We start from the raw sequence: 72,089 nt of genomic DNA on the forward strand, positions 1-72,089 counted from the left end.
TTCTGCTGGATGTAAGGAATCCCTGCAGACGCGGACCCGGTGTCTGGCAAATGGTTTTGGGGTGAGCTGGTTAAGCTCCTCTGCCCCCTATGTTGCTTGCTTACTCCACTCGCCTTCGGCCACGCTCAGGGCCCTCACTAGGCTTCACATGGGCAGTAGGCCTCGCTACTCTTCACCGCTCTTTTGGCGTCGGCACGCCCTAGGCTCACTAACTCGAGCTCTCTGAGTCTGGACTGAACTGACTGGGCTCCACTGCAGGCTAGCTTCTGCAGGAGCTCCTCTCAACAGACTGACTGCCTAACTCCACCCTCCAGAATATATATCCCTATCCGGGCTCCCTCTGGTGGTCTGAGGTGGAAGGTGGAGGTGTGTGATTGCTATGAGGGCCTCTTGTGGAGAAGTTCATCCATGCACCCCTCTGGGATCTGTGGCACCAATGCACAGCAGGGCACCACACTGACATGTGAATGAGGCCTTACAGAGAGCATCTCTCGCTCTGGAGGACCTTTCCTACATTACACAATCTATTGATTTAAAACATAAGACTGTGTAGCATTTCATTTCTCCAGTGCCACAGGGAAATCGGGCACTTTTATTGTCAAGTGACCCTTCTTATGGCACAGTCAGACAGGCAATATAAATCATATCGAGATCTGATCGCAGTGCACGGACTGGCCAGCGACACTCCTGACCTGAGCTTGACAGCTGCATAGAAATACATGAAGCTGTCATGTTCAGGTGGGTAGAGCCGCCGGCCAGTCTATGCCCTGCATTCCGATCTCGCTACGATTTATACGGCTGTCTGACTGTGCCCTAACAAGTCGATATTGGATAAAGCAGAGAAATTAGACCCGAAGACTTGAAATTAGAATCAGGTGCACAGATTGGAAGGATTTTGTAGCACTCTGTGCCGTGTGTCTGAGAACCGCACATGGTTTTACAATGAATTGCAATGCAATTTTTGGGTGTGTGGCTTGGGTAGGTGACGCACAGATTTTTATTGTTAAACTAAATTATTTCTGTCATTTCCATACAAGTGAATGGAGAGAGCCGACACCTCTGCCACGCCAGATTAGACATTCATTATTTAGTAAGTATGGTATTTTTTTTTATTAATTACATCATTATGACTCATTTGTGTTTATATACTGCCTGAAAGTTGATCATATATTAAATTTATAGTCTACAAAGTATGAACATGTTCCAAAATTCAGTTCGCCGCTAATGTGCTGAGGATTCTCAGATTGCATGGAAATCTACCTGGATCCACAGACTTTAAATACCAAATTTAGGGCTCATTCACACATCAGTTTTTCACATGCGAGTGCTATCCATGTTTTTCTTACAGTAGCACTCTTTCCTATGATAGTCTATAGGGTTGCTCATATGTCCATGTCTTATTGCAGTCCAAGTGGTCTATACAAAATCGCGGAGACATAGCTGATGTTTATCAGAGTGCTAGATCAATCTTGGCAATAAAATGATGGGTCTGTGAAAATATCGGACAGCACTCAGGTGCCATAGATAGGAGAATATGGAAAAACTAATTTTTTTCTCATCAGAGAAAAACTGATAAAATTCTAAACAAACTCTGATCAAAACCGCTGATGCAATTCGGACCGATTTTCTCATACGACAAAATCACTAATGTGTGCATGAACCCTTATGGGATTATCTCTGCAGTGCTGAACTCTCTATAAGGCCACATGCACACATTGAGTATTTGGTCAGTATTTTACATCAGTATTTGTAAGCCAAAATCAGGAGTGGAACAATCAGAGGAGAAGTAGAATAGAAACTCGTCACCACTTTCTGACCCACACCTGGTTTTGACTGTGTCTGATATGTATCCGCTGAAATATCAGACACATGTAGCACACACACCACTCACATATCAGACATATAGAGTACACACACCGCTCACATATCCAACATATACAGGACACACACCGCTCACATATCAGACACATACAGCACACACACCGCTCACATATCAGACACATACAGTATAAAGCACACACTGCTCACATATCAGACACATACAGCATACACACCGATCACTTATCAGACACAAACAGCACACACACCTCTCACATATTAGACACATACAGGACACACTACTCACATATCAGACATATACAGCACACACACCGCTCACATATCAATACTGGTATATGTATAAGTCATATGACGGGTCCCCTTCTTTCCTGGCAGATGACGGTGCTCTTATGAAAGCCAACCTGTGCCTGGTGTTCATAAGTGACCATGATTTTTGCTTTACGCAGCAGTACTGAGGCATTGTGTATAGTACAAGCAATTGGCCAATGACAAGATCAAGTCCCCTAAGGAACTAATAAATATAGTGGAAAGTAAAAAAAAAAAGATGCTTTAAAATTATGAAAAAATCTAAAAGTTCTAAGTAACCCCTTTTCCCCCTTAAATAATAAAAAAAATTACAGATATGTGTTATCTCCACATCCGTAAAAGTCCAATCTATCAAAATATAAAATTAATGAACCCAATTGGTAATTGCTGTAATGAGAAAAAAATCAAAACATATGAATTTTGTTGTTTTTTCTGCTTCAGCACCACAAAGAATTGCTATATAAAGCAATCAAAACATCGTATCTACACCAAAATTGTATCAATAAAAACATCATCTCAGAGGACACGAAACAAGTTCTCACACAGCTCCATCAACCAAAAAATGAAAACATTATGGGTTTCGGAAAATGGCGACATAAGCATATTTTTTTACGAATTTCCAATTTTTTTTTCACAACCTAAATGAAAAAATATATATATGCATCGCAGTAATCATACTGATTGGGAGAATCATAATGCCTGGTCCTTTTTACCATACAAAGAAAGCTGTAGAAACAAAACCAATTGCAGAATTGCGCTTTTTTGCAATTTTGCTGCACTTGGAATTTTTTTCCCAATTTTCAGTAAATCACATTATGAAATGAATGGTGTCACTGAAAAGTACAACTCGTCCCACAATGTACAAGCCCTCATATGACTATGTCAATGGAGAAAAAAAAAGTTATGGCTCCTGGAAGAAAGGGAGGAAAAAACGAAAGCGCAAAAATGGAAAATCACCATGTCGGGAAGGAGATAAACAGGCCAATAAATGAAAGCCAATTGGCTTGCATGTAGCTGATTGGTAATCGCTTAACAGCCCCAGTTGCCAGTATATATGGACCCTCGGTCACGATTTAATACTTACCTGCCTTCTCTTGCAGGTCAGGAACATACATGTGAGTAGTAGCTGGGTAGTAGTAGGTCCACACAGGATCGCTAAGCCCTGCCCCCACTGCACATTAAGCCCTGCCCCAACTGCCCATTAAGCTCTGCCCACCACCCGTTAAGCTCTGCCTGTCACGGCTGTATCAGGTTTGTCAGACAGTCATTCTGGATCCAGCTGTAGAAGGTTGCTGCGCTTGGCCTTCTTGATCCTTTCATCATCCCTCCCTCTCTAGGACCCAGCGGTGATCTCCACCGTCTGCTTTAATTGACACACCTTTGCTGGATCTTTAAATACACTCAGTTTCTCCAGAGACTTGCTGGTGATAGAGTAAATTCCTCTGTTCAAGTCTGAATTCTAGTAGTCAGCTAGATTCTCCTTGGAGTTCCTTTGTGGATTGTAGTCGTCATCTCTCTGGTGTCTTTCCCTTGTTTATCTTTAGTTGCAGTGGGGCTGACAAGTACTCACCCCTCCCCCTCCCTACCTAGTGCCTAGCTCTAGGGTCAGCCAGGGCTAAGGTATCCTGCTCGGCGATAGGTGCGGAACCTATTTAGAGACGATAGGGGAGTCAGGGAGTTTTCCTTAGTTGCTGGGCTTTCCCACTTTTCCCATCGTCGTACATTGGGTTCTTCCCATACCTAGCATGACACTGCCTCTTGCAAATGCTGGAAGGTGGGGCAAAAAAACAAACAAAATCAAAAAACATTTTCATTGCGCCCAAAATGACGAGGAACAGGACATTATATAACCCTTCCCCCTATACAGCAGAAGCTGAGCCTTCCTTCAGTGGAACTGACACAATGTGCAGGGATGTGACTGCGTGATAGGAGCCTCGCAGTAACCAATGAGCTTTTTGTATAACTACCAGGAAGAGCACTCATTGGTTAATGCAGGCTCCTGTCACAGAGTCTCTGCCACTGATAGGAGTCAATAATAACCAATGAGATTTCTTCCCTGCAGTGAAGGAAAGTCCTGATAGGTTACTGAGCAGCACAGAGCTGCCGGCCCCCAGGGTTCTTCAGGCAGTGACAACGACGCAGCAGATCGCACAAGTTTGTGATCAGCTGTTTGATGAAAAAATGCTGAAGGACATGTGACCAGCCTCATAGACTATAATGGTTACACGTTCTATCCGTGAAAAACACTGACAGTAGACATACGTGACTCACGGACGTCTGAATGAGGCCTGAAATTAAACAAGATCAGATCAAATAATTGTTTATGGGGGATGCAATCCAACATCAGATTCCTCATACAAGTTGTATCTGTAGTTTTTATGGATAGAACTCCTGCTTATTACAGTCTATGCGGAAGCTTTCATGACTGTGTATTATTCTAGATCGACTGGTCCTCACAAGATCATGGTTACCATCTCCAATTTTAATAAGATTTTTGGATCAAAATCGCCAATGATAGTCCATGGGTCTATTAAAAAGTCTGACAGCATTTGGATGCCGTTCATCTGCTGTTTTTCCGGAACTGTTTGATAGTAGAATGTTGTGAAACATTAATTTTTTTTTCAAGAAAAATCACTGACGTCTGAAGAGGCTTGAAGGGCTCTTTCAGAAATCATCGGTCCGATCTCAGATCACAATGCAAGGATTGGCCGCGCATCTCCCGACCCACTGAGCACAACAGTCTCATAGAAATATATGAAGCTGTCACACTCGGGGTCGGGAGATGCACGGCCAGTCCGCGCATTGTGATCTGAGATCGGACCGATGATCACGGACGTCCTAAAGAGCCTCAAGTCAGCTTAAAGCAAGAAAAGCAAGGTAGTCAACTGCCACAGTAAATCGAGCCGGTCATTAGTCTCAGTACATCCAAGCAGTCAAATGACATGTTAGATCCAAGTAGTCCTCTGTCACAGTACATCCAAGTAGTCATCTGTTACGGTAGATCCCGATACTTCTCTGTCACAGCAGAGCCCGGTATTCATCTGATACAACAGGTCAAAACAATGAATCAAGTTTGAATCATATAAATGATTGTGTCTGAGAAAAACATGAGAAGAGAAAAAGACAGAGAAATGTCCCGATTGACACCAATTATTCTGATATAGGTAACATTAACACTACATCAGGTAAGGAATTAACACATAAAGAAATAGTAACAATACTTCTTAAGAACTGACGGTAGGTAAAGAGTTAACTCTTAAGACATAGTAACAATACTTCTGAAGAACCTTTAGCACATTAAGGAGTTGTCCTCAAGCCACTAAGGAATTATTATATCTCATGACCTTTAATGTGTAATTTCATTTTCTACAGCTGCGGCACCGATGGCATTTAAATAAATACCCGGCACTTGTGTGACATTTCATCTCAGGCCCATCACAGAGTGGGAGAGTGACACCCGGAGAAATTGACTCTACCTCTGGAAGGTCACTCAATAGCCACATGTTTTGCCTGGTGTATCGTAATAATAGGTTCTTCCCCTTTAAATGCGAGATGACTTGGCAAGTTAGGGACTCCGATCAGTTCTCCTCCTAAGGGTAAAAATCACACAAAAGGCTACACTTGCTTTTCTTCTAGAGTTCAATAGAAAAATAAACACAAGGTAATTATTGGCGGAGTCACATCAGGGTAAGGGCTGGAGGGAAGCTGACTGCTTTCGAGTTCATCTTGACAAGGCTGAGATGTCTTGGAAGAATGCCATCTGGTGGAGGATGACTCTTTGTTTCCTTTATTCACGTACTTATAAAACCTGCAGTAAATCTAACCCTAAATGCAGCAACCCAAACATCCAGTCTTCTAAACAGACAGCCTCCTGATGAAGACTAATTGGAAATGAAGTTGTAAAATGGTTTATTGATCAGCGCCTTCAGTATAAAGACCGTGGTGAATGAGATGAATTGGAAGACGCTGCTGTTGTTTTGGTTTCTAGCACGTTTCATTTACTTTGTCTTCCAAGTTCTAAGCAAACACATTGATTTATTTTAGTTTTCTTGTTAAAGGTATATCGTCATGTTCTCCCCATGGTTTTTGGGGGGTTTATTTGAGGTTTCTTTTATACAGACTTTTTTCCAAAGTGATCACAGTATCACCCATGATGTACTGTTACAAAAGGCTGGATTTATTATGATGGAGACAACAGATGGAGAATTGATTGTTTTCATGTCATTGATTGAAATCAGACCGTATAAACCAAGTGTTATGAAGGGTTGCCTAAAATCTGCCGTCTTTCCAGAAAGTGAGGTGCTTCTGTTCATAGGCTGTGTCCAGTTTTGCAATCCTCCTCATTTCATCTAAAGAGAAATTGCTGCAATGCCAGAGACGACCTACGAACAGGAGTGTCTCTGTACCAGGAAAATGCCGGACAACTCTTTCAATTTTACTTAGGAATCTAGATTGATAGCATGCACCTTTTGATCTCATATTACAGTAAATTAACCAGCCCCTATGGGTATTATTAAAGGAAAAATCGGCACATAAAAGGAAGTTCCTGCACATATAGTGCTGATTAACACAAAATAACTCAAAAGGAAAAATAAATACACATTAAGGTAGTATATGTATATTAATATTTCATATATAGTGCTGGGAAGTTCCCTACTACCACCACCACATGTGTTCTCTGGACCGACTTGAGACTCGTCGGAAAAATACAGAAAGGAAGACCCCCTGATGAAGGCAGACGCCGAAATGCCCGACGGGGTGGACACATCTGAGTGACAGACTACCACTGACTCCCTCTTACAAGTACTGTCTCATGACATGATTTTGGACGCAGTATTTGATTGTTGGTATAGACCTATAATAATTACATATCAATTACTACCCCCTATATACTTTAATAAATAATTACCATGTGGTCCTTACGTACCCATGCACTTGCACTTTACTATCTACACTAGACTTCTGCAACTATATATCTATACTTATATTTTTAGCTTAATACACTGCTATCCCAGGGCTGTTCTGGCATTTAGGTTCTTATGTTGTCTTTATGCACAGTTTCACTTTATTGTGAGTTTTACATATATTTATACATTTTTTCACCATATATTTTTGAGTGACACATTTATTATTTTATCTCTTTTTGTACCTAAATTTGGCCAGATACCTGTATGAATTAATATTTATCTGTATAATTGTCACTTAGAATTGTGTCATTGTAGACTCGTATGTCCTCCAAAAGCGCTTTTAACCTGCTGTAGGTAATGAGCCTAGCCAGACCAAACTTTTCTACATGCTTTGTGTAGATACACTTAAGGCCACATGCACACGTTCAGTATTTGGTCAGTACTTGATCAGTATTTGTAAGCCGAAACCAGGAGTGGGTGATAAATACAGAGGTGGTGACGTGTTTCTATTATACTTTTCCACTGAATGTTTCACTCCTGGTTTTGGCTTACAAATACTGATGCAAAATACTGACCAAATACTGAACTTGTGACCGTGATCTAAAGGGAACCTGTCAAGTCAGATAATGCTATTAACCTGCAGATGTAGGGTTAATTTGCATGTTAACTCAGTAATGAAGGTGTCCGGCGCCTTACATCAGTGCACAGCCAGCTGTCAGTCATAGTGCTCTATGCAGAAACAGGAAGTCTCTTTTTCCTGCATGAGTCATCATTAGAACTACAATTCTACATCATAAGGCATAAAATTATTTACTTTTCTACGTGTTGTATGGTGAATATTTATTTATTTATTTTAAATTCTGACTAATTCTGAAGTTTTTACCAAAATAATTAGTCAGAAATTCAACACAGGCCCTCCTGCATTTTATGATTTTTTTTTATTATTATTTTTAAATTCTGAGTAATTCTGAAGTTTTTACCAAAAGAATTAGTTATAAATGAAACACAGGTCCTCTTGCAATTTTAGCTACATCAATAATCTTTCATGGAGGTATTTTACAACTTTAGTTTACTACCACTTATATCAATCCCTCATCAATAATTCCAAACACTACTATGAAAAAAAGGAGCTACAAAGACCTTTATTGTACAGAATTTTATTAGTTTAGGTTGCCCTCTTGTGGCCAGTGACCTTATTTGCATCTTCAACTCATAGGGGAGTGAAATAATTATGTACATACCGAATGCAAACTAGAAATACTATAACAATGACCTATCAGCACTAATCCAACATAGTGCACTAACACAGTATCAGAGCATTTCTTATAGTGCATATCGATAGTTTAGATGTGATCGATTGTATGTGGTTAGTATCAATACCGTTATGTAAAATTACTGCTATTATAATTCATTTCATAGATATGTTTAATGTTTGAAACAGTAAAATAAGAATTAAAGAGCTAATGCAGTAAAACTAGTTGAGCTGGATTAAAAAAATGCAACATGTACAGTCTTCTTATCTGACTCCTTGAAGGGTCTGGCATAACAACTGATAAATGTGAATTATCCCATAAAAAAACAATGGGATCTGTGCTTAGAACAGTGTCCCTACAGTTTTTCACTGCTACGGTGGAGGGAACAAAAAGCCAGATGACCTGTTAGGTGGTGAAGATTTGATTTTTGAAGTTAGTTTTCCTGGAGGCTGAGTTGCTTTTAATTTGCTCCAAATTTATTAAAGGCAAATATTTAGAGCACCACTTCAACGCTTTTTTTTATTATTTTACCTCTGGAGTGGTGCATCTAATCTAAGTTCACTGACCCCAGTCCTATCCTCACAAGTTGACATTTTCAGCAGTTCCTGGAGCCACTCCAGTCCCAATCTGCCATCTTATTACCGCAACTTCTGAGTGAGCAGAAGTCAGAAGTAATGGTCACAAGCTCTCAGGTTAAATCCTATGAGATCCTCATTCTAGCCTGGTTCTGCCTCTTATAGACTTACATTGAGTAGTGACTTATGGTTCGCCCAGCAAACACTGTAGCAATCCGGCATGATACAATCTACAGAAGACCAACCGGAGCGGCGCCGATATAAGATGAAGATGGCAGCTGGTAAGTATAATAGATTATTTGCACCACTCCAGCTCTGCAATAAAACAAATGCTAAAGCGGTGCTTTAAATATAACACTTTTTTCTATAGCCTTTTCTCCAATTTCTACACTGGAGTGAGAATTGTGACTATTCTGCAACTTTTTAGTCGCAGTTCATAATTCTTCCTTAAACCTTACATTTGCATAGCTAACAACGCTCACTCTCCCACACACTTTTTAAAAGTGTTGAGAGCGGCATAAAATAAAAAAGTATGTTTTGGAGCATAAAAACATAACAATAAAGAAGTTGTACAGTATTAGACAAACATTGTTTCTCTCTTATGGAAACAGCGCTATGAAAATTATTGTTATCGGTAGCGCATCAATTCGTGAAAACAGGGGATGTGCTTCCAATACTGTGATGTTTTACAGGGACAGAACATTATTAACGGTTATTATTTTCCCATCAGCCTATACAAATAAGACTGTAAACTAGCGCTGATTAAATTGTATATAGTCTATCGGCTCTTGTTTACAGGCCAAGATCGGCCAGTATGAAGGCACCATTAGGAGTAGTGCTTTTGATTGGACATTTACAACTGGGCCTGCAATCCTAATAATGGCTCCTTTGAGATCTGTTTGATGCTGGATATTCAGTAGCAGAACTGCATTAGCTCTGGTTATAACAGAACCCATGATGCTAATGTAAGGAGATAACAAATGAGAGATTTCCACAGTTTGAGGCCTAATAGAGTGTTGGCAAGCAGGCAAGATATGCTGATCAAATGTTGTAGAACAAGAAAAAGTACTGCATCAGCCGGAACTGTAGGGCGAAGTTCATGGTTCCTGAGAAGAAATTGGAGGAGACACCAGGTCAAGTGACAGCTGTGGCGCAGTTATTAATTATAAAAGGCCCAGGATGGTAGAGAAGGGGAGCAGTCGGCGCCTGGACCTGTAGCAGGATGGACGTGCGGTGCAGCAGAGTTGACTTATAGCTGCCCTTGTGAGTCACCAGAACTGAGTAAAGAACCAAGGAACCATATCCGAGTAATGAACCAACTAACCAGAACCGAGTAACCAGATCCGAGTGAGGAACTGAATAATCAGATCCAAGTGAGGAATCGAGTGACCAGAACCTAGCAAAGAACCGAGGAACCAGATCCGAGCAAGGAACTGAGTGACCAGAACCAGAGACGAGAGACCAGAGCTGGGAGAACTGTGCAGAGTATGCAAAGGCAGGGCAGAGGGAGAGACAACTAGGCCGCAGAAGAGGGACGTTTGAGTGAGCTGTAACTTACGGTGTAGACGTATGGTACAAAGGACACTAGGGCCATGCTTCAGGGGACTACAACAGCCAGCACAACAGGTGTGCAAAGTGACTGATTGATAAGGGACTTGTGGCTTAACGGTGTAGAATTGTAGACTCCAGTTAGGGCCTGTACGACGGTTTGCATTGACAGTGACAACAGTGACAGGTCCACTAGTACTATAACGCATTTTTGGTTGAGGTATTAGGTCTCTTCCCTGACGATACTAGTTGTTCACTTGTAATCAGTATAGCCAATTTGCTGTATTCTCAGTGTATAAATATTAATTGTTTTTCTATTGTTTGTTTTACCCTTTTTATATTGTGCTGTAAGCACCACATATATCCGTGTTAATCAAATATCTGTTAGTTAAGTTACTACTGAGTCCTCATTCTCTGCGCTCTTCCATTCACGCACCTGTTTACACTAATACGTAAAGTAACTTCTCTAGAAAACAAAATGTAATGCAGGTAATAAACATTTAATTCATATTTAAGAATATTTTTTTAAAGAAGAAACCAAAGCTCACAACTATCTGTAGGCTTTATTTAAAGGCAGATGGCAAAAGACAAGTTTTTACAGAACTTTTCATATATCAACCAGGTATTGGACTTCACAGACTGCATAGAGTTCCATTGTACGGGTTTTCCTCTCTAACTAGTCAAAGTCTAGAAATACAATCTCCTGGCAAAATTTCTCATCAATCACGGGTCACTACAAGGCAGAATTTATCATGAGAAGTCATTGTGCCATCCACTTACATGATTTCAGGAGGCGATCATGGAGGACCCATTGCAAAATACCTGGAAGTTGCCCACTCCATCACATGTAGATTCCAGATCACCTATACTTCATACAAATGAGTATTGATGGGCCGAAGAGGAACCAGAGCTTTTACAAAAATTGTGCTCAGAATAGTTAAGATTTTAAAATAATGTCTGGTGAGCACAAATTACTGCAATCCTCCAATTTGCGCATTGGCTAATATTCATATGACGTTCCCATGACTTGGAGATCTAAATCTTTGAATAGCACCTTTTACAGAGGCCTACAGCCCCTTAAAAATTAATGAGTTCAACCTTAAGGGGTTGTGTCACATTCCTATCTTCAGGAGTGCACCGCTCCCACCTTACTGCTTGTCAAGTGGCAGTGTACTCCTGAAAATTGACAACTGCAAACAGCTTGTAAGCGCATGCTCTTTTTGCCTAGGAGGATGACCACATAGGCAATGAGCAGTACACTATAGAATTAAAAATCCTTCCATTCTGGAGATCAAATAGGATTTTTAATTAGAAGTAACCTGCAAATTTTCAATAAGATGAGACCACCCCTTTAGTGATGTAATGTAAATGCAAAATCACGATAAATGTAAATGAGATCACTTCACCATTGGAACGGTCCCAGTGGCTGACCCAATAAAGATTTACAGCTTGCCTTGCCTGTCACGTAACATAACAATATATAGTATACAGTACATTTTAAAGATGCCAAAAAATATGGAAAGCGCTTTTATCATCAGATTATAGTAAGAGATTACATTTTTTTGTAGTTAACTGCAGGGGTCTTTTGAGGATTCTGATGGAGCAACTACATTTTCTAAAAAGAAGAAAACCTAGAAATATATCCTGGTGTACTCAATGAACGCCATGGAGCGGATTGTTCATTTTCCCCATGAAAAGTCACAAATTATAGTTCACATACGTGATCGGTAATAGTAAGGGAAGGTGGGCACAACCTCAATACAAATCGGAGTGCTAGTCAAATATGTATAGCTTCAGTATTAGCAAACAGAAAGAATGAAATGAGTGTGTACAGTAGATATAAAAGTCTACACACCCCTGTTAAAATGCAGGGTTTTGTCATGTAAAAAAAATCATACCAAGACGAATCATTTCAGAACTTTTTCTGCCTTTAATATCACCCATAGGCTCTTGGCAACTTACCGGACCAATTTTCTTCTTGTTTTTTAAATTTTTGAAGGACGGCCAATTCTAGGTAATGTCACTGTTGTGCCAAACTTAAGCCACTTCTTGATGACCGTCTTCACAATGTTCCATGGTTTATTTAATGCTCTGGAACTTTGTACACTTCTCCTGACTTATAGCTTTCAACAGATGCCTTTGCTGTGTTGTAAGCTGTTTATGGACCATGATTTTTGCTGTAAAATCCTCATAGAACAGCTAAACTTTATATGGGGGTAATCAGAATCACTGTAAATTATGGCAGCTGTGTACTTACTACTATGTAACATTGCTAATTCTAAACACAGCCACAGCCCCAATTATACTAGCATACCAGACCTGGCTTGTCACCCTCCACAAGGAGAAACCTTACCCCTTAGATCCCAGTTTTAGCCTCTCACCCAGCCAAATTAGATCTCATACTTTGCACTGATGAGGGGCGATACCCCGAAACACCATCTCTGCAAATTGGGATTCTGGTTTTGCTTTTATCCTAAGTCATATTGCAAGACTCGTTAAAGGGTCGATATTGACTTGTAGGATTGCTGTTTCCTACAGGTGGCGCTAGAGTTCAAGTCCTCTTCCTCTCTGAAGAGACAATTTGCATATTTAATTTCCCAGAGGAGTATGCATGGTGTTTCAGCCTCTTTATACTGGTGTGCCAGGTCTGGCTTGTCACTCTCCACAAGGAGAAACCTTACCCCTTACTTCACACATATGAAAACACATTGTTTTAGCTTTGTTATTTTTATTTTCCCCTCAAAATTATTTCAGTTAGTTCTCAATGGATTTGTACAGAACATGGGTGACATTAAAAGTGGAAAAAGGTCTGAAATAAGTCTTTTTGGCATGATATTTTTACACAAAAACTGGCATTTTAACAGGGATATGTAGACTTTTTATAGCTATTGTCTATACAAAGGACTTCACATCCTAATAAATAATAGAATATCTTAACAATCTCTAGAGAAAAAAGTTTACCTCTGGCAACATAAGTCAATATTGTAGTCAATGTTGTAGCTTGGAAAACGTATATGGATTGTGCTTGCATACATTAAATGTGTTGTTATGGTATAGCCCCATAATCATTAGTCGATGGACGCTGTTGAGCAGTGTTTGATTATGTTTTATAGTCAACCGTTCTCTCAACTAGTTAGGTACATTGTGTAGCACTTTCCATGTCTCCTGTATTTCCCAATTTTGTCTGATTCACCTGTTATACTCACATATAAGGCAGATTATATCACTATTATTATTTTTAGATTACCCCCTGACAAAGCCACTTTAGGATGGTGAAACGCACACAATAATTTTTCTCTTATCTCCCCATGGTTTACTGTTTTTTTTTAAGTCACTCTGTTTTGGGTGATAGATGCCATATTATTGTTTTCTTCTTACAGACTCTATCGGAAATGTACTCTACCGAATATATTGATTGGTTATTTTTCCTTTGATACCTTAATAATTTTCTTTCTCATGCTATATTGCTTCAAATCAATTAAAAAATATTTTTAGATTTATTGAGTATAGCTCTCTGGACTTTGTATTTTTTTTCCTGGTAAGCTTTGGAGTATGGGGTGGGTCGTCCTTTCTGTCCACTATTTGGGACATGGACTGATCACTTTACACAGGTCAGTGTGTTTTTACATCTTGTTTATTTTTCTGCCTTTTTTCTATAGAAATTGTAATACAGATATTCTGACATTTATTAGGATGTGAGTCCTCTGTTTGCTCCTTTCATTTTTTTTTTTGTTTGCAAATTAAGGTGCACTAAAATTTCACTATAGAAATTGTGTTAAATCTTAGTGCAAGTTTACACCAGTCATATATGATTTTCTGCTGCACTTACAGGCAGAAATAGCCTAATTTATGGAGTTCTGCGTCTCTTAATACAATAGACGCAACTTCAGCATCCTTTTTTAATAAGGCCGATGAATAAAATGCTAATCTTAGTGAATTCCCTCCATATATTTTTTATTTTTAGAGTCCAGTATAACCTATTTAACCCTATCCTGGGTGATGTCACTAAAATATGGAATGTATTTAATTCACCAGGAAAATACCAAATCACAAACCTCACAAAACAATACATTGTGTCTGGTTATACCTGAGAAGACCGGGGATATACCCTCATGGAGGAATATAATGTGTAGTAGCAGCTTGTAGAATTGTTCGTATAGAGTCTGCTCAGTATGGAGACACAGCATGGTCTATGTCTACAGTCCTTTGTTAAAATATACAATCTCTGTCTTCGGGCTTTTTGCAAGGATGCGATCACGGACCTCCGGCTCCAGACTGGATATTTTCATAGAGCTAAAGGGTTAATGACAAAGAAATAAAACTTTTCTAGGATCATAGTAGTCAAATAATGAGTTTTTAAGGCGTTACAGTGAAAATAATAAGAAAAGAAGGAAGGAAAGAGAGAGAGACAGCCAGAATGATAAATAGATATTATAGATGGATGTGACATCAAATATCGGGATCAGAGGTCCTAAGGCAGCGGTGTGGGAGGCATACGTGATCCTGGGCAAAGATCGGAGTCTTCAATTATGACAATATGGAAATTCACAAAATATCCCAAACCCAACCAACTGAGCCAGAATAGGTGATATAATACCAAAGCCAACATTTTCATAGATCCAGATCAAGAGTTTTTCTCATCTCAACCTTTGAGCTGACCCACACTGCTTCAAAGAAATTAACAGAAGTCACGGAAACAGCATAGTTTTTTTTTAAAGACCCCCCTACACACATTAGACTAACATCGGCCGAACGGGCCAATATCGATGTGCATGGGGGCCCTGATTCTCCTCCGACATATGATGCTAGGGAAGATAAGGATTCGGCATGTCTGATTCCAGACTACCAATCACTTTGTTCTCTAAGACAAAGGCCTCCAGAGATGTCGTGCAGTAGACAACACAGGTGCTCTCTCGAAAGAGAGAGAGAGAGCTCCTGTGTATGGGGGAGATGAGCTAGGTTCTGGCTGAACGACTGGCCAAACCACCATTCAGCTGACGGCCATCTAATATGTATGTGATTGGTAGATAGACAGACAGATATATAGACAGATAGAAAGATAGATTACACAGACAGACAGACAGACAGACAGACAGACAGACAGATAGATAGATAGATAGATAGATAGATAGATAGATAGATAGATAGATAGCGAAAGCAACGCCATGCTTAAGATTCCCACACACATTAGATTAACATGAACGATTTCAACCAAATTGACCGTTCATGGGGTGAGAACGAGCGATCATTTTTGCCAACTAATCATGAATTGTCATCATCGAAAATGAAGTAGTCTGTGTTTGATTAAAAAATATTAACAGAAAGCTCATTCCTATATCCCCTGGTGTCACTGAACATGTATGGCCACGATTTTCCTGTGATCCTCGATGCTGTGATGATGCAGCTAATCTTTGCTCTATGTCCAAAGTAAAACAGTTCATTCTACCACGATGTCTGAGCGCTGAAGATTCTGCTGAAAGCTGTAATTCTGCAGCACACATCACCTCTCCAGAAATATGTGCTGTACAGGTTATGTAATACTGGCTAAAAAATGTGTTAACCTCTTGCTCTCAGGGGGAGGACATACCGTACCTTTTTTGAGGGAAGAGTGCGCAGCACAGTGGAGTTGCAAACACCAGGCTAAAATAAGAAAAAGAACAGGAGGTTTACATTTTACATTGATGATGCAAGTATTATAATCTCTCTCCGGGTTTTATAAACCTTATGAATGCAGACTGACATATTGAATTTAGTAATTTTACATTGGATTATGAGGTTATTTAAAGTTAATTGTTTCTATGGTGTCTCGCAGTTGTCACACACAGCAATCAGTTGTCATCTAGCGCCTGTCGACCCCCAAACCAATTGTCAGAAATCGATGGGTCGCTGTGGCAGCCAGAGGCCTACCGACAGCCCCTAATGTTGCCATCCTGGTACTTGGCCTGGACGTGAGAGGATCATTTCTCTATATACTGCAGTACTGTAGCATAGCAGTATATAGTGCAAGCATCCAAATGAGCACAGGTTTAAATCCCCCCAAAAAAGAATAAGTAAAAAGTGAAATTAAATTTTTAACAGTTAAAAAATTTTTTTTTCGAAAAACCTAAAAGTCTAAATGAACCCTGTTTTCCCAATCCAAAATTAACATAAATAAAGTAATAATAAAGTAAAACAATAAGCATTTCCGGCATCGCTGTTTTTGTAAAAGTCTAATTTATCAAGCTGTAAAATTAATCAAACTGTATAAAGAAAACAAAAATGCTGTTTATTGGTCAAACCACTCCCTAAAATAATGCAATAAGAAGAAATCATTTGGGGGTCATAAGTAAGCCAAACTTACAGATCTCAGAAAACGGGGACACAAAACAATTTTTTACAAGGTTCTAAATTTTTTAAAAACGGTAAAATATAGAAAAAAGAACTATACAAGTTTATTCTCAGGCATCATATTAACAGGTCATTTGTATCACACTTTAAATAGTGTAAAAATTTAAATAAAAAATCATTGTCGGAATTGCAGGTTTTTTTTACCATTTCACCTTACTTGGAATAGTTTTTCTGTTTTTCTATGTATTGTATGGTAAAGTAAATGGTGTCACTCAAACTACAAATCATTCTGCATAATTAAGTCATCAACCATGTCGAAGAAGAGGAGGAAATACTGAAAGAGCAAAAAAGAATCCAATTTTGGAAAAAAAGCAGCTCCGTGGGTTTTCCTTTTAAATCCTAATACTTATGGGGAGGTGGGAGTTGGATCAAAATATAGACAGCAAATGAAAAAAGCAATTAAAAAAGCTTACCAGAATCCAACCAGTCCGACTTGTAGTGGTGCATTCATCCAGGGGTAGCGCTATTGCAGGAATACAAGTACAATAGTCATTTAGGGTCCACAAAGTACATTCAGAGGTCGCCCTCCATCACATCATTTTACAGTAGTGACTACAAAAATGGCTGCATGAGAATTTATATTACTAAGGCCTTATTCAGACATGCGTTTTTCTCACGTACGAGAAAAAAAGACCAATTATTTTGATCAGACTTTACGAGTGTCATAAGTTGTTCTCGTATGTGGAGTAAAATAAATGTCAAGTTTCTTCACCTTCTCCTACATGACAGTCCGTGAAAATCTAACCGCACACACGTCATCCGAGTGCAGTCCAATATTTTCATGGACCCACGGACTTACATTGTCGATTTTGATCCGACACTCTGCTCAATAGTAATAATGTTTCTGCGATTTTCTGCAGAAAAATCACAGACATGTAAATAGCCCCATAGACTATCACAGGTACAAGTACTATCCATGAACACCACATATAGCATTGATACGAAAACAGTCGACGTGTGAATGAGGCCTAACTCAGTAACTGCAATTGAAGGAAGGAGTACTGCTCATTTACCAAGATGTCTCCAGGAATACAAATTTCTTGTTTTGTTTGTTTCATGAACGTACCTTAAGGAAAGCTCTCTTCTCCAATATGTTCATTATAACCGGGGGGATTGCTAAGAAAAAATATATATAAATTTATATTGATTATGTAGCTATGAAAATAAAACTCATCATCCTACTATAAAATTCTAAGAAAACAAAATACTATATTCCTGAGCCAAACTGATGAAAAAGTGGGAACTTGTCTGCCGTCCATAGCCAGATCAGAATATCACGCTTGCATCATTTTCTCACCCGGTTCTAGAACCGATCAGTTAAAGAATTTAAGCACCGGATCAATGGGAATTATGCCATGGAAATCTACCTGTGCCACAACCACACTGGAGGGGAAACAAAGATGGGCTCATACATGGAAACCAACCTTAACAGCTGGGATAATAAACATGACATTAGAGGAACATGCAAATACAACTTTCCCCTGACCCCCTGATCAGATGGTTACACTTTGTAGCAGCTGTGCCTGGTCCTGCAGTTCAGTCACACTCATCACAAAGAGCTGCAGCACCAGACACAGGTGCTACAAAATCTACAAAGCAGTGCCAAGAAATAGAAAGAAGGAAGGACAGCTCCTCCAATCAGTCCATCAGTGTCAGAAGTTGATCGGGGTGTAAGAAATCACACTCCCCTGATCTGATATTGATGGCTTATATTAAGGATATGCAACTTGAAAAACCTCATATGGACATATTTACAGCAATCCACAGTCTTAATCTACATAAAATGTTTACTATCTTTGCATTATTTATGTATTCTTACAGGATTTAGAATTATACATTTTAAATTATTATTTTAAAGCTCCCCTATTTTCCCGCACTTTACTTGCCAAAACTGGGTAACTATAAATCATATAATAATACATAGCATTGTACAGCTAAACACGACTGAGTGACAGACAGGTGCAGAGGGAAAGTGGACAGCATGATGGCTCAGTGGTTAGCACTGTTGCTTTGCAGTGCTGGGGTCCTGGGTTCAAATCCCACCAAGGACAACATCTGCAAGGAGTTTGTATGTTCTCCCCGTGTTTGTGTGGGTTTCCTCTGGGTACTCTGGATTTTTCCCACACTCCAAAGATATACTGATAGGGAATCTAGATTGGGAGATGCTGTGGAATATGATGGAGCTGGAGCTAAATAAGTAAAATAAGAAGATCATGCACATGAGAAAAGTCTGGTTGAATAGCAAGATCCAGAGAGTGTGGAAAGCACAGGTGAAATCTGGAATTCTGTTAAATTCTCATTATTAAGGATCAGTGTAAATTAACACAGGATAGGTGACAACTTGCAGACGGTGGGGGCTCAACCATTGGGTCCTCCACCATTCCTAAGAACAGGAACTTGAAATACCCTGTAGAAATTGAGTGGTTTCCTCTCCATATCTTTCTCTATAGGGCTGCTGAAGATAGCTGAGGAAAGCACTCGCATTTCTCAGCTACACTTCATTCCTATGGGGAATTTCAGAGCCCCATTCTCAGGAACGGTGGGAGACCCAGTGGTCAACCACTCAGAAAGTTATCACCTATCTAACAATGTTGTGGAGGATATTCCTCTTAAAAGGTTATTTCATACATTAGTATCAATAAAAACATATGGCATATGTAGAGTCTGTGTGCTCAGACCTTGATTTAAAATAACTATTCAGTATTTAAACCTTCTCAAGACCACCCACATTTTCATAACTAATGATTTCTGAGAGAAGAAATGACAATTAATGTCAATGAAATTAATTGGATCGTTGCTGAGAAAATGACTTATCAAACCTTTTGGCTGGGGCCTCACCAGAGACAGGTTGAGTCTCCAGTCGCCTTCCATATGACCCTTCTGCCTACTTCTGTGCCAACCTGCATGGTTAAATGTTGACAAAATCTTCTAATAAAATTGGGAAGATTTTCCAAGGTAAATTCCCCAGAATTCTGGGGCCCTTTGTTCCAAAAGCTGCTTTTCATGCCTAGCTCCATATTTATTGTTTTATACACTTTCTGCACAATGTTCTATAAGAGTGTGTGTCTTAGCTGAAAAGGGGAAGAGATTAATGGGAATGGTGTGGCCTAACTTGCAACACCAGGTGCCAAAAATTAGCCAAAACTTTGACCCCAATGTCCGGCACAAGATGGGTCATTTTACTAGGCAGTCTAGTAGATGCTGCGCCACATTTATAAAACAACATGAACCAGGGTCAGAAATTTGGTTCACTTTAAAACTGCCCAGACTATGTGCCTCCTAATAATCATGGTTCATATTTTAGTCTGCCCCTAGGCAGAAAATGACCAGCAATGAGACAGTTTTCTGGCATAAATTATACTACATTTGTCTCAATAGGCCACGATTCTTTCACTAAGGCCTACAAGTTTTTTGAAAAAATGCCAAAACTGGCACAAAAGGCGAAGAGATGCAAAATTTTGCGCAATGTAACACTTGTACCAAATTTTGTGACTTTTTAATGTCAGTATTCTGGTGTAGAAGGGATGATAAATTCCCCCCCTAAGTTTACCCTGTCTGAGAATTAGAAAGTATTGATAATAGTTCCTATTGTATCACAAACATAGCGGTTTTGCACAAAGTTTTTGAAGCTGAAGATAGTTTTTCATCCATGAATATTTTTTTGTGTCTTTTTTTTTTGTAATAATTTGAAGCTTGTCCTTAAATAACAGTAAAAGTTAGAGATTAAATAATTTGTGAAGAGCACGCCAGCGTCGGTGTTACATGACTTTTGCAATAGAATACTACTCTTTATTTAAAAGAAAGATGTAACAGCTACACTCCACACAATAAAGTATAATTTTCCTCATGAAATGCCAAACTCTGCAGTAAGTGAACTCTAAAAAAAAGCAGAAAGTCTTCTGGAAAGTTCATCAAATACCTTAGTGATTAAACAATGGCAGCAATGAAAACATCTGTAGGACACAATGCAGTTCTTTTACATTAAGAAATGTTAAATCTTACAAAACATACCCATAGCAGGTGCTGCCATGCCAATCCGGGATACCACCACCTGTGCAATGGCTTGCCGGGCAGCGTTGGTAGACTCCCCCAGTCTGTTATCGTTCTCATCTGTAATGGGGATTCCAAACTTCAGTTCTCTGTATAATACATCAGGTATAGTAAAATTATAAGAGAATTTCTAAAAATGTAGAAAAACAGCAACAAAACGAGCCATTCCCCCAAGAGGCTTTGTGGGGGGGGGACAATCAGCGATCACTGCAGATGATGAAAGGCAAAAATGGTAAAATAAATACAGATCATTAGTCTAGGAAAAGGCTTTATATAAACTTCATAGGAAAGTTATCTAGTGGACGATCAGATGAGACATTATCAGGAACATAAAATACCAGACAATATCATCTACTCAAGTCAACTTTCATGACTTAAAAGTGTGCTTCCAAATTCTGAAAATTTTGGCCATGTCAAAGAAACATGGCAGAAGTTCTTACCGGTGAGGGTCCAGGTTCTGAGAACTGATCGCTGAAGCTAAAAGCCCCCATAAACATTAGATGAAAGTCAGCCAAACCAGCCGATCTGGCCAGGACCATGTGTTTTGGGGCTTTCATACTCTTCCACAAGAAGTCCTTTGGTCTTCACGGGCAAATGCATCAACGTTCAGCCATGCCGAATGCTCATGTGTATGGTGGGATTTGGGAGAGATAGATGTCTGCTGAGTGATTGTTGGGCCAATAGCTAACTCATAAGTATGACTAGCTTATCGGGCAAGGGTTGAGTCATGTACCCCTCCAGCTGTATTTGCCTAGCTGATCCTCAGAGACACACTGCTATGTCAAGTCTTCAAGTAATGACCAACATAGTCGAAGGAACACAGTACTTAGTTGTACTTATGACCTACAATTTCCAGGATCAGTTGGGCTTTGTGAGCAAAAGGTTCTGTGCCTAATTTTTCCTATGCAGCTGTGCATGGGACCAAATAGTACTCATCTTTAGCTTGTCTGACTATGGTTCTACCTGCTAATTCTTCAGTCTGCAGGTAACGACTCCTATTGGAAAATATTCAGGATGGTTAAAGGGTGAAGAATGAAATGGTTCCTAGAATCTGCAGCCGTAACAGGGCCCCAAGCAAAACCCAATAGTGACAAAGTTGTTACAACTTGTCATAAAGCAATCACTACCATATATAATGCCGGTGAACTGTAACGCTACTTACCGTTGTCTCATAAGGGGGATGTTGATGCAGTTAGCAGCAGCTACAGCAGCAAAGGGCACAAAGCGGCCGATTAATGAGGGAAGATGCTGAAATACATGGAAAGGTACAATGAAGGAGAACTGTTACTACATACAAAGTGGAAGCACATTGCACACAATGTCCGCACCATATAAAGCTCCTATTTCATCTCGGCTTACTTAGGCTGCTATAGCTAATTTAAACAACGAGTTTAAAAAGATCCAAATATAATTATTCTTCATTTTGCACTTTTGATGATGTCTCTTTTTTCATGTAAATAAGTAAGAGGTCTTCTATACATGTCTAAAAAGAAGATAATTGTCCATGTCCTATTTGGTGTTGTGTTTCTAACGCCGGGTTCTGACTGCTGTATTTCTCGGTCTGTATATGAACCAGAATGTATGGACTGACTGCCGGTCTCCTGACGCAAACTTACAGTCTCACAGGAATATAAAACTTCAGGTAGGGAGACCCCCCGTCAGTGTGTGCATTGCAGTATATGGCCATTTAACCACTTCGCACCAGAGCCTGTTTTCGCCTTCGTGACCGGGCCAATTTTTTCAATTCTGACCACTGTCACTTTATGAAGTAATTACTCTGGAACGTTTCAACATATTCCCCTGATTCTGAGACTGTTTTTTCATGACATATTGTACTTCATGATAGTGGTAAAATTTCTTCGATATAACTTGCGTTTATTTGTGAAAAAATCGGAAATTTGGCGAAAATTTTGAAAATTTTGCAATTTTCAAACTTTGAATTTTCATGCCCTTAAATCAGAGAGAGATGTCACACAAAATAGTTAATGAATAACATTTCCCACATGTCTACTTTACATCAGCACAATTTTGGAACCAAAATTTTTTTTTATTAGGGAGCTTTAAGGGTTAAAATTGACCAGCGATTTCTCATTTTCCAACAAAATTTACAAAAAACATTTTTTTAGGGACCACATCATATTTGAAGTCACTTTGAGGGGTCTTTATGACAGAAAATACCCAAAAGTGACACCATTCTAAAAACTGCACCCCTCAAGGTGCTCAAAACCACATTGAAGAACTTTATTAACCCTTCAGGTGCTTCACAGGAATTTTTGGAATGTGGAAGAAAATAATTAACATTTAACTTTTTTCACAAAAATGTTACTTTAGACCCAATTTTTTTTATTTTTACAGGGGTAACAGGAAAAAATGAACCCCAAATTTTTTTGTGCAATTTCTCTTGAGCGTGCTGATACCCCATATGTGAGGGAAAACCACTGTTTGGGCACACGGCAGGGTTTGGAAGGGAAGGAGCGCCATTAGACTTTTTGAATGTAAAATTTGTCTGAATAATTAGCAGAATTGGTTTTATTTATTTTTTACGCCGTTCCTAGTGTGATATAACTGATTAGATTACTTTATTCTTCGAGTCGGTGCGATTACAGAGATACCAGATTTATATCGGGTTTTTATGACTGACAGCTGTCACACACTAAAAGACGCTTTTTTTTGCAAAATCTAGTTTTTGCATCACCATATTTTGAGAGCTATAATTTTTCCATATTTCGGCCGACAGAGTCATGTGACGGCTTGTTTTTTGCGGGACGAATTGACATTTTTATTGGTAACATTTTTGGGTACGTGACATTTTTTGATCGCTTTCTATTCCGTTTTTTGGGAGGTAAAATTAACAAAAACCAACAATTCAGGAATTGTTTTTTGAGTTTTTTTTTTTATGCCGTTCTGCGTGTGGTAAAAGTGATAAAGCAGCATTATTCTTCGGGTCAGTACGTTTACAGCGATACTACACTTACTGTATTTTTTTTTATGTTTTGGCGCTTTTACACAATAAAACTATTTTATAGAAAAAAAAATTTTTTTTGCATTGCTTTATTCTGAGCGCTATAACTTTTTTATTTTTCGGCTGATGGAGCTGTATGGCGGCTTTTTTTTTGTGGAACAAGATGACGTTTTCAGGGGTACCATTTTTATTTATATTTTGCTTTTTGATCGCATTTTTTTCCACTTTTTGTTTGCCGATATGATGAAAAAGCATATTTTTTTGCTTCTTTTTTTATTTATTTTTATTACGGTGTGCACAGAAGGAGTTAATTAGTGTGACAGTTTTATAGATCAGGTTGTTTCGGATGCGGCGATACCAAATATGTGTACTTTTTTTGGTTTTGTAAAAATATACGGATTTATTGGTTTAATATTTTATTTATTTATTTTAATTTATTTTGTGATTTTTTTTTTAACAGTTTAAAAACATTTTTTTTTTACATTTTTACTTAGTCCCTGTATGGGACATTAATTTTTATTTTTCTGATCACTGATCTCATGTATTGTAATAGACATATATTACATTACATGATATCTTTGCTGACTGTTTCACAGTCAGAGTCTCCAGCCTGGCTTCAGCTGCAGGCTGAGCCAGGCAGGACACCATATATGGCAGATCTGGAGACGGTCATGTGACCTCCAGCTGCCATAGCAACCCCAGGTCCTGGAAGGTATCAGGGGTTGTCGGAGAGGTAAGTAAGACGACCCCCTCTACTCTGTCTATCTTCTATATGCCGCGATCACTATAGATTGCGGCATATAGAACATAGCAAAGGGTTAACCAATCAGGTCCCAATGATGTCCCCTGTCAGACCTAACGCTCTGCACCGGAATCGCAGCGCTTGCAGGACCCTGGGGGTCCTGAGCGCTGCGAGACTACCCACCGATTTTAAACGTCGGCGCTGCACAGAGCCCAGCAAGCGCCGACGTTTATCTACAGTGGGCGGTCGGGAACCGGTTAAAGGGGTTTTCCCACGAACAAAGTTAATTTTAAAGTTCATTTTAATCAATACATCTTGGAATAATAATAATTTTCACAATTGGATGTGTTTAAATAAAATGTTCCTGTGCTGAGATAATCTTATAAATGTGCCCCTGCTGTGTACTGTGTAATGGCTGTGTCTCACCATGTAGGAACATGGTCTGATCATACAACAGCTCCACATCCAATTGTGGAAATTAATATTATTCTGAGATGTATTGATTAAAATTAACTTTGTTCATGTGAAAACCCTTACACCCTGCCTTATTCCCAGCTTTGAATGGAGATTTTTCTTGCCTGTTGTTCCCCGTAATGGTTTGATCCTGTTCAGCTGTTAGTATGTATACTGGATTATTTGGTCACATAGCTGTATTCCTATCAGTCAGGCCCTTTTTCAATGAATAAGGAATTCTTTCCGAAACTTGTTTGTTCATACTCCTAGTGTACATTTATACCTGTCTCTTGGAATTTGTCAATTTTTTAACATTTATCTAATAAAAAGATTTTTTAAGAAGTTTGGAACGCTGGATCTTCTTTTTCTTAGAATGTATATTGGGTTATTTGGTCATGTAGTTGTATTCCTATCAGTCAGGCCCTTTTCCATTACATTTAGGTCTTACATACGGTATATCCCTTGATTTGTCAAAATTAGATAAAATCTTTGTACTTCATAACATAAAAATGTACTTTATGGCATTTACACTGGCTACCACTTCTTCAGTCCAATGTCTCCCCAGTCACTAACCATCTCAGCGACATTTGTGGCTCCACTCACTGAATCAGCAGACTGGGTATATATATTTATTGGTACAATAGACATGATTTAGTAATTCAGTAATTATTAATAATATCCAAAGATAAATTCTGCTATTAAAGGGGTATTCTCATCTCCAAGATCCTCTCCCAATATATAGTAGGTGTAATAATAATAATATTAGCAAATACCTCCAATTAGAAATGTAGTATAGTTCTTCTGATTCGCTATGTCGCTTACCCCATGTGCAGCGCATTTCAGTAGCTTAGGTATCCATGGTTACAACCACTAAGAGCTAACTAACCAACTAACTGTTACTATATGAGTGATCGTAACCATGGATACCTAAGCTACTGTAATGCCCTGCACATGGGGAAAGTGACATAGCGAATCTGAAGAACTATACTAAATCTCTAATTGGAAGTATTTGCTAATATTATTATGATTACACCTACTACATATTGGGATAGGATATTGGAGATGGGAATACCCCTTTTAAGACAGGTAATTCACGCCATATTTTAACACCAGCCTCAGATATGTATTGAGAATTTTATTACATTGTTTTATGATTAAATCCACCATTTTAAAACCTCTCCTTAAAAAACCCACGTAATATATCTCACCCGACTGACAAGTGCAAGTGTCACAGTATAATCAATGTTCTTTACTTCAAATGTCAGTGGTTTTAGTATCATGGCTAATCATTATATATTGTATATGTAGATAAAACATTTTTTATATATTACTAACAGTATTACCACCTGCTCTTCTGTGAGAAAACCATGGATGGATAATTCAGGTTACATTAGTATTTTTTGGCCGTTCATACCTTTTGCCACCAATAAGTACTAGTTGTGCAGGAAGTGCAATGCCATATACTATGATGACAGAATTTTTGGGCCTCACATCTTAATCATTGAATTCTAGCTTTTCATCCAGTCCCATTGCCCCCAGTATATAACATCGGGCCCCTCGCAGTGTAGTCTGCCTTTACAGACATTTGTGGAAAATGCCAAAGGTAAAAGCTGGTGATAAAAAGCGCTAAGGCATATAAAATTCAGCAATTACTACCTTTATTAAAGTCCTTGTAAAAACACAACGCGTCTCGACAGCATGCAAGCCGTCTTCATCAGGTGAACAGACATTTGTGACAGAATGGCTCATTCTACAAAGTCCACTGATACCAGCGTGGTCCTGTAATAGGAGTCACTGGTGTAGCAACTCCGTTCATGACATTTCTTCCCTCCTAAATCTTCCCCTGTCACCTGTGAGTGATATTATTGAGAAGTGGAAGGAACTGCAGCAACTCAGCCACGAAGTGGAGACCACGTAAAGTTACAAAGCTGGGTCATCGAGTGCTGAGGAGCAGAGGGAAGAAAAATCACCAACGTTCTGCTGACTCCATAACTGCAGAGTCCAAACCTCCTCTGGTATTAACATCAGCACAAACAATGAGCCCCCACTGGGAGCTTCCATGGCCGAACAGCTGCATGCAGCCTTACATCACCAAGGACAATGCCAACGGTTGGATGGAGTGGTGTAAAGCAGCCGCCACTGGACTCTGGAGTAGTAGAAACGTGTACTGTGGAGTGATTTATCACACTTCTATATCTGACATCTAATGGATGAATCTGGTTCTGGCGAAGGATACTTGCCTGAAGGCACTGTGCCAGCTGTAAAATTTAGTGGAGAAGGGATAATACTAGGCTTGATTTTCAGGGGTCAGTTTGGCCCCTTAGTTCCACTGAAGGGAAATTTTAGCACTGCAGCCTACAAGATAGGTTAGACAATTGTAGCTCCCAACATTTTTATTTTCCCCATGACTGTGTCCCAGTTTCACAAGGTCCATAAAGACATGGTTGGAGGAGTTTGATGCAGAAAAACTTGACCGGCCGCACAGACCTCTGACCTCAATCCCATGGAACAATTTTGGGATTAACTAGAATGGAGATTGTGAGCCCGATCCTCTCATCCAACATCATCTGGATGAACAGGTAGACACACCTAAAATCTTGTAGAAAGTCTTCCCAGAAGAGTAGAAGCTGTTACAGCTGCAAAGAAGGATCCAACTCCATATTAATGTCTATGGATTTAGAATGGAATGTGAGAACAGCTCGTGTAGGTGTGATGTGGTGTGATGTGGTGGGGGCACATACTTTTGTCCTTAGAGGGTATCACTATGCAGGGATGTCCAACAGAAAGGCTGAATATAGTCACAAGAAGCAGGAACTAGCTGCATCATATTACCTTGGTCAGTGACTTGAGTCCTAGAGCAGTGACCACAGCACCGGTAGTTGCACTAACATAGGCTGTCCCCAGCTGGCTGTAATATAAGCATATGTCAGAAACACACTGAAAAAGATTAACTTTTAAAGGATTCTGCAACTGATCAATCTATGATAAGATACACTGTACTTACAGTGAAGGAAATAATTATTTGATCCCTTGCTGTTTTTGTAAGTTTGCCCACTGACAAAGACATGAACAGTCTATAATTTTAAGGGTAGGTTAATTTTAACATTGAGAGATAGAATATCCCCCCAAAAAATCAAGAAAATCACATTGTATAAGTTAGATAAATTTATTTGCATTTTGCAGTGAGAAATAAGTATTTGATCCCCTACAAACCATTATGAGTTCTGGCTCCTACAGACCAGTTAGAATCAACTCGTTACCTGCATTAAAGACAGCCGTCTTACATAGTCACCTGGATAAAAGACTCCTGTCCGCAGACTCAATTAATCAGCCAGACTCTAACCTCTACAACATGGGCAAGACCAAAGAGCTTTCTAAAGATGTCAGGGACAAGATCATAGACCTGCACAAAGCTGGAATGGGCTACAAAACCATAAGTAAGACGCTGGGTGAGAAGGAGACAACTGTTGGTGCGATAGTAAGAAAATGGAAGAAATGACTGTCAATTGACATTGATCTGGGTCACCATGCAAAATCTCACCTCGTGTGGTATCCTTGATCATGAGGAAGGTGAGAGATCAGCCTAAAACTACACGGAGGGAACTTGTTAATGACCTCAAGGCAGCTGGGACCACAGTCACCAAGAAAACCATTGGCAACACATTATGCCTTAAAGGATTAAAATCCTGCAGTGCCCGCAAGGTCCCCCTGCTCAAGAAGGCACATGTGCACGCCCGTCTGAAGTTTGCCAATAAATACCTGGATGCTTCTGTGAGTTATTGGGAGAAGGTGCTGTGGTCAGATGAGACAAAAAATTGACAAAAGTGTTTGCAGGAAGTGAAATGCTGCCTATGACCCAAAACACACCATCCCCACTGTCAAGCATGGAGGTGGAAACATTATGTTTTAGGGGTGTTTCTCTGCTAAGGGTAGAGGACTACTTCACTGCATCAATGGGAGAATAGATGGAGCTATGTACCTGAGTGACAACCTCTTTCCCTCCGCCGGGACATTAAAAATGGGTCGTGGCTGGCTCTTCCAGCAAGACAATAACCCAAAACATACAGCCAAGGCAACAATGGAGGGGCTCAAAAAGAAGCATATTAAGGTCATGGAGTGGCCTAGCCAGTCTCCAGACCTTAATCCCATAGAAAACTTATGGAGGGAGTTGAATCTCCGAGTTGCCAAGCGATAACCTCAAAATCTTAATGATTTAGAGATGATCTGCAAAGAGGAGTGGACCAAAATTCCTCCTGACATGTGCGCAACCCTCATCATCAACTACAAAAAACGTCTGACTGCTGTGCTTGCCAACAAGGGTTTTGTCACCAAGTATTAAGTGTCACTGCAAAATGCAAATAAATTTATCTAATTTATACAATGTGATTTTCTTGATTTGTTTGGGGATATTCTATCTCTCAATGTTAAAATTAACCTACCCTTAAAATTATAGACTGTTCATGTCTTTGTCAGTGGGCAAACTTACAAAAACAGCAAGGGATCAAATAATTATTTCCTTCACTGTATGTGAACACCCGTCATATGCATACATAAGCCTGACATTAGTCTTATTAGAACAATTAAAGGGGTTTTCCCACAAAGTTATCTTTATTCAACATTTTAATCAATGGATCTTTGAATAATAATAATTTCCACAATTGGATGTGATTAAATAAAATGTTCCTGTGCTGAGCTAATCTTATAAATGTGCCCCTGCTGTGTACTGTGTAATGGCTTGTGTCTGACCGTACAGGAACAAGGTCTGATCATACCACATCTCCTGGGCAGGGGAGGAAGCAAAAGAGTATACAGACATTAAAGCACGGGATCACAAATTATTTTTTCATGTAAATGACGCGCCCCCTGGGCAGTGGGGCACTCGGCAGCCGGGCCTCTGGATGCCGATGGGGGATATCACGGTGGCTGGCCCGGTCCGTGACCCAGGGCGGTCAGTAAAAAGGGGAATATTTATAGGGGATTTGTCGTGACGCCACCTGTGGTGTCTGGTGAGAATCACCAGCGCTGCAACAGTCCTCTGAGGCAGATGGTAGGGCAGCTTGTGATGGAATGGCTCCCCACAGGTGGAGCGGGCCTCAGGGCAGCGTGGGGGAAGTATTGGATGGCGGTGCAGGGGAGAGACAGCAGGACGGTCCCGGACGAAGTACGGAAACTCACACGGGGGTAAGCTTCAGTACCTTTACTGGTGATGCTGCTGGCACAGTCCAGGGTACTCCAGGTGAAGGGCGCACTTCTGGACTCTCCCCAATGAGCGGGTATAGGGCCTCTAAGCTTCTGGCCTGCCTGGAGCTGGGCCTAGCTTGGTTTACTGTCTCTCTCTGCACCTGCTGACCTGGTGGTAGGGCCTTCTCTTTGGAGATCACTCTCCCTGGACGCTGGGACCTCTGTGACTCCTAGCCCTGGTACTGCAATCAGCATTTGGTGAACCTGGGACCTGTAGTTCTCCAGGGGTTCCGGTGGTTCCTACTGGGTATAAGGAGTCCCTGTAGGCGCGGACCCGGTGTCCGGTATATAAATCGGGGTGAGCTTACTATGCTCCTCTGCCCCCTTAGCTCCACTCTCCTTTTCCTCTCGCTGTCGACCACACTCAGGGCCCTCACTACTTGGCAGCTGGCGTGCTGCGTCTTCACCGCTCTATGAGCATCGGCACGCTCTCTACTCACTCTGAGCTGACTGCTTCCCACAGACTGAACTGAAACTAGACTCTAACTGACGACTGCACGGCTCCACCTTCCCTATATATGTCCCTAACGGGCTCCCTCTGCTGGTCTGAGGTGGAAGGTGGAGGTGTATGAATGTAGTGAGGGCCTCTTGTGGAGAAGTCCATCCATGCACCCTTCTGGGTTCTGTGGCACCAATGCGCAGCAGGGCGCCACATAAAACATTGCTTAAAAACAGGCAGCAAAATGTTTTGTCTCACAAAAAGAATCAGCTGTGATCCCGTGCTGTCCTGTCTGTATACTCTTTTGCTTCCTCCTCTGCCCAGGAGATGTGGTATGATCAGACTATGTTCCTGCACGGTCAGACACAGCCATTACACATTACACAGCAGGGGCACATTTATAAGATTATCTCAGCACAGGAACATCCAATTGTGGAAGTTATTATTATTCCAAGATCTATTAATTAAAAAGAACCTTGTTTGTGGGAAAACCCTTTAAAGTAGGCAAATATTCAGATAGGAAGGTCAGGCGAAACGCATGTCGGATGTGGTCTTGTGGTTGAGTATGTTTTTTTCCATGCAATACGGATTTATGCCCTTAGTTGACTTGTTCCCTCCCTCGTTGCTGGGTTGTCCATAATTCACTTTTGCTATATTTTCTATGTTTGTCCTTACCTCGCTATTTAGCTCATATTTTGACAACATGTTCTCTTATTAGTAAATGGGAACTTATTTTTTACACTTTTTTCAGCTAGCTGAACCTTATCAACTATACACATACAATGTCAATGTAACCTATACCTTGTGATATACTTCTCTTCTAATACTTGTGAAGTTATTTATATACTTTTCACCTATTTTAGCTAGCTGATTTCTACTATTATTGGTACTAGATTGAGCTAATAGGGTTTGACTTTTTCTTTTATCTCTTTTTTCATTATTTTGTACTGTATGTATTGAGAGATTTTCTATATTGCAGCAATTAATTGCATTCATACCTACCTTTTTGTCTCATGTTATTTTATCTCTGTTTTTATCTCCTTTTATTTTACACCTGTTTTTAATGGTTTTCAAAAAAGATTTATTACTTTTTTGTCTGCCATATTTTTCCTCCTTTCTATTTCATTTGCGTTAGTGCCTTAGGACAGTACGTTTTGCTGTTTTGTTTGCTCTATAGGTTTAGAATTTACACATACAGTTGCAAACGGAAGCTATTTTATTGTATTTAATTTATGTGTTAAATCTAGTGAAAGAACAGGATGTGAACAGAAGCATAAAGGCGTATAGTAAAAGAAACTACTTTTTCAACAATGGTGCTCTTTCCTGTTGACTGTTTCATATTGCATTCAACTGAATGGAGCTGAGCTGCAATACCAGACACATACATATGCAAGTTGTGCTAAAATTGGGATGGCTTTTACGTGTGTCTCACAATATGGGAAGGCCTTTCCGCTTTTTTTGATCAAAAACAGTGTTTACTAAGTACCCTATGTTATTTACATGTACTATTACTTTCACTTACAGCAGGGTTTTTGCTCATTTTGTTTCTATCTTAGGTTTTGCGTGCTAAAATTGCAGGGAAAAAATGATGTACAATACAAAGTTATATTGTGTTAGCCAGAAAATTCGATAAAAATATTTTTATGCCCAAAAATGACAAAAGTATTCTCGGAGTGATACCTTTATTGGCTAACCAGAAAAAATATATACAGGTGCTTCTCACAAAATTAGAATATCATCAAAAAGTTAATTTATTTCAGTTCTTCAATCCAAAAAGTGAAACTCATATATTATATAGAGTCATTACAAGCAGAGTGATCTATTTCAAGTGTTTATTTCTGTTAATGTTGATGATTATGGCTTACAGCCAATGAAAACATAATAGTCATTATCTCAGTAAATTAGAATAATTAACAAAAAACACCTGCAAAGGCTTCCTATGCTTTTAAAAAAGGTCCCTTAGTCTGTTTCAGTAGGCTCCACAATCATGAGGAAGATTGCTGACTTGACAGATGTCCAGAAGGCAGTCATTGACACACTCCACAAGGAGGGTAAGCCACAAAATGTCATTGCTAAAGAAACTGGCTGTTCACAGAGTGCTGTATCCAAGCATATTAATGGAAAGTTGAGTGGAAGGAAAAAGTGTGGTAGAAAAAGGTGCACAAGCAACCGGGATAACCGCAGCCTTGAAAGGATTTTTAAGAAAAGGCCATTCAAAAATTTGGGGGAGATTCACAAGGAGTGGACTGCTGCTGGAGTCATTGCTTCAAGAGCCACCACACACAGACGTATCCAGGACATGGGCTATAAGTGTCACATTCCTTGTGTCAAGCCACTCATGACCAATAGACAACGCCAGAAGCGTCTTACCTGGGCCAAGGAGAAAAAGACCTGGACTGTGCTCAGTGGTCCATGGTTTGTTTTCAGATGAAAGTAAATTTTGCATTTCATTTGGAAATCAAGGCCCCAGAGTCTGGAGGAAGAGTGGAGAGGCCACAATCCAAGCTGCTTGAGGTCTAGTGTGAAGTTTCCACAATCAGTGATGGTTTGGGGAGCCATGTCATCTGCTGGTGTAGGTCCACTGTGTTTTATCAAGACCAAAGTCAGCGCAGCCGACTACCAGGAAATTTTAGAGCACTTCATGCTTCCCTCTGCCGACAAGCTTTTTGGAGATGGAAATTTCATTCTCCAGCAGGACTTGGCACCTGTCCACACTGCCAAAAGTACCAATACCTGGTTTACAAACAACAGTATCACTGTGCTTGATTGGCAGCAAACTCGCCTGACCTTAACCCCATAGAGAATCTATGGGGTATTGTCAAGAGGAAGATGAGAGACACCAGATCCAACAATGCAGACGAGCTGAAGGCTGCTATCAAAGTAACCTGGGCTTTCACAACACCTCAGCAGTGCCACAGGCTGATCCCTCCATGCCACGCCGCATTGATGCAGTAATTGATGCAAAAGGAGCCCCGACCAAGTATTGAGTGCATTTACTGAATATACATTTCAGTAGGCCAACATTTCGGATTTTAAAATAATTTTTCAAGCTGTTGTTATAAAGTATTCTAATTTACTGAGATAATGACTCTTGTGTTTTCATTGGCTGTAAGCCATAATCATCAACATTAACAGAAATAAACACTTGAAATAGATCACTCTGCTTGTAATGACTCTATATAATATATGAGTTTCACTTTTTGGATTGAAGAACTGAAATAAATTAACTTTTTGATGATATTCTAATTTTGTGAGAAGCACCTGTGTGTATATATATATATATATATATATATATATATATATATATATATTTATACATATATAGCTAATGGTAAGGAATCAAAATGTATTTTACCTGTTGGTGATAGGAGCATCTCCACTTCTATTGGTGTAGTTAACAATGGCGTTAAAAGACTGATTGATCCACTGCCAAAGTACAACAGCCGGAGTAGTTCTGTAGTGAAGAACAGATAATTTAATTATTCATGAATTTTCCACAAAAAAAAATATAAAGGGCGCTCCACTTCTTATATTGGTCTAGTTAAAGCTTTAGCTCTGTGGTAGAATAACAACACTTGGCAAAAGTTTCGGGGAACATGGGCATGAACTTTAGACTAGAATGTAGAGAAGTAGAATGAAATCACTCATCATAGATGATAAGGGGGCTTTAGATGGACTGAATGGGAGATTATAGAGATTAATTAGGTGCTAAACACATCTATCGCTACCCATTAAATAAGGGATTCTTCCTGATTCTCTATTAGACTGCCAGGTACACCTTGGCTATCTCTGACATTCCCATAGACAATGAATAGACAGAATGTGTGCATGGTCGACCTCCACTCTATTCAAATGGGGTTCTTCTGAACCCCGTTCCTGAGATCGGTGGGGATCCTAGCAGTTGGATCCCCAGTGATGAGGACGTTATTCGCTATTTAATAGATAATCCCTATCCATTGTTATTGAAAGGATAATTTATAAACTGTTGAAATACTTGCAACTATACGTTGGAGAAGTTATATTGCAAAGTCAGCAGATGGCGCTGTTGTATCTGTTGAAACTTAATAATATTTAGTGTATCTAAATGTTTCTCTTGTTTAAACTGACACTCTCTAGTACAGCAGCCATCTTAGGATAAGGCTGTGTGCCCACGTAGCGTTTTTCAAGCGTATATGCTGCGGAATTTCCGCAGCGTAAACGCTTGAAAAACGCATGTATATCCGCACCCCATGGTCCCCAATGAGAATCCGCAATGTCAATGCCCATGCTGCGGATTTTTCCGCAGCGTATATGCTGCAGTCAAAAATCCGCAGCATGTTCATTAATTTTGCGGAAGCGCAGCGGAATCAATGTGCGGATGGTACCCAAGTCTGGAGGAGAGGAGACTCTCATCCAGACCTGGGTACCAAAGAACCTGTAAAAAAAAGAATAAAATAAAGTTTATACTTATCTTCTGATGTTTTCCCTCCGTCGCGCTGTTGTCTGAAGGACCTGCCACGTCATTGAGTCATGTGACCCACCACATGACTCAATGACGTCACCGCAGGTCCTGCACACAACAGCATGAGCCGCTCAAGCCTCCGGACGGGGCACAGAATGCATCAGAAGGTGAGTATAAAGTTTATTTTTTTATTTTTTACCATTCTGAACAAGTTGTCAAGCACTTTTCCAAGTGATGCTTGGAGAAGTGCTTGATAACCCGCAGGTGGAAATGCATGCAAAGACGCCTCACAAACGCTTCTACCTGGTGGGAAAACCGCATGTAATATCCGCATGCGATTTTCCCGCCAGGGAGAAGCGTAAAAAATATGCTTCAGGTCCGCAACGTGGGCACATAGCCTAAGTCTGTATCTCTCAAGTAAACTCTGGTTTCTTCCACAAATGTCTGATTGCTGTTATTTCTGCTGAACTCGAACAAATCTGCAACACAAACTTGGCATAAACACCTTAAAGGGCCAAATTGAGTGCAATTTGAGAACCATAAACTCTACATCATCAGCTGATTATCACAAGCTTAATTGCAGTCTCTTTCTATTATTAGAAGATGACCACACATTTTTTATGTATTGTGTATGATGTATTTTTTTCAGAAATTCAAAAAAAATTATGCTGATGGTGATAAAATAAAAAAAAACATTTTTCACTGGTAAATCATTTTCTGCTCCAATGGACCCAATTGACCTGATGATCAATCCTTAAGTGATGACATGACATACAGTATATTCAAACGTGACCACTGCAGTCAATCACTCAGCGATCTTGTCCACTAAATTCAGGCAATGGAAAGAATGTAAGATATGCTAAATGGAGCAGGGTTATATCAGATCATTCCATAGTCTTCTGTGTTTGATCGTTGTACTGTATGTAGAAACCAATTGTCACGGTTCCACCCCTCACTGTGTCTGGGATGCAGTTGCTGACAGATCTGAGACTGGGAAGCACTGTCTATCTTCAGGTGTTCATTATTCCAGTTGATTGCCAGGCTACTTAACTGAGCTGTTTCCCCTGCAAGACGAACATTCAGCTAGTGTGTGGTTTGTTCTCTGTGCCTTGAGTTCTGTTAATGATCTTCTGTTGCCTGACTTTGGACCTTGTTCTGACCATCCGTCTGTTTAACCCCTTCTGCTCTGATCCTCTATCCTCCTGGTATTCTGATCTACAGAATGTCACCTGACTACGCCTTTGCCTCTTCCCTCTGTTTATGACGTACCCTCCTGGCTTTGACTTCGGACTCCTTGACTATCCCGTCTCTCGGCCTGGCCGTGAAAAGTGACTCAGCGTCACACCAATAACGCAGAGTCAATGAGTCGGAAGTAACTTCCTTCCTAAGATCCCTCCTTCTCTTCTCTTGTCTTTTGGTTGCTAAGATAAAAAATCTGCCACTTTATAAAATCCAGGCTGCAAGTGACATCTGTTCTGTCAACTTGAAAAGAAACTGTGCACTGTTGGACCTCTCTGGACCTCTGACTGCTTGTGCCCTCGGACAGATCCTTTGGTTGTCCAACCAAACTTTATGCTAAAATATTATATAGCATAACACAACTTTATGCTAAAATATTATATAGCATAACACAACTTTATGCTAAAATATTATATTACTGTAGGTTGGGATGCAAAACCTTTTAAAAATGACTCAATGCCATCTGTCAAATTCAGCTCTCCTACAGTGGAATGTAAAAGTTTGGGCATCTCTGGTCCAAATTACTGTTATTGTGAACAGTTAAGCAATTTGAAAAGGAAATGATCGCTAAAAGACTTAACGTTAAAGATAACACATTTCCTTTATATTTTAGGCAAAAAAAAAATATATAACTATTTTTACATTTTAAAAATAACAAAAAGGAAGATGGGTTGATGCAAAAGTTTGGACACTCTAGGAGATTTATGAGCTCAATTTACTTTGACCAAGGTTTCAGACACAGGAAATGTGTCATTGTTAACTAAATGTATTTATTGGCCCACATCTATCATGCCTCTTTTATAGAAAGCATGATTAGATGGCTGCGAGTTCTGACATGAGGATTTTCTACTGTATCTTGATTGTGTATTCAGATTATTCTTCTTTATTATATTGTCTTAGAGACATCTAATATCTGATGATTTCTCACCTATTTGCTTGGAAACGACAATACTGTATATTGTATGTATTCTGCATATAATTGATACATGCCTGTAAAATGTCAGCATGCAGCCCGTGATTGTCATGTTCATGGGCACCTGTGCCGACATCCGTCCTATCAAGACCATCTTCTCTCCTGTATCTGGGTGGAAGGCTGAATCGTAGATGTATTTCGCTTTCCATAATTGATCTTCAGTGAGTCCTGGTGTTTGAATGCCATTTCTAAAAAGATTCATGAGAAGAAGAATGAAACGCAGAATTATCATTATTAAAAGTTGAAAACTTATTTAAAAAGAACACGTTGAAACAGAATTGGAAAATGATGGCGCCAATTCAATAAGACTGGCATTGCACGTGTCATTCTTAGCTGCAGTACGATGAGCCAAATTCATTAAAAGGCACACACCACTTAATGAATTTGGTGCATCTTCCCAGTGCCAAAAATGCTACCATGCCAGAAATGCTACCCCAGAGTAGTATTTCTGGTGTAAGAAACAAAGGCAATTTTGCCGTTCTGGCTCCTCCCCAGCTTCCCCAGTTTTGTCGAAGCATCTTCAACCTGGCATGGAAACGCCAAAAGTCTCTAAAAAACTTTTGCAATTCTGCATTACTCAAAAATTTTGAAACTTTTACGCTAGTCTTCTTTTTTTAAAAGCTGTAATGAAGTCTCACTTCTGTTTTAGACACTAACTTTTAGGCAATGTTTAAAGGGGTGGTCCGAAACACAAATTAATTTTCATCCTAAGTCTCTATTTAATGCCATAATCTATTTTCTAATATAAAGTTCCCTATCCTTCCCTTATCTAACTGCTTTTCTGTGCGATGTGCACAGTGACAGTGCACTCTCTTGCCAGCTCAGATCAGTTGTAATGAGCTGGCAACAAAGCGCACTATCAGTGCACGTAGAAAGACAAATAAACAGCATGTACGCCCCTTTAAAAAATATTCTACAAAGCCTGTTTTACACTAAAAACTAGCGATTATAAAGAAATCAGCTCCTGACCCACCTAGCCATCAGACCTTATCGCCAAAATAATTATTCAAATAAAACTTGTATATTTAATAACAGTATCTCTTAACTCCATTCCTAACTGCCTGCAACAGGACGTATTTTCTCAGTATTGCACAAGTTATATAATTATGATCAGTGTATTAGAAATTGCAAAAGGCGTTCTCTCTATAGTATAATCTGAAATTAAAACTTGTTAGGGGAACAGGAATTTCAAAACACTATTTTAGGTGGACAATATTTCATGAAGCTAAGCACTGGAACAGCATACCTGTAGTTTTCTATAATGGTCTTAGATTCATCAAGCACTTTGGGCCCAAGCAGAATATTGCGAGGATCTGTTACCATAAAAAAATGTCTGGCTCGTCCTTCGAACGTGCTCTGATCCCATCGAGGTTCCCTGATGTTAATATTGAAAGGAAGGTCTGCAGTCATTATCTGCAAAAATGCAAAGAAGTAAAATATTGTCTGGATTATTACAAGCTTATCAATGGTCCAACAAATTCTCAGTATCGTTTAATTACCTCCTAAATATTATATTCAAAATCTAAGTTATCTGCCTAACTAATAAAATGTACTTTGCATAGGTGCAAGAATGTTGCCTTTTTCCTAGTTTGCTTAGTAATTTACTTGTTACAGAAGTAGGCTATGCTCCAGAGCTGTTCTAAGGCTGTGTATCCACGATGCATTTATTAAGCGTTTCCGCAGCGGCAAAAACACTGCAGAAACGCTTAAAAACCGCATGGTAGAAGGTCTGCCATGTTCCCCAATGATAATCCGCATGTGCTGTGCACATGCTGCGGAAATTTCCGCTGTGGATTATCATTGCGGAAAAAAACGCAGCACTACCAATTATTTTGCGGAAGTGCTGCGTTTTCGCCGCCATTGACTTGCATTAGACCGCTTGGATTCCGCTTCACTGCATAAGTAGATGCGCATTCCATGCGTTCTAATGTGCAGATGGTACCCAGGTCTAGAGAAGAGGAGACTCTCCTCCGGACCTGGGTACCATAGAAAAAAAAAGAATAAAATAAAAAATAAATATATATTTACCTTCTGGCGGCCCACGGTGCGCTCCTCCTTGCTTGCCGGCAGTTCGCGATGTACTGAAGGACCTGCGCTGACGTCAGAGTCATGTGACGGGTCACGCGACGCTGACGTCGGCAGGTCCTTCAGTCTACCGCTGCAGGCAGCTGGGACGGTGAAGCAAGACAGCGCGGGCCATCGGAGGGTAAGTATTTTTTTATTTTTTGACATTCTCTCAGGTCACACTATATAAATCCGTTGCCGTTTGCATGGATTTATATAGTGTGACCAAGTTGACAAGCACTTTCCAAGTGATGCTAAAATCGCTTGGAAAGCGCTTGTCAACCCGCATGCGGAAATGCATGTGAAGAACGCTTCACATCCGCATGTCCATGGCAGGAAAACGCATGTAAAATCCGCATGTACAATCCCCATGCGTTTTTTTCTGCCAGGTAGATGCAGAAACGCTCAGGGAAAAATACTGAGCATTTCTGCATCATGGGCACTACTACAGAAAACTGCAGGTAAGGAGTCATTCTTATCTGGGAATTTTAGTTTAAATTGGTGCAATTCAGGAGTGTTTCATATGAGTGTCATATGAAGCACTATATTCTAACTTAGAAGCAGTGAAATGCATTTGTTTTACTCACTTACGGTATATAGCACCATTAATTCCACAGCGCTTTACAGACATTATCATCTCTGTCCTCATTGGGGCTTACAATCTAGATTCCCTATCAGTATGTCTTTGGAGTGTGGGAGGAAACCGGAGAACCCGGAGGAAACCCACGCAAACACGGGGAGAACATACAATCTCCTTGCAGATGTTGTCCTTGGTGGGATTTGAACCCAGGACCCCAGCGCTGCAAGGCTGCAGTGCTAACCACTGAGCCACCATGCTGCCCTGTTTTGAACAAAATGCGAAATGACATGCAGAATATTAAGGGTGTAAACACATACGCAGAATACCATAGACTACATATTCTGTATTTGTTACAGATGAGTGGATCCTTTTGAAATTCGAGTTTACCAGATTTGTCTAATTTTTCCCAAAAATGTGATTTGCAGGGAATACATTTGTTGTGAATCTAAATACAGCAAAGCCTGTAATTGCCTGGAAAAATATGTGTATAACACTCGGAGGTCTCCTAGGTGTGCTGAACACTTCAAGATTTTTAATGCAAACAGAGCCTTTGTAAATGTCCAGGTGACCACAATCTATCTGGCTAGAGATGGTAACTGGTAGTAACCAATGGCAATATTTGGGTGGCTAGTATGCCTCTAATATTGGACTATTACACTAATGAAGTGTGAAAAAAAACTACAATACGCACCCTGTGGGAGATAGACAGTTGTGCTTACATTTCTATATTGTGGAGATTTTTCTTTCGTCTTCACAAGAAAAATAAAAACAAAATAAACATAGTTTGCCTGTCTCACTATCCAGAAAGCAAAATTTCTGTGATGAAGAAGGCTTAGTTTCTGTCACGGGTGTGTCGGAGGTGACAGTCGCCCTGCAGTGGCTTGTAGGAGGTCTCCACATTTGGAATTGCAGACAGCTTCCTAGATAGGAGGCTGTCTTTAGGACCCAGCAACTACCTCCCTCTGGCCTGGGTGTATATATACCTGGTCTCTCCAGGTGGGCTTCGCCGGTTATATTCATTCCTACTTGGAACTTGGCTGTAGCATCACTTCCTCTGTGGAGTCTTGAGGCCGGGTGCCCTGTTGGAGATTCTTCTAAAGCTAAGTTGTAATTCCCCTGTGTTGTCTTCCCCTTTTGCCTTTAGAGTGCTAGCGGAGTTTGACTATTGCTCATATCCTTCCTTCTTCAGCTATAGCCTTACGCCAGGGATAGTAGGGCGAGGCACATGATCGGCGACAGCTGCGGAGGCTGTATAGGGACATTAGGGGGAGTCAGGGTGACGCTAGTTCAGATTAGGAGGTCACCCCTTCCCCCTTTCCCTAGTGTCTGGGTTCCCTTTCCCCTCTGTGTTGCACTCACACCTGGCGTGACAGTTTCAGGATTTTTATTTAGAAGGAAAATCAGGACAGATTGGTATTAAACTGCCCTCCTTGTTTTCAGTGTGTGAAGAATAAAGAAAAATAGACTGTTATAAAGGTGCTGCCAAGTACCAGAGATGAATAGGAGCTAATTTGCAGCACCCAGGACTGACCACTTAACAGCGTGATAAGACGTGGATACTAAACAGAAAAACTATATAAAAGAAAAACTTGGTTATGAAAAGAGATGCACTGTGTGAAGATGATGGAAGAAATGATAAAAGTGTATTAGAGTACTTCCAAGCCTCCTCTTGTACCTTCACCTCTGTGACGTAGGCGCACAGCTAAACTATAGGTAGTCACCTAATCATAGCAGATTATATTCCCTACGCCAGTTATTATATTTATGTGAATTAGTCCAATGCTGAAAGCAGTAAAAAATATTCGTTTTACTATATACGACCATCTCCAGCAAAGGTCCAGGTATCCATAGGGCGCTCGTTGTATTGATTCACACTGCTTGTTTACAAGCTCCGGGGATATAAATCTAATACTGCAAAGGCTCAACACCGGATTATCACTAAACTGACTGCAGAAGAGAGAAAAGCAGCTTTACATCCATGCAATTTCCCATCTCATCCTGCGCTATTAATCAATAGTTTTCTAAGAATAACCGAAGATGAAAATCCATAATCTAGAGAAGGGAGCTGCACCTTTCTTTCTCTGGCTCCTGGAAGAGCTGAAGACAAGGTCATCATGAAAACCAGGTGAACCTAGGAAGGTGCCATGCTACCAGGGTTATGCTTCCCAATCTAAGGGCAGCACAACATAGAGGCAGCGGTGTGTCACTAACTGTGCTAATTGCTGTAGTTTTCAGAAAATCCTCATTATATCTGCTGCAGCTCTGCTAATCCTCTCAATGATGAGCTCTGTCTAATCCGTGCAACAATGATGGACGGCGTTCAGCCTACACCGTGCACAGGAAGAAAGCTGCCAGTCAGTGGTGGGCGGTGGGGATAGACAGTGCTCATGCTACCCAACAATCACATTTTTAAGTTCCCTAAGTGAATCAAAGTAAAAATTAAGAAGAAAAATGTTCTAAACATATAAAAAAAGTAAAAAAAATAATTAACCCCTTTTGAATTATGAATTTAAAAATAAGGAAATTTAAAAAATCCAAAAATCGAAATGCTGAAAATGTGAAATGCTTGAAAATTTGTATAAAAATTGGCCAGGAAAATCTAATTGGCAGGTTATTATTAATGCACAAGGAATTACCTTATGTGAAAACAAAACCTCCAAAAATATGGAGGAATTGCAACATTTTTACCACTTTCTCCTCACTGGGATTTTTTTTCTCATTTTTCAGTACATTGTATGGTAAAATGAATGGTACAATTCAAAACTACAACTCGTTCTGCAAAAAAACAAGCCCTCATATGGCTATGTTGATGCATAAAGAAAAAAGTTGTGGCTCTTGGAAGAAGAGGAGGAAAAAACAGAAGTGCAAAAATGAAAATGGGCTAAGTCTGTAAATGGTTAAGGAGTTAACTCCCTGCACACTGGCGGATATGGACAAAAGGGGTCCCCTGTGCAAGAACAGTATATGGTCCCTTTGCAGTGCAATAGCTCATCACAATGCACAATTCCACCTGTTTTGGGGGTGAAATGGGCCTCTTTACCTCTTGGGCCCCTGTGCAGCTGCACATGTTGTACCAATGATATGTCCGCACCTCCTCCTACATTCCTACCAGGGGCGAACATACCATTGGTGCAACCTGTGCAGCCGCACAGGGGCTCAAGAGGTAAGGGGGCCACTTCCACACACCAAGCGCTGTAATTGTGCATTATGATGAGTTATTGTACTGCAAAGGGCCAATATATTGTTCTTACACAGAGGCCTCTTCTGTCTATGTCTGCCCCTGATCCCTAGAGTACTTCCCATTACTGTGCAAACCACATAATACACCATTAACATGACTGCTGCAGTCAATCACTGGACTCAATAGTCACGGGGAATAAATATCACCATGACAGCTGAGGACAATAGAATCTCTGAATGGCATGGAGTGGTAGTTCTAAAATGGTGGGGGGTTTCAATAGGTAATGTTTTTTTATTATTTTATACCTTTTTATACCTTTACCCTTGTTTAAAAAAAAAGTACAGACATCCCTAACAAAGTTGCTAGGCCTTAATTTAAACGTCTGCGCCAGGTGCTATTCTGACTTCTAGACGATGCAACAGCTGCAGAATTATTCTGGGGAGGGACTGTGTTCAGCAGACAGCAGATTGCGCCGTTTTAATTATTAAAGTTTGTTAAAGTTGCTTGTCAAAAGATTCCAGATGCCTGATCCACATGAATCAAACACAGCATCTCAGAGAAAGCATACTTTGATAATCCGTCCGGGAACTATGTATCTCGGATGACTAGTCCGAGGCCGGTCCCCAGGTCGTTTTTCCCAGAGACCCCGTCCGTCATGGTGAGCGGGGAGGAGAGAAGTCGGCGCAGCTTTTCAATGTAAAACCTGCAAACAGCCAATGTCTGATGCAGCATGCTGCCCGGGCAGCATCAATCCGAGGACAGGGTCCCTTTAATACGGTATTGTGTGACCTCTTTGACTTATTCCGTACATTCCTGTAATCCTTCATGTTGTGATAATTAATATAAACATTACTGTATGTCCCAAGTAAAACAGTTCATGCTCCCACAATGTCTGAGTGTTGGTAATTCTGCTGAATGCAGAAATCTGAGTACACCCACATTTCTATCATGTGCTTTACCAAGGCTTAAATCTTTAAACCTTCTCCAAAAAGCCAAATTCTTCATTTTTTCCAGAGCTCAGCCTCGTACCAGCCCCAGCCTTTTGGGACAATGCCCAGATACTTTACACTCAAACTTTCCATTTTAACCTCCTTATAAAGTCAAATTAAAGGGAGGGATTCTTCATTAACTCTTTCCTTCTCTTTCTGTTTTCATAGGAAAGCATTTGACAGGCGCAGGACAGTGAATTGTCTGGCATTCATAGTAGCAGCTCGCTGCGTTCTGTATGGTCGTCTCCATGAGAACTGCAGGAGTGAATCCGGGGTCTGTGCTGGTATATGGAGGCGTTACCTCCATTACTAGTATTCAGAATCCTTTGTTTGCAAAATATACAAGAGATCAAAGGCAGGAAAACAAGAATATTTTTCTCTTACTGCTGTAATATTGGAATACACAAAAAAAATATTGAAATATATAAAGCTCCACTATCTTCACATATAGGAATACAGCACAGATAATTGTGTGGTATACAGAGCACATTAGATAGGATCCAGTACGGAGCAGATTTTCTCATGGAAAACTGGTTTCTTTTCGTTCAGATTATTAGGCAGCAGTGCCAGGACCCCACCCAAAATGCAAGACTGCAAGCCCGCCGGAGGAAAATCCCACTGGTTACTAATACACTGGGTACAATTATATATATCTAGCTACATAGTACATTCTCGGCCCATGTGCCACTATGGTTAGGGGGGAGAGGTTGCAAATGTAAACACACCCTAATCACAAACGTATTCTAATCTCGCAATAGACAGATCCTATTCGTACAGACTCCACTATCATTGTGATCCGAAACCTGACCTACCCTGACCCGCACCTACCCTGACCCGCACCTACCCTGACTTACCCTGACCTACCCTAACCTGGACCTACCCTGACACTGACCTACCCTGACCCGGACCTACCCTGATGTACCCTGACCCACACTGACCCTGACCTACCCCGACCAAGCCCAAGTCCACTTGAACCTACTATCCAAAAGAAAATTCCCCCAAGCAGTGACCCTATTTATATGCCACCCATAATGCAAGCAATCATCTGTCAATGCCTCCTAAGAGCACTGGAGCTGTGTGTCAGGATGTGTCCCTGCAGTGTGTCATTTGTGTTGTAGCAGAGGCCAAGAAAAGATTACACAGATAGATAGAAAGATAAATGGATATGACGCGCCCCCTGGGCCATGTTGTTAGGGATACCCGGAGCCGGATCAGATGGGGGTTGTAGTCTCCGAGTGGCTGTGACCCGGTCCGTGCCCAGGGTGTCAAACTCAGTGTGCGGCAGTCCTTGTAGATGTTTTTAGTGTCGACTACGCCACCCGTTGATTTGCGGTCAAAAGGCCGCCGCTGCAGGATGGTCCGCTGAGGCTGGTGGTGTGTGTGCAGCTGTGGTAGTATAACCCCCAACGGGAGGGGTATAGCCTCAGGGGGTCAGACGTGGAGGATGGTGGTTGTGAAGGTGCAGCAAGGAGACTCAGAGGCATGAAATGCAGTTCAGGGTTTTTACTCACTGGTGTTGCTCGGGTCACTCTGTACAGCAGTGACCACCCAAGCCGTGCTGCGTCCACCAGGTCCTGGACTCGGCCAACTCCCGGGCAATTCCTGAGTATGGTCCTGAGCTCCTTTCTGACTCTCCCTTCTTCTGGCCGTTCCCACCAGGGATCCACCTGTGTCCGGCTCCCTCGGGTCTCTTGGTGGTTGAACCTTCTCTGGCTTCCCTGACCCTATGCTCGGTGTGCCATTCTGGTGGATTTGGTGAGGGTCGTGGCAGATCCTGCCCACGACCTCCGGTTCCTGGCTAAGGTGTGCTTTGGCCTCTGCCAGCTTGGGATCCGGTACCCTTTTGCCGACCCTTCACCCTTATCAGTTCTCATACGGGCTCTTGGGGTCCCCTCTCGTCCTGCGCCTCTGGGTCCCTCTTCCTTCTCCTCTCCTGGAGTACTGCTGACTCGCAGACTCACTAACTGACTGACTGACTGACCCTGTCCTAAGATGGTGCCCACCTTATATACTCCCTCTATGTGTGAGCTCAGGTGACCAGCACCCAATGAGCTCCTACATTTACCCAGACTACTCCCCCTATCTGCCCCTACACTACTGGGATGTTCCACCCCCCTCCCACTCCAGCCAGGGACAGACGCTGTCGTACCTGCACATATACTGGTGGGAGTACCGTTGTTCTGTCCCCCGGAAATGGGATGTATGTAGTGCAAGCAGCCTACTAAGCTCAGTTCCACACTCCATCCTTACCCGGGAGTGGAATACCACACCTCTGGGTTGAGGTGCAATACCCCTGTAGCAGCCGAATCCTCAGGGTGCTACATTCCCCCCTGGTAAATCACAGCACGTCCTCGGGCTGTAAAAGAATAAACATCCAAAAACATACAATTTTTTTTTTTTTTCATAACATAAACATATAGAACATATAAACATTATATATATCATCAGCAGCAATAAACTCTTCATATAAAAACTTTTTATTATTAACATTCTTGTTCCTCCGGCCACGGTGCAAATTGTGACCAGGTAAGTGCCACAGTCTCTGGTAGAAAAAACAACAGTTTCCTATAAAACCGGTAGGGGGCGCCTTAAAAAGCGCAACTATATACAAGGGGAGGTATGGCCGCTCTCAGTCCTCGACCAGTGGGGAACAGGAATGGCTGTTCACAGTCCTCAGCCTGTTAGGGGATAGGGACACACGGGTATTCACTTGCTGGTCCCGACAGGGACTACACTTTGGTAGCAGCAGTTTTTGTACCCACACGGGTAACTATTTACATATTCTATTTACAGTTCATCAGTGGCGGTGTGCTCTTGGCGGAGGGTAATGGAGGGTAATCTTTAGACCCGTCCGGGTCCTCTTGATCCTCCTCACCCCGTAGCTCCTCCTCAGTCAGTCTATGCACATGCAGTGCATACGGGCCCTTGGCGCACTGATGCCGGGTGAAGGTGACCTCATCACCCAGGTATAGGTCACGACCTCTGTGTCCCTCCGGCAGATGACTTTCAACGTCTCTGCGGGTGACAAAGACGTCGCCGGGGGTCTTGTGGTCCCGGATGAAACCCCACCCGTGCTCCAACTGGAATTTTATTACAGTCCCGCTGGCACGGGGACCGTGGGCAGCACGGGGGTTTCTGCGGGCTCGGCTCTTCTGCTCGGCGCTCTTCACTTGGAGCCGCTCCTCACGGACCCGCCTCTCTCGTCGCTCTCTAGCAAAAACCTCCAACTGTTGCCGGCAGCACTCCGCACGCTGGGCTGCGGCTGCCCGGGTCTCCTCGGTGAATCCCATCAGGTCCTCACCGGTAAAGTCCCACTCGAACTGAGCTTCCTCCAACGAGAGTGGGGTGATCTTGGCGGGCGCCGGAGCCGGGATCAGGGGCTCATCCAGGGGTCTTTCTTTCCGGAGTCGGGGATGGTGGTACTCCGGTGGCCACACAGGGGGCTGCCCATCCGGGCAAGTCTGCTGGGCAAACAGGTCTTCACCCAGGTGTGGCGCTGTGGACGTTGAGGGCGCGGTGGTGGTAGCGGCGCCCGGGTTCACCAGGCCTTGCGACCAGGCCTGGGGCACCCTGAAGGTGAAGGGCACCGTGAAGACGGCGGCGCCCGGGGTTACTTGGCCCAGCGACCAGGCCGGTGGCTCGGCTGTGGTATAGGGCGCTGTTGGTACTGCTGCGCCCGGGGGTACTCGGCCCTGCGACCAGGCCGGTGGCGCTTCCTGCTTGGCCGCGCTCAGAATTGAGGCCCGTGACGTCACAGGGGGCGTGGCCGCGGCTCCGGCCGCTTGAGGCCTAGCTTGGAGCGATGACGCAGCGGCTACGGGAACGGTGAATGGGGCTTCGGGCTCTGCGACGGGGAGCTGGGGCAGGTTTACGGCTTCTGGGCACGGGATGTTGTCGTCCCCATTACCTGCCTTCATCTCTTCGGCTCCCTCCGCGGCGTCGTCTCCGGCCGTCGTCCATCCTTCGCCGTCCTCAGAGGTGGACTTGCTCCTCGCTGCGGGTGGCATGCTTCGCTGGCGGGCTCCGGCCTGCCGGGCCATCTCTCGGGTCCACTCCGCCAGTGTTTCCTGCTGCACCCGGGCCATCCTTCGTGCTAGGCCCTCCAGCGCGGTCTGTGCACGCTCCCGATCTCCGGGGAGCTGCGCCAGGATCTCCAGCAGGCCTTCTGGAGTGGCGACCTGCAACAGGCTCCTGACCACTGGGTCGGTGCTGCCTGACTCTCCCTCCATCTCCGGGTGTGTTCTCTCTCGACTCTCCTCCAGGCTGCTCCCATCTTCTTTCTTTTGTTCTGTATACGCCCATACTGAGGGCGGTCCTGGGGCAACTTTGTGATTGCCAGTCCCAGGGGCAGTTCTCTCACGCTGATGGACATATCAATCATCACAGTCTCTGCTGGTGGGGGCGGTTTCCACTTTTGGCGCCATTTTCGGTCCTGGCCCACGATGGGAGGTGGCCTCTTGCCATCCTTTGGCACGCCCATAATGGCGTCCGCTCTGCCAAGGCGGGAAATCTTTTCTGATGGCGGGAATCGCTTCCCAGTGGCGGGAAACACTGCAGATGGCGGGAAAAGACTGCAGATGACGGGCAAATGGCGGGAACTGATCCGAGATGGCGTCCGATGACGGGGACCCTCTGGAACCGGCGGGAGACTTCTTTTTACGGTAAATATGAACTTTTCTTCAGGCACGCAGTACCCGGTGGTTGCGGGCACGTTATCCTGCCGACTACGCCAAAGTTGACGCACCCCCTGGGCCATGTTGTTAGGGATACCCGGAGCCGGATCAGATGGGGGTTGTAGTCTCCGAGTGGCTGTGACCCGGTCCGTGCCCAGGGTGTCAAACTCAGTGTGCGGCAGTCCTTGTAGATGTTTTTAGTGTCGACTACGCCACCCGTTGATTTGCGGTCAAAAGGCCGCCGCTGCAGGATGGTCCGCTGAGGCTGGTGGTGTGTGTGCAGCTGTGGTAGTATAACCCCCAACGGGAGGGGTATAGCCTCAGGGGGTCAGACGTGGAGGATGGTGGTTGTGAAGGTGCAGCAAGGAGACTCAGAGGCATGAAATGCAGTTCAGGGTTTTTACTCACTGGTGTTGCTCGGGTCACTCTGTACAGCAGTGACCACCCAAGCCGTGCTGCGTCCACCAGGTCCTGGACTCGGCCAACTCCCGGGCAATTCCTGAGTATGGTCCTGAGCTCCTTTCTGACTCTCCCTTCTTCTGGCCGTTCCCACCAGGGATCCACCTGTGTCCGGCTCCCTCGGGTCTCTTGGTGGTTGAACCTTCTCTGGCTTCCCTGACCCTATGCTCGGTGTGCCATTCTGGTGGATTTGGTGAGGGTCGTGGCAGATCCTGCCCACGACCTCCGGTTCCTGGCTAAGGTGTGCTTTGGCCTCTGCCAGCTTGGGATCCGGTACCCTTTTGCCGACCCTTCACCCTTATCAGTTCTCATACGGGCTCTTGGGGTCCCCTCTTGTCCTGCGCCTCTGGGTCCCTCTTCCTTCTCCTCTCCTGGAGTACTGCTGACTCGCAGACTCACTAACTGACTGACTGACTGACCCTGTCCTAAGATGGTGCCCACCTTATATACTCCCTCTATGTGTGAGCTCAGGTGACCAGCACCCAATGAGCTCCTACATTTACCCAGACTACTCCCCCTATCTGCCCCTACACTACTGGGATGTTCCACCCCCCTCCCACTCCAGCCAGGGACAGACGCTGTCGTACCTGCACATATACTGGTGGGAGTACCGTTGTTCTGTCCCCCGGAAATGGGATGTATGTAGTGCAAGCAGCCTACTAAGCTCAGTTCCACACTCCATCCTTACGCGGGAGTGGAATACCACACCTCTGGGTTGAGGTGCAATACCCCTGTAGCAGCCGAATCCTCAGGGTGCTACATTCCCCCCTGGTAAATCACAGCACGTCCTCGGGCTGTAAAAGAATAAACATCCAAAAACATACAATTTTTTTTTTTTTCATAACATAAACATATAGAACATATAAACATTATATATATCATCAGCAGCAATAAACTCTTCATATAAAAACTTTTTATTATTAACATTCTTGTTCCTCCGGCCACGGTGCAAATTGTGACCAGGTAAGTGCCACAGTCTCTGGTAGAAAAAACAACAGTTTCCTATAAAACCGGTAGGGGGCGCCTTAAAAAGCGCAACTATATACAAGGGGAGGTATGGCCGCTCTCAGTCCTCGACCAGTGGGGAACAGGAATGGCTGTTCACAGTCCTCAGCCTGTTAGGGGATAGGGACACACGGGTATTCACTTGCTGGTCCCGACGGGGACTACACTTTGGTAGCAGCAGTTTTTGTACCCACACGGGTAACTATTTACATATTCTATTTACAGTTCATCAGTGGCGGTGTGCTCTTGGCGGAGGGTAATGGAGGGTAATCTTTAGACCCGTCCGGGTCCTCTTGATCCTCCTCACCCCGTAGCTCCTCCTCAGTCAGTCTATGCACATGCAGGGCATACGGGCCCTTGGCGCACTGATGCCGGGTGAAGGTGACCTCATCACCCAGGTATAGGTCACGACCTCTGTGTCCCTCCGGCAGATGACTTTCAACGTCTCTGCGGGTGACAAAGACGTCGCCGGGGGTCTTGTGGTCCCGGATGAAACCCCACCCGTGCTCCAACTGGAATTTTATTACAGTCCCGCTGGCACGGGGACCGTGGGCAGCACGGGGGTTTCTGCGGGCTCGGCTCTTCTGCTCGGCGCTCTTCACTTGGAGCCGCTCCTCACGGACCCGCCTCTCTCGTCGCTCTCTAGCAAAAACCTCCAACTGTTGCCGGCAGCACTCCGCACGCTGGGCTGCGGCTGCCCGGGTCTCCTCGGTGAATCCCATCAGGTCCTCACCGGTAAAGTCCCACTCGAACTGAGCTTCCTCCAACGAGAGTGGGGTGATCTTGGCGGGCGCCGGAGCCGGGATCAGGGGCTCATCCAGGGGTCTTTCTTTCCGGAGTCGGGGATGGTGGTACTCCGGTGGCCACACAGGGGGCTGCCCATCCGGGCAAGTCTGCTGGGCAAACAGGTCTTCACCCAGGTGTGGCGCTGTGGACGTTGAGGGCGCGGTGGTGGTAGCGGCGCCCGGGTTCACCAGGCCTTGCGACCAGGCCTGGGGCACCCTGAAGGTGAAGGGCACCGTGAAGACGGCGGCGCCCGGGGTTACTTGGCCCAGCGACCAGGCCGGTGGCTCGGCTGTGGTATAGGGCGCTGTTGGTACTGCTGCGCCCGGGGGTACTCGGCCCTGCGACCAGGCCGGTGGCGCTTCCTGCTTGGCCGCGCTCAGAATTGAGGCCCGTGACGTCACAGGGGGCGTGGCCGCGGCTCCGGCCGCTTGAGGCCTAGCTTGGAGCGATGACGCAGCGGCTACGGGAACGGTGAATGGGGCTTCGGGCTCTGCGACGGGGAGCTGGGGCAGGTTTACGGCTTCTGGGCACGGGATGTTGTCGTCCCCATTACCTGCCTTCATCTCTTCGGCTCCCTCCGCGGCGTCGTCTCCGGCCGTCGTCCATCCTTCGCCGTCCTCAGAGGTGGACTTGCTCCTCGCTGCGGGTGGCATGCTTCGCTGGCGGGCTCCGGCCTGCCGGGCCATCTCTCGGGTCCACTCCGCCAGTGTTTCCTGCTGCACCCGGGCCATCCTTCGTGCTAGGCCCTCCAGCGCGGTCTGTGCACGCTCCCGATCTCCGGGGAGCTGCGCCAGGATCTCCAGCAGGCCTTCTGGAGTGGCGACCTGCAACAGGCTCCTGACCACTGGGTCGGTGCTGCCTGACTCTCCCTCCATCTCCGGGTGTGTTCTCTCTCGACTCCCCTCCAGACTCCTCCAGGCTGCTCCCATCTTCTTTCTTTTGTTCTGTATACGCCCATACTGAGGGCGGTCCTGGGGCAACTTTGTGATTGCCAGTCCCAGGGGCAGTTCTCTCACGCTGATGGACATATCAATCATCACAGTCACTGCTGGTGGGGGCGGTTTCCACTTTTGGCGCCATTTTCGGTCCTGGCCCACGATGGGAGGTGGCCTCTTGCCATCCTTTGGCACGCCCATAATGGCGTCCGCTCTGCCAAGGCGGGAAATCTTTTCTGATGGCGGGAATCGCTTCCCAGTGGCGGGAAACACTGCAGATGGCGGGAAAAGACTGCAGATGACGGGCAAATGGCGGGAACTGATCCGAGATGGCGTCCGATGACGGGGACCCTCTGGAACCGGCGGGAGACTTCTTTTTACGGTAAATATGAACTTTTCTTCAGGCACGCAGTACCCGGTGGTTGCGGGCACGTTATCCTGCCGACTACGCCAAAGTTGACGCGCCCCCTGGGCCATGTTGTTAGGGATACCCGGAGCCGGATCAGATGGGGGTTGTAGTCTCCGAGTGGCTGTGACCCGGTCCGTGCCCAGGGTGTCAAACTCAGTGTGCGGCAGTCCTTGTAGATGTTTTTAGTGTCGACTACGCCACCCGTTGATTTGCGGTCAAAAGGCCGCCGCTGCAGGATGGTCCGCTGAGGCTGGTGGTGTGTGTGCAGCTGTGGTAGTATAACCCCCAACGGGAGGGGTATAGCCTCAGGGGGTCAGACGTGGAGGATGGTGGTTGTGAAGGTGCAGCAAGGAGACTCAGAGGCATGAAATGCAGTTCAGGGTTTTTACTCACTGGTGTTGCTCGGGTCACTCTGTACAGCAGTGACCACCCAAGCCGTGCTGCGTCCACCAGGTCCTGGACTCGGCCAACTCCCGGGCAATTCCTGAGTATGGTCCTGAGCTCCTTTCTGACTCTCCCTTCTTCTGGCCGTTCCCACCAGGGATCCACCTGTGTCCGGCTCCCTCGGGTCTCTTGGTGGTTGAACCTTCTCTGGCTTCCCTGACCCTATGCTCGGTGTGCCATTCTGGTGGATTTGGTGAGGGTCGTGGCAGATCCTGCCCACGACCTCCGGTTCCTGGCTAAGGTGTGCTTTGGCCTCTGCCAGCTTGGGATCCGGTACCCTTTTGCCGACCCTTCACCCTTATCAGTTCTCATACGGGATCTTGGGGTCCCCTCTCGTCCTGCGCCTCTGGGTCCCTCTTCCTTCTCCTCTCCTGGAGTACTGCTGACTCGCAGACTCACTAACTGACTGACTGACTGACCCTGTCCTAAGATGGTGCCCACCTTATATACTCCCTCTATGTGTGAGCTCAGGTGACCAGCACCCAATGAGCTCCTACATTTACCCAGACTACTCCCCCTATCTGCCCCTACACTTCTGGGATGTTCCACCCCCCTCCCACTCCAGCCAGGGACAGACGCTGTCGTACCTGCACATATACTGGTGGGAGTACCGTTGTTCTGTCCCCCGGAAATGGGATGTATGTAGTGCATGCAGCCTACTAAGCTCAGTTCCACACTCCATCCTTACCCGGGAGTGGAATACCACACCTCTGGGTTGAGGTGCAATACCCCTGTAGCAGCCGAATCCTCAGGGTGCTACAGATACATACAGGAATCATATATAGTTGCATATATATATAAATATAGACAAATAATTAGAAATAGATAGATAGATAGATAGATAGATAGATAGATAGATAGATAGATAGATAGATAGATAGATAGAGTGGCATGTAAAAGTTTGTGCACCCCTGGTCAAAATTACTGTTATTGTGAACAGTTAAGCAAGTTGAAGATGAAATGATCTCTACAAGGCCTAAAGCTACAGATGACACATTTCCTTTGTGTTTTAGGCAAAAAATAAAAAATATATTTTCATCATTTACATCTTAAAAATTCCAAAAAGGAAAATAGGCCAATGCAAAAGTCTGGGCACCCTTGGAGATTTGCGTGCTCAGATAACTTTGACCAAGGTTTCAGACCTAAATTAGTCTGTTAGGGTTATGGCTTGTTCATTATCATTGTTAGGAAAGGCCAGGTGATACAGATTTCCCAGCTTTATAAAAACTCAGCTTCCTCTAACCTTGTTCCAAAAAACAGCAGCCATGGGTTCTTCTAAGCAGCTGCCTAGCACTCTGAAAATGGTGGAGGCCCACAAAGCAGGAGAAGGCTATAAAGAAGATAGCAAAGCGTTTGCAAGTTGCACTTTCCTCAGTTTGAAATGTAATTAAGAAATGGCAGTTATCAGGAACAGTGGAGGTCAAGATAAGGTCTGGAAGACCAAGCAAAATTTCAGTGAGAGCTGCTCGTAGGATTGCTAGAGAGGCAAATCAGAACCCCCGCTTTACTGCAAAAGACCTTCAGGAAGATTTAGCAGCCTCTGGAGTTGTGGTACATTGTTCTACTGTTCAGATACCTGCACAAATAAGGCCTTCATGGAAGAGTCATCAGAAGAAAACCTCTCCTGCGTCCTCACCATAAAATTCAGTGTCAGAAGTATGCAAAAGAACATCTAAACAATCCTGATGCATTTTGGAAACAAGTCCTGTGGACTGATGAGGTTAAAATAGAACTCTTTGGCCACACTGATCAATGGTATGGGTGGAGAAAAAAGGGCATAGAATTTCAGGAAAAGAGCATCTCGCTAAACATTAAGCATGGGGGTGGATCAATCATGCTTTGGGGTTGTGTTGCAGCCAATGGCACAAGGAACATTTCACGGGTAGAAGGAAGAATGGTTTCAATGACATTTCAGTAAAGTCTTGATACAAACATAACACCATCTGTAAAAAAGCTGAAGTAGATAAGAGGATGGCTTCTACAAATGGATAATGATTCTAAACACACGTCAAAATCCACAATAAACTACCTCAAAATGCGCAAGCTGAATGGTTTACAATAGCCCTCACAGTCTCCTGACCTGAACATCATTGAAAATCTGTGGCTAGACCTCAAAATAGCAGAACATGCAAGACGGCCCAGGAATCTCACAGAACTGGAAGAATTTTCCAAGTAAGAATGGGTGAAAATCCCTCAAACAAGAATTGAAAGACTCTCGTCTGGCTACAAAAAGAGTTTACAAGCTGTGATACTTTCAAAAGGGGGTACTACTAGGTACTAACTAAGCAGGGGACCCAAACATTTGCATCAGCCCATTTTCCTTTTTGTAATTTTTAAAATGTAAAAGATGAAAATATATAATTTTTTGGCCTAAAATACTAAAGAAATGTGTCATCTTTAACTTTCGGCCTTGTAGAGATCATTTCCTCTTCAACTTGCTTAACTGTTCACAATAACAGTAATTTTGACCAGGGATGTCCAAACTTTTACATGCCACTGTAGATAGATGATAGATAGATAGATGATAGATAGATAGATAGATAGATAGATAGATAGATACCTAATAGATACTATACAGATAGATAGATAATAGATACCTAATAGATAATAGACAGACAACATCTGCAAGGAGTTTGTATGTTCTCCCTGTGTTCGGGTGGGTTTCCTCCGGGTTCTCCGGTTTCCTCCCACACTCCAAAGACATACTGATAAGGAATCTAGATTGTGAGCCCCAATGGGGACAGTGTCCATAATAAATAAATAAAATATATAGATAGATAATAGATACCTAATAGATAGATAGATAGAGGTAGATAGATGCCATGGAAAATGCACACCTTCCTATTTGTACAGATGGTAATGCTCATCACTTACTGCCCGTCTTAATCCTCAGCTGAGAACTCCCCTAGGAATCACTGTGTCTGGGAAGGATCAGTGCCGGTTTGCCAGTAATAACACATTGCTTTAATCGCCCACTCGCCCCATTGTTGCCCGTTCCTATACTCCGCGCTGCTGCACTGTAACCCTTTCTCTGCCAGCTATTTAGAGACAATGCTGCTGCCACTAACCACCAGCGAAGTTTATGGGAATATTTCTGCAGAATATTAACTGTTCTGTTCCAGCAATCCCCCAATGTGCACAGGAGGGTATAGTCACTTACGCTTTCTACGTCCTTGCTCAGAAGTCAAATGCTCCCCAGCATCCAGTGATAGCAGCGCCCTCTCAGTGACATCATGGGCTTGTACAGTACAGGGGAGGGAGCTTGGCTGTCATGCACAGCAGAGCAGGGGGAGTGGAGAGCGGGGCACATGGGTTGGCTGACTAAGAATAGCTGCTCTCATACAAGGAGCTGGCTGATGCCGGTCACTGCTGCCGTCATGTGAAGAAGTCTATTGTATCACGTGAAACTGCAAAACATTCCCCCTGTGCTGCACAACAGCATGACAGCCAGTGACAATGATAAGATGTAGCAGAGAAGCATGTGTCAGATGTAACGGAGCAAACACAGTATCAAGGCTACGTTCAAAGGTTGCGTTTTTGGTGCTAATTTTCCACACAAATTTACCTGCAGAAAATCTGCAATGTAAATCAGCACCAGCTTCTCAGCAAACCTCATCTACATTGCGGATATTTTATGAGCGTAAATTGACCTGCAGGATCTATCGCATTGCCAGTAAGTCAGGTGAGCTCAGGTGTGGCCATATCATATGTAACATTAGTGTATGGTGGTATCATCCAGTCAGTGTATGGTGGTATTATCCAGTCAGTGTATGGTGGTATTATCCAGTGTATGGTGGTATTATCCAGTCAGTGTATGGTGGTATTATCCAGTGTATGGTGGTATTATCCAGTCAGTGTATGGTGGTATTATTCAGTGTATGGTGGTATTATCCATTCAGTGTATGGTGGTATCATCCAGTCAGTGTATGGTGGTATCATCCAGTCAGTGTATGGTGGCATTATCCAGTCAGTGTATGGTGGTATTATCCAGTGTATGGTGGTATTATCCAGTCAGTGTATGGTGGTATTATCCAGTGTATGGTGGTATTATCCAGTCAGTGTATGGTGGTATTATTCAGTGTATGGTGGTATTATCCAGTCAGTGTATGGTGGTATTATCCAGTCAGTGTATGGTGGTATTATCCAGTGTATGGTGGTATTATCCAGTCAGTGTATGGTGGTATTATCCAGTCAGTGTATGGTGGTATTATTCAGTGTATGGTGGTATTATCCAGTCAGTGTATGGTGGTATTATCCAGTGTATGGTGGTATTATCCAGTCAGTGTATGGTGGTATTATCCAGTCAGTGTATGATGGTATTATTCAGTGTATGGTGGTATTATCCAGTCAGTGTATGATGGTATTATTCAGTGTATGGTGGTATTTTTCAGTTTATGGTGGTATTATCCAGTAAGTGTATGGTGGTATTATTCAGTGTATGGTGGTATTATCCAGTCAGTGTATGATGGTATTATTCAGTCAGTGTATGGTGGAATTATTCAGTGTATGATGGTATTATTCAGAAAGTGTATGATGATATCATTAAGTCAGTGTATGATGGTATTATTAAGTCAGTGTATGATGATATTATTAAGTCAGTGTATGATGATATTATTCAATCAGTGTATGATGGTATTATTCAGTCAATGTATGGTGGTATTATCCAGTGTATGGTGGTATTATCCAGTCAGTGTATGGTGGTATTATTCAGTGTATGGTGGTATTATCCAGTGTATGGTGGTATTATCCAGTGTATGGTGGTATTATCCAGTCAGTGTATGGTGGTATTATCCAGTGTATGGTGGTATTATCCAGTCAGTGTATGGTGGTATTATCCAGTCAGTGTATGATGGTATTATTCAGTGTATGGTGGTATTATCCAGTCAGTGTATGATGGTATTATTCAGTGTATGGTGGTATTTTTCAGTTTATGGTGGTATTATCCAGTAAGTGTATGGTGGTATTATTCAGTGTATGGTGGTATTATCCAGTCAGTGTATGATGGTATTATTCAGTCAGTGTATGGTGGAATTATTCAGTGTATGATGGTATTATTCAGAAAGTGTATGATGATATCATTAAGTCAGTGTATGATGGTATTATTAAGTCAGTGTATGATGATATTATTAAGTCAGTGTATGATGATATTATTCAATCAGTGTATGATGGTATTATTCAGTCAATGTATGGTGGTATTATCCAGTGTATGGTGGTATTATCCAGTCAGTGTATGGTGGTATTATTCAGTGTATGGTGGTATTATCCAGTGTATGGTGGTATTATCCAGTGTATGGTGGTATTATCCAGTCAGTGTATGGTGGTATTATCCAGTGTATGGTGGTATTATCCAGTCAGTGTATGGTGATATTATACAGTCAGTGTATGGTGGTATTTTTCAGTTTATGGTGGTATTATCCAGTCAGTGTATGGTGGTATTATTCAGTGTATGGTGGTATTATCCAGTCATTGTATGGTGGTATTATCCAGTGTATGGTGGTATTATCCAGTCAGTGTATGGTGATATTATACAGTCAGTGTATGGTGGTATTTTTCAGTTTATGGTGGTATTATCCAGTCAGTGTATGGTGGTATTATCCAGTCAGTGTATGGTGGTATTATTCAGTGTATGGTGGTATTATCCAGTCCGTGTATGGTGGTATTATTCAGTGTATGGTGGTATTATCCAGTCAGTGTATGGTGGTATTATCCAGTCATTGTATGATGGTATCATCCAGTCAGTGTATGGTGGTATTTTTCAGTTTATGGTGGTATTATGCAGTCAGTGTATGGTGGAATTATTCAGTGTATGGTGGTATTATCTAGTCAGTGTATTTTGGTATTATTCAGTGTATGGTGGTATTATCCAGTCATTGTATGATGGTATTATCCAGTCAGTGTATGGTGGTATTTTTCAGTCAGTGTATGGTGGTATTTTTCAGTTTATAGTGGTATTATCCAGTCAGTGTATGGTGGTGTTATCCAGTCTATGTATGGTGGTATTATCCAGTCAGTGTATGGTGGTATTATTCAGTCACTGTATGGTGGTATTATTCAGTCAGTGTATGGTGGTATTATCCAGTCAGTGTATGATGGTATTATTCAGTGTATGGTGGTATTATCCAGTCAGTGTATGATGGTATTATTCAGTGTATGGTGGTATTTTTCAGTTTATGGTGGTATTATCCAGTAAGTGTATGGTGTTATTATTCAGTGTATGGTGGTATTATCCAGTCAGTGTATGATGGTATTATTCAGTCAGTGTATGGTGGAATTATTCAGTGTATGATGGTATTATTCAGAAAGTGTATGATGATATCATTAAGTCAGTGTATGATGGTATTATTAAGTCAGTGTATGATGATATTATTAAGTCAGTGTATGATGATATTATTCAATCAGTGTATGATGGTATTATTCAGTCAATGTATGGTGGTATTATCCTGTCAGTGTATGGTGGTATTATCCAGTGTATGGTGGTATTATCCAGTCAGTGTATGGTGGTATTATCCAGTCAGTGTATGATGGTATTATCCAGTCAGTGTATGGTGGTATTATCCAGTCAGTGTATGGTGGTATTATCCAGTCAGTGTATGGTGGTATTGTCCAGTGTATGGTGGTATTATCCAGTCAGTGTATGGTGGTATTATTCAGTGTATGGTGGTATTATCCAGTCAGTGTATGGTGGTATTATCCAGTGTATGGTGGTATTATCCAGTCAGTGTATGGTGGTATTATCCAGTGTATGGTGGTATTATCCAGTCAGTGTATGGTGGTATTATCCAGTCAGTGTATGATGGTATTATCCAGTTAGTGTATGGTGGTATTATCCAGTGTATGGTGGTATTATCCAGTCAGTGTATGGTGGTATTATCCAGTGTATGGTGGTATTATCCAGTCAGTGTATGGTGGTATTATTCAGTGTATGGTGGTATTATCCAGTCAGTGTATGGTGGTATTATCCAGTCAGTGTATGGTGGTATTATCCAGTGTATGGTGGTATTATCCAGTCAGTGTATGGTGGTATTATCCAGTCAGTGTATGGTGGTATTATTCAGTGTATGGTGGTATTATCCAGTCAGTGTATGGTGGTATTATCCAGTGTATGGTGGTATTATCCAGTCAGTGTATGGTGGTATTATCCAGTCAGTGTATGATGGTATTATTCAGTGTATGGTGGTATTATCCAGTCAGTGTATGATGGTATTATTCAGTGTATGGTGGTATTTTTCAGTTTATGGTGGTATTATCCAGTAAGTGTATGGTGGTATTATTCAGTGTATGGTGGTATTATCCAGTCAGTGTATGATGATATTATTCAGTCAGTGTATGGTGGAATTATTCAGTGTATGATGGTATTATTCAGAAAGTGTATGATGATATCATTAAGTCAGTGTATGATGGTATTATTAAGTCAGTGTATGATGATATTATTAAGTCAGTGTATGATGATATTATTCAATCAGTGTATGATGGTATTATTCAGTCAATGTATGGTGGTATTATCCTGTCAGTGTATGGTGGTATTATCCAGTCAGTGTATGGTGGTATTATTCAGTGTATGGTGGTATTATCCAGTGTATGGTGGTATTATCCAGTGTATGGTGGTATTATCCAGTCAGTGTATGGTGGTATTATCCAGTCAGTGTATGGTGGTATTATCCAGTGTATGGTGGTATTATCCAGTCAGTGTATGGTGATATTATACAGTCAGTGTATGGTGGTATTTTTCAGTTTATGGTGGTATTATCCAGTCAGTGTATGGTGGTATTATTCAGTGTATGGTGGTATTATCCAGTCAGTGTATGGTGGTATTATCCAGTGTATGGTGGTATTATCCAGTCAGTGTATGGTGGTATTATCCAGTCAGTGTATGGTGGTATTATCCAGTCATTGTATGATGGTATCATCCAGTCAGTGTATGGTGGTATTTTTCAGTTTATGGTGGTATTATGCAGTCAGTGTATGGTGGAATTATTCAGTGTATGGTGGTATTATCTAGTCAGTGTATTTTGGTATTATTCAGTGTATGGTGGTATTATCCAGTCATTGTATGATGGTATTATCCAGTCAGTGTATGGTGGTATTTTTCAGTCAGTGTATGGTGGTATTTTTCAGTTTATAGTGGTATTATCCAGTCAGTGTATGGTGGTATTATTCAGTTTATAGTGGTATTACCCAGTCAGTGTATGGTGGTGTTATCCAGTCTATGTATGGTGGTATTATCCAGTCAGTGTATGGTGGTATTATTCAGTCACTGTATGGTGGTATTATTCAGTCAGTGTATGGTGGTATTATCCAGTCAGTGTATGATGGTATTATTCAGTGTATGGTGGTATTTTTCAGTTTATGGTGGTATTATCCAGTAAGTGTATGGTGTTATTATTCAGTGTATGGTGGTATTATCCAGTCAGTGTATGATGGTATTATTCAGTCAGTGTATGGTGGAATTATTCAGTGTATGATGGTATTATTCAGAAAGTGTATGATGATATCATTAAGTCAGTGTATGATGGTATTATTAAGTCAGTGTATGATGATATTATTAAGTCAGTGTATGATGATATTATTCAATCAGTGTATGATGGTATTATTCAGTCAATGTATGGTGGTATTATCCTGTCAGTGTATGGTGGTATTATCCAGTCAGTGTATGGTGGTATTATTCAGTGTATGGTGGTATTATCCAGTCAGTGTATGATGGTGTTATTCAGTCAGTGTATGGTGGAATTATCCTATCAATGTATAATGGTATTATTCAGTGTATGATGGTATTATTCAGAAAGTGTATGATGATATTATTAAGTCAGTGTATCATGGTATTATTAAGTCAGTGTACGATAATATTATTCAATCAGTGTATGATGGTATTATTCAGTCAATATATCGTGGTATTATCCTGCCAGTGTATGGTGGTATTATCCTGACAGTGTATGGTGGTATTATTCAGTGTATGGTGGTATTATCCAGTCAGTGTATGGTGGTATCATCCAGTCAGTGTATGGTGGTATTATTCAATCAGTGTATGGTGGTATTATTCAGTTAGCGTATGATAGTTTTATCTAGGGTTGAGCGAGTATGTTCTGTCCGAGTATGCTCGGGCCGAGCTCCGAGTATTTACAGCTGCTCGGTGATATGGTTGAATCGCACCCGTGTGCATGATTTGCAATTGTTTGACAGCTTTATTACATGTGAGGAATGTGTAAGAAATAGACATTCCACTTGCTAAGCTTCTGACCTGCCTGGAGCTAGGCCTGGCTTAATTACTGTCTCTTTCTTGCACCTGCTGACCTGGTGGTAGGGCCTTCTCTTGGAGATCACTCTCCCTGGACGCTGGGGCCTCCGTGACTCCTAGCCCTGGTACGGTAGTCAGCGTTGGTCAACCTGGGACTTGTAGTCCTCCAGGTATCCGGTGGTGCCTACTGGGTATAAAGGGACCCTGTAGGCGCAGACCCGGGGTCCGGTGTATAGTTCGGGGTGAGCCTGGTACGCTCCCCTGCCCCCTTGTTACTTCTCCTCTCCTCTCGCCTTTGGCCACACTCAGGGCCCTCACTAGGCTTCAACTCGTGCTGTAGGCCTTGGCTCGCCTAAACACAGCAGCCAGCGTGCTGCCTCTTCACTGGTCTAAGTGCCAGCACACTCTCTCTAGCTTAACTCACTGAGAGACTGACTAACTGCCTAGCTCCACCCTCCATATATATATATATCCCTAACGGGCTCCCTCTGCTGGTATGAGGTGGAAGGGTGGAGGTGTTTGTATGTAATGAGGGCCTCTTGTGGAGAAGTCCATCCATGCACCCTTCTGGGTTCTGTGGCACCTGTGCGTAGCAGGGCGCCACAAGTGTATGATGGTATTATTCAGTCAGTGTATGGTGGAATTATCCTATCAATGTATGATGGTATTATTCAGTGTATGATTGTATTATTCAGAAAGTGTACGATGATATTATTAAGTCAGTGTATGGTGGTATTATTCAGGATAGAGTACAGAGACGTACAGAACTCCAGAATCCGGCAGGTGCTCAGATAGGGTTCAAACCTGTAATATGTGTAGCAAAGAATCTAGCATTCCAAAATCCCAAAAAATCTTGAATTTTATTTAGTACAATCCAGAAAATCTAACGCTGTGCAGATAAATGTAACGCAGTGCATATAAATCTTTCGGTCAACCAGACCTTTCTGAAATATGCACAAAAGTGGCCAGAGTGAGAGGAGTTGCAATAGGCACAAAGCGCAATGGTAATACTAAGCCACTGCAATAATGGCGCCAGTATTACATTTATATGCACAGCGTTAAGACGAGATGACCAGTGAGACCTTCTCATATTCAACAACAGAGTCAGCAGACACCATCAGGCAAGTCACCATCCCGAATGACTTCTTACATATACCGACTCATAAGCTTAAGTCTAGAGACTATGAACGTGAATCTAGACATCTTGTGAATTTAGAATTATACTGTGCAACTATTGCAGAATATTTACGAGTACAATGCATCTCCAGGGGTCTAAGAATAAATCTGTAACCAACGATTTCAAGGAGAACCAGGAATTCTTCAGTACCTTTGAACACATCTTAAACAAGTATTAATTCAACCTGATGACCCTCACACTGGATCGTCTTCAGAAATCAATTTCATCTACTTAAGAAAAGGTCAATACAATTGAAGCCCAGCTGTCCTCAACCTCCTCCTCAGAAGATTTCACAGCTATCAAGGCTAAGGTACAACACAATCTTCAGGAGCACCTCCAGGAAGCACAAAAGAAGAAGCGTTCAAAATTCATCCGTGACACGGAGGACTACATTAACAACCGTATTTATAAATGGCAAGATTTCTCTATTCAGGCATCATCATGTCGATATCATCACTCTTCCTCAGATACTTCCCATTCAGACTTGGACAATGGAGGCTGCGGCCAGTTCCAGGAGAAACCACCCATCTTCCTCTCCTTTTTTAGGACACCAACGACAACCATTCAAAAGAGGTGGACGCGTCGGGGGGGACAGTGTTACAGGGATAACCAGAGGCTCCATGACAACAAGATCACAGGTATAAATTATGCCCTTATCCTCTGATCAATTGACCCTCCTACAAAGGGGACTATCTTTCTGCCCCACCTACAAATGTAATATGTTTCAGTTAGAACTGGACTTCCAAAGGCTCTATCAGAACCTCAGACTAAAAACCCAGTTCTCCACCACAATTACATCTACTGTACAATCTAATTGTACTGGTAACACCACCCAGACTGCTATTAATCTTACTAATTTGGGCCTAAGTCCTAAAAGCTCATTTATGCCACCAGAGAATAGCCCCCCAGTCGAAACCTTTATAGCACTTTTGGACAGGGACATTGCAGGTTTTCGAAGGGAGGTTAAAAAGGGGCATATTCCACTCTCAATCTAATATGACTACTAGGGTTTAAGTTAGCACTAAAATCGCTAATAGACAAAAAGAGTTTAATCATAAAACCAGCCGATAAAGGCAGTGCTACAGTCATCATGTATAAAGATATGTATATGGGAGAGGTTATTTCCCAAATATCCAACAAAGAGGTTTACTGTATCCTCCCCGATAATCCTACGGCCTCTATAAGATCAAAAATGAAATCAGTTATTGACCAACATTTATGGCGCACCCCCTGGGCCATGGGGTACTCGATAGGCGGGCCTCTCGGTGCTGGGGGATGTCACGGTGGCAGTGACCTGGTCCGTGACCCAGGGCGGTCAATAAAAGGGGAATAAAATGAAAGGAATAAAGTTTTTATATATAATGTTCGTGACGCCACCTGTGGTATGCGGCTATATGGAGCCGCCGCTGCGGTGCAGATCCTCTGGAGCTGATGATAACACAGCAGAGTTGGTTCAGCTCTCCACAGGCAGAGCTTAGCCCCAGGGCAGGATATAGTGATTCTGTAGCGTAGATGTTGTTGGTGCTGTGTGCAGGTGATGGTGCAGATAATGACCAGTCCACAACTTAATGGCGGTTTCCTCTTATCTTTACTTGTGGTGGCTAGGCAGACCGGGGCACGGGTACTAGCTGGTATTAGAGGTCCGGGCGGCCTGGAAGCAAGTTGTGAATTCACCTCGCCAGGTGAAGTTGTAGGCCTTCCATCTGCGCTAATTTCTTTGGCCCTGCTGCTTATAGCTATGCTGCGGCCCTTGTCCCTGAGTAAAACGTCTGTTCCTCACCCGTATGGCAGGCAGCTCGGGCCTTCCTTATGTGTTGCTCCCACGTGGCGGTGCTGGGCCCTATGGTGCTGCTGTGTTGCCGGGCGTCTGATGGGGCCAGGAGACCTGCAGTCTCCTGCCCTCCAGTTTCTGCTGCTGGGCCTTCAGTGCCCCACAAGCTCGGACTCCGTAGTCCAGTTCTTCTGCGATTCCCTCTGGGGTGAGCTGGCTTACAGCTCCACTCCCCAGGTCCTTCCTCGTCGCTGACCTGTCTTCAACTCCTCTCAATTAACTCTAACTAACCCCGTCCCCAGATTCCAGTTGCTAAGGAGAGGGGCTCCCCTTGCTGGTCTGGAGCCAGGAAAGTGTTGTATGCTAGTATACCTGATTAGGGAGCGCCTTCTTGCTTCCAGACATGGCATCACCCCTTGTGACGGAGGCAATGCCACTGTGGCAACCGGACTCCTGGGGTGCAACATTTACTTATACAAACAATTGACAAAAAAAACATGAGTCTCTAGAAAAGAAAGATCCCATAGTCTCAGTCTTTTATGTATTGCCAAAGATACATAAAAGACTTGATAATCCACTGGGGTGGGGGTGGCCTATTGTCGCTGGCAACAACTCAATTCTATCACCTTTAGCCGTTGTACTTGAGCAGGTCCTAACACCTTTTATATTTTATTTTCCAATGTGCCCCCCACCGTATGCAAATTGCTATATGTCATTCTTTGAAGAAAATTATGTCTATCCTAATACTGACTAGGGCATCATTCTTGCAGCAACTTAGTACATTACCATTGCGCTTTGTGCCTATTGCAACTCCTCTCACTCCAGACACTTTGTGCATGTTTCAGAAAGGTCTGACTGATTGAAACGTCACATTTATATGCACAGCATTACATTTATATGCACAGCGTTGGATTTTCTGGATTGTACTAAATAAAATTCTAGATTTTCTTTGATTTTGGAGAGCCAGATTCTTTTTTACATATATTGGTGGTATTATTCAGTCAGTGTATGGTGGTATTATTCAGTGTATGGTGGTATTATCCAGTCAGTGTATGGTGATATTATTTAGTCAGTTTATGGTGGTATTATTCAATCAGTGTATGGTGGTATTATTCAGTGTGTTGATATTATTCAGTCATCGTATATATGAATATGATTCAGTGTATAGTGGTATTATTCAGTCAGTGTATGGTGGTATTATTCAGTGTATTTGGTGAGTTTTTTTACCTCAGTATTTATAAGCAAAAAAACAGGAGTGGGTGAAAAATGCGGAAGTGTTGACGTGTTTCTATTATAATTTTCTTTGATTGTTTCTCTCCTGGTTTTGACTTATAAATACTGATATAAAATACTGACCGAATACTGAATGTGTGAACGCGGCCTTACTAATATGTTTCTGCAGGTGGATCGTGTCTTTCTGATTTGTACACTTGTTCTATACTGTTTAACCCCTTCACCCTACAATTCTGACCAGTGTCACTTTATGTGGTAATAATAACTTTTCAACGCTTCAATGTATTCCAGTGATTCTGAGACAGTTTTTTCGTGACATATTGTACTTCATGATAGTGGTAAAATTTGTTCGATATGATTTGCGTTTATTTGTGAATGAATAGGAAATTTGGCAAAAATGTAAAAAATTTAGCAATTTTCAAAATTTTTATTTGTATGCCCTTGATCCAGAGAGTTATGTTACACAAAATAGTTAATAAATAACATTTCCCACATGTCTACTTTACATCAGCACAATTATTGAAAACATTTTTTTTTGTTAGGAAGTTAGACGGGTTAAAATTTCACCAGCGAGTTCTCATTTTTCCAACAAAATTTACAAAACCATTTTTTTAGAGACCACATCATATTTAAAGTGACTTTGAGGGGCCAATATGACAGAAAATACCCCAAATGGCACCATTCTAAAAACCGCACCCCTCAAGGTGCTCAAAACCACAGTTTATTAACCCTTCAGGTGCTTCACAGGAACTAAAGCAATGTGGAAGGAAAAAAGTAACATTTAACTTTTTTTACAAAAATTTTACTTTAGACCCAAATTTTTTTATTTTTACAAGGGTAACAGGAGAAAATGGACCCTAAAATTTGTTGTGCAATTGCTCCTGAACACGCCAATACCCTATATGTGGTGGAAAACTACTGTTTGGGCACACAGCAGGGCTCGGAAGGGAAGGAGCACCTTTGACTTTTTGAATGCAAAAGTGGCTGGAATCATTTGGCAGAAGCCATGTCGCGTTTGGAGAGCCTTTGATGTGGATAAACAGTGGAAACCCACCACAAGTGATTCCATTTTGGAAACTAGACCCCTCAAGGAATGTATCTAGATGTGTGGTGAGCACATTGAACCCAAGGGGGCTTCACAGAAGTTTATAACGTAGAGCCGTGAAAATAAAAAAAATCAAATTTTTCCCACAAAAATGGTCTTTTAGCCTCAAAATTTTGCACTTTCACAAGGGTAACAGAAGAAAAGGGACCATAAAATTTGTAGTGCAATTGTTCCTGAATACAACGGTACCCAATATGTGGAGGAAAACTACTGTTTGGGTGCATGGCAGGTCTCCGAAGGGAAGAAGCGCCATTTGACTTTTTGAACTCAAAATTTGCTGGAATCATTAGCGGACGCCATGTCGCGTTTGGAGAGCCTGTGATGTGCCTAAACAGTGGAAACCCCCCACAAGTGAACCCATTTTGGAAACTAGACCTCTCAAGGAATGCACAGTGCAGACCAAAAGTTTGGACACACCTTCTCATTTAAAGATTTTTCTGTATTTTCATGACTAGGAAAATTGTACATTCACACTGAAGGCATCAAAACTATGAATTAACACATGTGGAATTATATACTTAAAAAAAAAGTGTGAAACAACTGAAAATAAGTCTTATATTCTAGGTTCTTCAAAGTAGCCACCTTTTGCTTTGATGACCGCTTTGCACACTCTTGGCATTCTCTTAATGAGCTTCAAGAGGAAGTCACCGGAAATGGTCTTCCAACAATCTTGAAGGAGTTCCCAGAGATGCTTAGCACTTGTTGGCCCTTTTGCCTTCACTGTGCGGTCCAGCTCACCCCAAACCATCTCGATTGGGTTCAGGTCTGGTGACTGTGGAGGCCAGGTCATCTGGCGTAGCACCCCATCACTCTCCTTCTTGGTCAAATAGCCCTTACACAACCTGGAGGTGTGTTTGGGGTAATTGTCCTGTTGAAAAATAAATGATGGTCCAACTAAACTCAAACCGGATGGAATAGCATGCCGCTGCAAGATGCTGTGGTAGCCATGCTGGTTCAGTATGCCTTCAATTTTGAATAAATCCCCAACAGTGTCACCAGCAAAGCACCCCCACACCATCAATCCTTCTCCTCCATGCTTCACGGTGAGAACCAGGCATGTAGAGTCCATCCGTTCACCTTTTCTGCGTCGCACAAAGACACGATGGTTGGAACCAAAAATCTCAAATTTGGACTCATCAGACCAAAGCACAGATTCCCACTGGTTTAATGTCCATTCCTTGTGTTCTTTAGCCAAAACAAGTCTCTTCTGCTTGTTGCCTGTCCTTAGCAGTGGTTTCCTAGCAGCTATTTTACCATGAAGGCCTGCTGCACAAAGTCTCCTCTTAACAGTTGTTGAAGAGATGTGTCTGCTGCTAGAACTCTGTGTGGCATTGACCTGGTCTCTAATCTGAGCTGCTGTTAACCTGCGATTTCTGAGGCTGGTGACTCGGATAAACTTATCCTCAGAAGCAGAGGTGACTCTTGGTCTTCCTTTCCTGGGGCGGTCCTCATGTGAGCCAGTTTCTTTGTAACGCTTGATGGTTTTTGCAACTGCACTTGGGGACACTTTCAAAGTTTTCCCAATTTTTCGGACTGACTGACCTTCATTTCGATGGCCACTCGTTTTTCTTTACTTAGCTGCTTTTTTCTTGCCATAATACAAATTCTAACAGTCTATTCAGTAGGACTATCTGCTGTGTATCCACCTGACTTCTGCTCAACACAACTGATGGTCCCAACCCCATTTATAAGGCAAGAAATCCCACTTATTAAACCTGACAGGCACACCTGTGAAGTGAAAACCATTTCCGGTGACTACCTCTTGAAGCTCATCAAGAGAATGCCAAGAGTGTGCAAAGCAGTCATCAAAGCAAAAGGTGGCTACTCTGAATAACCTAGAATATAAAACATATTTTCAGTTGTTTCACAATTTTTTCCGCATGTGTTAATTCATAGTTTTGATGCCGTCAGTGTGAATGTACAATTTTCATAGTCATGAAAATACAGAAAAATCTTTAAATGAGAAGGTGTGTCCAAACTTTTGGTCTGTACTGTATCTAGATGCGTGGTGAGCACCTTAAACCGCCAGGTGCTTCACAGAAGTTTATAAAGTTGAGCTTTGAAAATAAAAATATCACATTTTTTCCCACAAAAGGTGTTCTTTTAGCCCCAATTTTTTTATTTTCACAAGGGTAACAGGAGAAATTGCACTATACAATTTGTTGTACAATTTCTCCTGAGTACACCGATACCCCAAATGTGGTCGGAAACTACTTTTGAGACACTGTGCAAAGATCAGAAGGGAAGAAGCACCATATTGGAGTTCAGATTTTGCTGGAATGGTTTGAGGGTGCAATGTCACATTGGCGGAGCCCCTGAGGTGCCAGAACAGCAGAAACCCCCCCATAAGTGACATAATTTTATAAACTACACTTCACAATTAATTATTTTAAGGGTGCAGTGAGTATATTGACACCACATGTGCATCACAGAAATTTATATTATTGGGCGGTGAAGAAAGAATAATTACATTTTTACCGCCAAAACCAGGAGTGGGTGAAAAATACAGAAGTGGTGACGTGTTTTTTTCCTCTGATTGTTCCACTCCTTCAGACTGTTTTCTGTTAGTCTGAAGAAAGAAGAAGAAGGTCAGTGCCCACCCTCCCTTTCATAAGTTTTCCTTTCTTTTATCACGATGTTTGTTGAAAGTGGGTTATGTCGCCCAATTATGATAGGTGGACTTGGTGATTGGTCCATGGTTTGGTTATTTTAACTATTTATTGATTAAAGTTTGATTGATATTTATTCATGTCAGTTATTTATTGGGTAACCTCATCAAAAAACATTGTGGCCTATTCAATCCAAAATTCCGGTGTCTGTATAATCCTCTGTTGGAAGGTGCTCAGGGTATTTGTGATTGGGGCTTGTGATACCATGTTAATGACTACTGTGTCCACATTTCAGCTTCTGGGGCTCACACGAAGAGCTGTGACAAAAAGAGGGGAATTGACTCAGTACCAGGGGCATCGCTTAGCACCAATGTTATTCAATGAGGCTGTGCACATGTCTGATTTTTACCTCGTACTACCGGTCTGAGAAAAAAATTACAGCATGCATGATTTACCTTCAAGAATCAGATGGCACTCGCCCATTCATGTCTATGGGTCTGTGGAAGACATCGGAGTCACGGGTTTACTGCAACAGAGTGGAGCCGGAAGACTGCAGCATCTGATTCCTCCTAGTCCTGCACTGACCAGAAGCCTTTCACCTTTATATTAAACGGCTCAGGTTTCTTTTAGCAGTGCAGGGGTTAATCTGCTTAGCCGTGAGCTCCTGGAAGCTTACCTGCCTTAATGCTCCCAGCTGTTCACTGTTAACCACTCCTCTCTCCTATATATTCTGGACTCTAGCTAGCAGTCATTGCCAGAGCTAGCTTCATTGCTGCATGGTTAGGAGTTTGTGGTTTGTTGTTGTTTGAGAAGGCGTTTGGTGGATTTAGCTCAGACTGTTACGTGGTTTTGGTTGTGTGTTAATCTTCTCCTTCTCCTACTTTGGTTTTGCCCCATCCTCCACTACCCGGTGTTATCTTCTGTTGTTTGTGTGCATATATTTGTATGATTGGTATTTTCCTTTATCCCTGTTTGTATTACCTTGTTAGTCTGGTTGGTGTTTTGTGATACACTACTACTCCCCTCTTCCCTCGGTGGGGGAGGGAATAGACTAAGGGCGGATTGAGGAGCTCAGACAAGGTACATGGCCCCTGCGTCTTCATCTTCAGAAGTAATCCGGGGAACAGGTCCAACTAGGGTGCCCCTAGAGTTAGGAACAGGGAAGGAGCCCTGGTCCCGGCATACCCGACAACAGAGTCATGACAGTAACTCTGGCCGAAACCGTTTTCTGATCCATTATGGATCCTATCACAGCTCTGATTGGACAACTGCAGCACCTCAGTCTGGAGGTGGAATTGCAGCACCCTAACACATCAGGATTGGGGACCGTGACTCCCAGGCAACCCCCAGTGGAGCCCATGATCGCTTTGCCTGACAGGTTCTCTGGGGGGGGGCGTGACATGCTTGTTGTCTTCAGGAAGGCCTGCAAGCTGTACTTCAGGTTACATCCTATCTCCTCAGGAACTGAGGAGCAACGGGTGAGGATAGTAATCTCTCTCCTTCAGGTTGACCCCTAAGCATGGGCATTTTCTCTCCTGACGTGGAGGAATTTTTTCTAGTGCTGGCTCATATATACGACGACCCCAATTGCATCTTCCTGACTGAGTCCACGCTACGTCAGCTTCAGCAGGGAGACCAGCCGGTGGAGGAGTATTGCTCTGAATTTCGGAGGTGGTCCACTGACACTAAGTGGAATGACCACACACTCCGTAGCCAGTTTTGTCAAGGGCTATTGATACGCGTGAAGGATGCCCTTGCCTTGTATGAGATTCCAGTTTCTCTTGAAGCGACTATGTCTCTGGCTATCCGGGTGGATCGCCGTCTTTGCCAGAGACATAAAGAGTCACCCCAATATGTGGGAGGTCCAGGGACAAGGGAACCCTGGTCTGAATCATCTGAGGAGCCCATGCAGTTGGGTGGGGCGACTCGTTCTGTGAATCAAACTGGAGTTTGGCGTAAAGGGGGGGAGTATGTTTTTGCTGTTGGTGGAAGGGTCATTTCATGGGTTGTTGTCCTTCCCTACCTCACCGCAAACAGCGGCCGAAAAACTAAGGAGCCCGGGTTGCGGGGAGGTATGTATAT

At 42.6% G+C, this 72,089-nt stretch overlaps 1 protein-coding gene across 2 annotated transcripts; it reads right to left on the reverse strand.

Annotated features, from left to right (window-relative positions):
* Positions 1-13,932: 13,932 nt before the first annotated feature.
* Positions 13,933-56,174, reverse strand: SFXN3 (sideroflexin 3). Of its 2 annotated transcripts, none has more exons than XM_073685291.1 (11): positions 56,041-56,174; positions 38,602-38,768; positions 37,373-37,543; positions 34,058-34,156; positions 27,855-27,930; positions 22,028-22,113; positions 20,827-20,954; positions 17,882-17,931; positions 17,229-17,278; positions 16,021-16,068; positions 13,933-14,721 (listed from the first exon to the last, which is right to left on the reverse strand). In XM_073685291.1, exons 2-11 carry the CDS (start codon positions 38,763-38,765, stop codon positions 14,625-14,627), a joined length of 969 nt encoding a protein of 322 aa, XP_073541392.1. In that variant the 5' UTR covers positions 38,766-38,768; positions 56,041-56,174; the 3' UTR covers positions 13,933-14,624. The 2 variants fall into 2 exon arrangements, with proteins under 2 accessions (XP_073541392.1, XP_073541393.1); XM_073685292.1 differs by lacking the exon at positions 56,041-56,174 and adding an exon at positions 55,755-56,018.
* Between the last annotated feature and the right edge of the window lie 15,915 nt (positions 56,175-72,089).

This window comes from Phyllobates terribilis, unplaced genomic scaffold (genome assembly GCF_046119375.1).
Source record: "Phyllobates terribilis strain yellow unplaced genomic scaffold, ASM4611937v1 Scaffold_5__5_contigs__length_657084704, whole genome shotgun sequence".
In the NCBI taxonomy this organism is placed as follows: Eukaryota; Metazoa; Chordata; class Amphibia; order Anura; family Dendrobatidae; genus Phyllobates; species Phyllobates terribilis.

Coding starts and splice junctions, on each gene's coding strand:
- SFXN3 (XM_073685291.1), bottom strand. CDS start 38,765: ATGACTGCAGACCTTCCTTTCAATATTAACATCAGGGAACCTCGATGG. Junction 27,931..34,057: donor GATGCTCCTATCACCAACAG/GTAAAATACATT, acceptor CTTATATTACAG/CCAGCTGGGGACAGCCTATG. Junction 17,279..17,881: donor AGAAGAGAGCTTTCCTTAAG/GTACGTTCATGA, acceptor TTCCTGCAATAG/CGCTACCCCTGGATGAATGC.